The sequence below is a fragment of the Hyla sarda genome, chromosome 6 (assembly GCF_029499605.1).
Source record: "Hyla sarda isolate aHylSar1 chromosome 6, aHylSar1.hap1, whole genome shotgun sequence".
Lineage (NCBI taxonomy): Eukaryota > Metazoa > Chordata > Amphibia > Anura > Hylidae > Hyla > Hyla sarda.
In genome coordinates, this window is record NC_079194.1 from 16,372,370 (window position 1) to 16,434,190 (window position 61,821).

General features: G+C 43.9%; 1 protein-coding gene across 3 annotated transcripts; it reads left to right on the top strand.

Moving 5' to 3' along the window:
- Window positions 1–7,429: 7,429 nt before the first annotated feature.
- On the top strand, window positions 7,430–60,578 carry LOC130275359 (flavin-containing monooxygenase 3-like). 3 transcript variants are annotated; one of them, XM_056523229.1, is made up of 9 exons: window positions 7,430–7,561; window positions 20,110–20,244; window positions 22,177–22,365; window positions 24,453–24,615; window positions 27,202–27,344; window positions 28,044–28,243; window positions 30,045–30,400; window positions 33,691–33,763; window positions 58,256–60,577. In XM_056523229.1, exons 2-9 carry the CDS (start codon window positions 20,113–20,115, stop codon window positions 58,596–58,598), a joined length of 1,599 nt encoding a protein of 532 aa, XP_056379204.1. In that variant the 5' UTR covers window positions 7,430–7,561; window positions 20,110–20,112; the 3' UTR covers window positions 58,599–60,577. The 3 variants fall into 3 exon arrangements, with proteins under 3 accessions (XP_056379204.1, XP_056379206.1, XP_056379205.1); XM_056523230.1 differs by lacking the exon at window positions 7,430–7,561 and adding an exon at window positions 14,721–15,063 and having other exon boundaries at window positions 58,256–60,578; XM_056523231.1 differs by lacking the exons at window positions 30,045–30,400; window positions 33,691–33,763; window positions 58,256–60,577 and having other exon boundaries at window positions 28,044–28,247.
- Window positions 60,579–61,821: the final 1,243 nt, after the last annotated feature.

Sequence of the window (61,821 nt, forward strand, 5' to 3'; positions counted from 1 at the left end):
TCACTGTAGGGATGGTATTGGGCAGGTGATGGGCAGTGCCTGGTTTCCTCCAGACATGATGCTGCCCCCACCATGATCACTGTAGGGATGGTATTGGGCAGGTGATGGGCAGTGCCTGGTTTCCTCCAGACATGATGCTGCCCCCACCATGATCACTGTAGGGATGGTATTGGGCAGGTGATGGGCAGTGCCTGGTTTCCTCCACACATGATGCTGCCCCCACCATACCGCACTGTAGGGATGGTATTGGGCAGGTGATGGGCAGTGCCTGGTTTCCCCCAGACATGATGCTGCCCCCACCATACCGCACTGTATGGATGGTATTGGGCAGGTGATGGGCAGTTCCTGGTTTCCCCCAGACATGATGCTGCCCCCACCATACCGCACTGTAGGGATGGTATTGGGCAGGTGATGGGCAGTGCCTGGTTTCCTCCAGACATTATGCTGCACCAACCATACTTCACTGTTGAATGGTATGGGAGGGGGCGTGGTGGCCACCTTCCATAATCTTGCATTGAGGGTATGTGGCCGTGACATCACGATCACGGCCACCAGCTCCAAGCATTTGGAACAAAATGTTTTGAATTCTGGGGCAGCGGAATTTTTTGTAACTTTCTGAAAATCTGTGCATCCACACATTCCCGTATCTGCCCTGGAATGCTGATACTACAACATGCATGATCCCCAATCAGGGTTGAAAAATTTAACCTTTAGTAATTGAAAATATAACGTGTTCAAGAATTTCCGATTAAAAACAATCTCTCTATATTCTGCCTCACTGAAGGGTATCCTTCCTTTCCTTCCCTTAGCTTTACAACCCTGTGATGTGAACGCCTGGTTTGTATTCCAATAACCATGACAATTGTATTTCACACCTTGGTCTTACAATAGTCTCATTTTTACTAATGATCTTCTCTCGTATTATTGAAACGAATAGTAAACCAGCAGTAGAATTAAACCTCCCTTTATTTCTCTTTTATTTCTATAGTTCACTGTAACTGGATCAGCTGGAGGAATAAATGCTGCTTTATTATTACAGCAAGAGGATCTAGTCCGTTTCTATGACCATGGATAATTATTGAGTAAGGGTTCTGAATTACCCTGTTTTGTAATTGAAATGTGGTGAGGGTGTGATGAAGGCAAATGTTGTTACTCTTGGGGCGGATGGCATTAACCCCTTGTATTTATGATGCCAGGGTGTGGATTAACCTCTTCACCACCCGAAGGTATACCGCTGGATACTGGCCTAGGCACGGGGAAAATAAGTACTCCGATGCCAAGTTACAGAACAACAGCAGCTTTACTGAGGTAGACAGATGGAATAGTCTTGACAGCTCAGTTAGTCCCAAGGAGGTGACCAGTGACTTCAGAGACCTTAACCCCTTAAGGACCGGGGTTTTTTCAGTTTTTTGTTCCATTTTCGTTTTTTGCTCCTTGCCTTTAAAAAATCATAACTCTTTCAATTTTGCACCTAAAAATCCATATTATGGCTTATTTTTTGTGTCACCAATTCTACTTTGCAGTGACATCAGTCATTTTACCCAAAAATTCACGAAACGGAAAAAAAAATCGAAGAAAAAACGCCATTTTGTAATTTTTGGGGGCTTCCGTTTCGATGCAGTGCATATTTCGGTAAAAATGACACCTTATCATTATTCTGTAGGTCCATACGGTTAAAATGATACCCTACTTATATAGGTTGGATATTGCCGCACTTCTGGAAGTGCGCCGTGATCTGAAGTTTTTATCGGTACAATTTTTGTTTTGATCGGACTTTTTGATCACTTTTTATTCATTTTTTAATGGTATAAAAAGTGACCAAAATACGCTTTTTTGGACTTTGGAATTTTTTTGCGCATACGCCATTGACCGTGCGGTATAATTAATTATATATTTTTATAGTTCGGACATTTACGCACGCGGCGATACCACATATGTTTATTTTTATTTACACTGTTTTATTTTTTTATGGGAAAAGGGGGGTGATTCAAACTTTTATTAGGGAAGGGGTTAAATGACCTTTATTAACACTTTTTTTTAACTTTTTTTTTTGCAGTGTTATAGGTCCCATAGAGACCTATAACACTGCACACACTGATCTCTTGCACAGATCACTCTCATGTATTAACACGCCTGTGATCAGTGTTATCAGCGCTTGACTGCTCCTGCCTGGATCTCAGGCACGGCGCAGTCATTCGTCGATCGGACACCGAGGAGGCAGGTAAGGGCCCTCCCGGTGTCCTGCAAGCTGTTCGGGACCGCCGCGATTTCACCACGGCGGTTCCCGAACAGCCCGACTGACTAGCCGGGATACTTTCACTTTCGCTTTAGAAGCGGCGGTCAGCTTTGACCGCCGCTTCTAAAGGGTTAATACCGCACATCGCCGCGATCGGCGATGTGTGGTATTAGCCGCGGGTCCCGGCCGTTGATCAGCACCGGAACCGACGCGATGTGATGCGCGGTCCCGGTGCCATATCGCGGGAGCCGGCGCAGGACGTAAATATACGTCCTGCGTCGTTAAAGGGTTAAAATGGTTTGAGATTTTTTTTAAGTGGTACAATTATAGAAAAGCATATAACATGGGTAATTGTAATGACCCACAGAATAAATAAAACATGTAATTTTTACCGGAAAGTGTACAGCGTGAAAACAAAACCTTCCAAAATTTGCCAAATTGCGGTTTTCTTTTCAATTTATAATAATAATAATAATAATAATAATAATACTATTTCTTTGGTTGCGCTGTACATTTTATGGTAAAATAGGTGATGTAATTACAAAGTACAATTGGTGACGCAAAAAACAAGCCCCATATGGGTCTGTGGATGGAAATATAAGAGAGTTATGATTTTTAGAAGGCGAGGAGGAAAAAACAAAAATGCTAAAATAAAATTGGTCTGGTCCTTAACCCCTTATCTTTAAAAAATCACAACCCTTTCAAGTTTGCACCTAAAAATCCATATGATGGTTTATTTTTTGCGCCATCAATTCTACTTTGCAGTGACATCAGTCATTTTACCCCAAAATCTACGGCGAAACGGAAAAAAAATCATCGTGAGACAAAATTGAAAAAAAAAATGCCCTTTCGTAACTTTTGGGGGCTTCTGTTTCTACGAAGTAAATTTTTCGGTAAAAATGACACCTTCTCTTTATTCTGTAGGTCCATACGATTAAAATGATCCCCTACTTATATAGGTTTGATTTTGTATTACTACTGAAAAAAATCATAACTACATGCAGGAAAATTTATACATTTAAAATTGTCATTTTCTGACCCCTATAACTTTTTTATTTTACCGCTTATGGAGCGGTATGAGGGCTCATTTTTTGCGCCGTGATCTGAAGTTTTTAGCGGTACAATTTTTGTAATGATAGGACTTGTTGATCAAAGTGTTGATAAAAAGTGACCAAAAATACATCATTTTGAATTTTTTTGCGCGTACGCCATTGACTGTGCGGTTTAATTAACGATATATTTTTATAAATCGGACATTTCTGCATGCGGCAATACCACATATGTTTATTTTTATTTACAAAGTTTTTTTTAATGGGAAAAGGGGGGTGATTCAAACTTTTATTAGGGAAGGTGTTAAATGATCTTTATTCACAGGGACCTATAACACTGCACACACTGATCTCTTATACTGATCATTATTATTCCATAGGGACCTATAACACTGCACACACTGATCTCTTATACTGATCATTATTATCCCATAGGGACCTATAACACTGCACACACTGATCTTTTACATTGATCAATGGTTTCTCATAGGAAACCAGTGATCGATGATTCTGCCGCTTGACTGCTCATGCCTGGATCTCAGGCACTGAGCAGTCATTTGGCGATCGGACACCAGGAGGCAAGGTAGGAGACCCTCCAGCTGTCCTACAGCTGTTCGGGACACCGCGATTTTGCCGCGGTGATCCCGAACAGCTCCCTGAGCTAACCGGCATGGTTTCACTTTCACTTTAGACGCGGCGTTCAAAGGGTTAATAGCATGCGGCACTGCGATCACTGCCGTGCGCTATTAGCCACGGGTCCCGGCCGTTGTTAGAGGGCGGGCCCGACCCGCTATGACGCGGGTCTACGACGTTATAGAAAGGGAAAGGACTCAGGACGTACAGGTACGTCCTTGGTCCTTAACAGGTTAAAGGGGTACTCCGAGGCTTAGACATCTTATCCCCTATCCAAAGGATAGGGGATAAGATGCCTGATCGCAGGGGTCCCGCCGCTGGGAAACCCCGTGATCTTGCACACAGCACCCCAGTTAAAATCAGCATGTTCGCTCTGGGACTGATTACCGGCGACCACTGGGCTGCTGGCGTGTGACATCAACGCCTCCTCCCCGTGTGATGTCATTCTCCGCCCCTCAATGCAAGCCTACGGGAGGGAGCGTAGATAGGGGATAAGATGTCTAAGCGCCGGAGTACCCCTTTAAGGCCAAAATGGGCCTGGTCCCTAAGGGGTTAACTGAATGGGCACAGTGATAATTACCGGGCAATCACCCTCAACTTATAGTCATGGTGCGCTTACTATCTAAGGTCTTTGTGGTATTGTTATGTCAAGGCAGGGTAAAGGGTTAACCGCCCTTATGTTGCAGACAATTTTGCTTTTCTTCTTCCTCCTAAGCGCCATCACTCTTTTATGTTTCTGTGCACAGGGCCATATGGGGGCTTGTTTTTGAATTGTACGTTTGAATGAAATCAATCATTTTATCTTATAGTGTATTGTGGAATCAGTGGTTACTTGGGTGTAGAAGACACCACGAGCAAGAAGCTGCTGGCTGATAGGGTAAGGTCAGTAGATCTGGTATTACAGTAAGTTCGGCAGGCGGGCCCAGGAGGGAGAATAGAGGCCCAACAAAATGCTGTACAAGACACAAGTGAGTGACCATGTCTGTGTCAAAACTAGACTCTCTAGCTCAGAGGCCGACCTGGGGATTTACCTGTTCCCCTCTAGGCCAGTCCGGGCCTGCATATTAGACAAGACTAGTAAATACTGGCAACTGTAGGGCCTTACCAGGGTTTAAACCTGAATAATAGTCATTAAGGTATGAGACTTTATTCAGAGAGTCATAGATGAGTATGAACTGCAGCAGATTGCTCACTATAAACCCTTATGTCCAAGATGTTTACCAAAAATGTACAACAGTGGTTGTCCAGATATTATTTCACATAAAACATTGTGGGGACAGAACTCCATTGCTAGTATAGGTGGCACCTTATTGTTTGTGTATTTATTCCCATCCCCCTGATGATTCTACTTACACTAATGAAACACGTCGGGAAAGGATTAGCTTTTTAGGGAATTCCCAGGGCTAGTGATCGGGGTAGCTCAGGGAAGGGCACAGGACAGGAGACCGACTTGTTGGGGAAATTTTTATCCCCCAAAGCTACACTAGGGTCAGGATGAATCTGCAACTTCAAATTCACTGCAGATCTGATGTGTATGAATACACCCTATGGGTAGAATCGCACGTGCTGTATTTTGCTGCGTATTTTCTGCAGCTGATTTTACTACCTATTGACTTCAATGGGTAGGAAAATATGCAGCAGCAAAATATACAGCAAAATACAGCACATGTGACCCTACCCTTAGGGTGCGTTCACACAGGCGAATTTGATTGCACGTTTCCTACTGTGAATTTGAATAGGGGCGGGCAGATCCTATTGTAGTTAATAGGGACTGCCGCGGATTTTCCACAGCAAAAATTCTGCTGCTGAAAATATTCTGTGGACAGCCAGCAGAGAGCCTGCCCCATTCAAACTCGCAGAAGGAAATACATTGCAATCAAATCTGGCTGTGTGAACGCGTCCTATGGCTATGTCTCTACACAACTTATTTCAGTTTTTTTGTTAAGTTTTTTTGTACCTGACAAAATGCCACAGAAACTGCCACTGCTTTTTCTAGAATTTTTTGCTGGTGTTTTTTTTATTTTCATTTTAGTGGAAATTGCTTTTTTCACACTTCATGGCAGTTTTTCACACAGATAAATGAGATCAAGAGTAGAGAAAAATGCACAAACCAGCGGATTTTGTGCAGATTTTCCGCAATGAATTTGCAGCAGGCAATCCGCAACAGATTTTGCTACTGTTGACTTCAATGGGTCCACTGAAAATCCTCAAATCTGGCACTATTGTGAATTACCCATTGAAGGGGTACTCCGGTGGAAAACAAATGTTTTAAAATCCACTAGTGCCAGAAAGTTATACAGATTTGTAAATTACGTCTATATAAAGATCTTAAAGGAGTAGTCCAGTGGTGAACCAGTGGTGAACAACTTATCCCCTATCCTAAGGATAGGGGATAAGTTTGAGATCGCGGGGGGTCCGGCCGCTGGGGCCCCCTGCGATCTCCTGTACGGAGCCCCGACAGCCCGCGGGAAGGGGGCGTGTCGACCTCCGCACAAAGCGGCGGCCGACACGCCCCCTCAATACAACTCAATGGCAGAGCCGAAGCGCTGCCTTCGGCAATCTCCGGCTCTGCCATAGAGATGTATTGAGGGGGCGTATCGGCCGCAGCTTTGTGCGGAGGTCGACACCCGCTATCTGGCCGGAGAGCCTGGCCCCCGTACAGAGAGTTCGCAGGGCCCCCAGCGGTCGGACCCCCCTCGATCTCAAACTTATCCCCTATCCTTAGGATAGGGGATACGTTTTTCACCACTGGACTACCCCTTTAATCCTTCCAGTACTTTTAAGCTGCTGTATGCTCCAGAGGAAGTTGTGTAGTTCATTCCAGTCTGAACTGTCTGTGTCAGAAACTGTCTAGAGCCGGAGAGGTTTGCTATGGGGATTTGCTCCTACTCTGGACAGTTCCTGACATAGACAGAGGTGTCAGCAGAGAGCACTGTGGTCAGACTGAAAAGAACTGCACCACTCCCTGTGGAGCATACAGCAGCTGATACGCATTGGAAGGATTAAGATTTTTATATAGAAGTAATTTACAAATCTGTATAACTTTCTAGCACATTAAAGCCAATGGCAGCATAATTCACTGCGGATGGTCTGCACTGCAGAAAATGCTTTGCGGAAAACCTTCATGAAATCTGCCCGTGTGAACGGACCCTAAGGCTATGTTCACACGGTGTATTTTCGGGTGTTAAAATAAAAATGCATCTGTAAAATCACAGAAAATTTACGTCAGTTTTTGCAAAATTCACGTGCTCTTTGGAAGTGTGCAAAAATAAATAAATAATTAAAAATAAAATAAAAAAGGAGCATTTTTGGTGTCTATAAAAGTATGTCACATGTTAGTTCTTTTTTATTTAGATGCATAAAATATGTCAGTCTTTTAATGTACAGTGTGAACATGAACCGAAGACTGATGTAACTTAATCCAGACTGCTGGACTCTATCGTCTCTTTATATTACAAATACCGGTATTCCAAGTATTTTATGTTTTTTTTTTTGGGTTTTGAATAGACAAGAGACGGAATGTTCCCTGGATGTCGTAACTAATTTGACATTCCCTTATTTGTTACTGGGAGGAGTCGGACATTTTGCTTTTGCAAGATACAAGCAGCTGAGTCCACTGAAAAGAAATCCAGAGCAGCGAATAGTAAGTAACCGTTTAAGTATTAGACAACATTACACCCTCCGTGTAGACAAGCGTGTCCTAACCAGGGTGCCTCCAGCTGTTGCAAAACTACAACTCTCAGCATGCCCGGACAGCCAACGGCTGTCCGGGCATGCTGGGAGTTGTAGTTTTGCAACAGCTGGAGGCACCCTGGTTGGGAAACACTGCCCTATAAGGGTATAAAGACTTTATAGAAAGGGAGTTGTAGTTTTGTAACAGCTGGAGGCACCCTGATTGGGAAACACTGCCCTATGCCCTATAAGGGTAGAAGGACTTTATAGAAAGGGAGTTGTAGTTTTGCAACAGCTGGAGGCACCCTGGTTGGGAAACACTGCCCTATAAGGGTATAAAGACTTTATAGAAAGGGAGTTGTAGTTTTGTAACAGCTGGAGGCACCCTGGTTGGGAAACACTGCCCTATGCCCTATAAGGGTAGAAGGACTTTATAGAAAGGGAGTTGTAGTTTTGCAACAGCTGGAGGCACCCTGGTTGGGAAACACTGCCCTATAAGGGTATAAGGACTTTATAGAAAGGGAGTTGTAGTTTTGCAACAGCTGGAGGCACCCTGGTTGGGAAACACTGCCCTATAAGGGTATAAGGACTTTATAGAAAGGGAGTTGTAGTTTTGTTACAGCTGGAGGCACCCTGATTGGGAAACACTGCCCTATAAGGGTAGAAGGACTTTGTAGAAAGGGAGTTGTAGTTTTGCAACAGCTGGAGGCACCCTGGTTGGGAAACACTGCCCTATGCCCTATAAGGGTAGAAGGACTTTATAGAAAGGGAGTTGTAGTTTTGCAACAGCTGGAGGCACCCTGGTTGGGAAACACTGCCCTATAAGGGTATAAGGACTTTATAGAAAGGGAGTTGTAGTTTTGCAACAGCTGGAGGCACCCTGGTTGGGAAACACTGCCCTATGCCCTATAAGGGTAGAAGGACTTTATAGAAAGGGAGTTGTAGTTTTGCAACAGCTGGAGGCACCCTGGTTGGGAAACACTGCCCTATAAGGGTATAAGGACTTTATAGAAAGGGAGTTGTAGTTTTGCAACAGCTGGAGGCACCCTGGTTGGGAAACACTGCCCTATAAGGGTATAAGGACTTTATAGAAAGGGAGTTGTAGTTTTGCAACAGCTGGAGGCACCCTGGTTGGGAAACACTGCCCTATGCCCTATAAGGGTAGAAGGACTTTATAGAAAGGGAGTTGTAGTTTTGCAACAGCTGGAGGCACCCTGGTTGGGAAACACTGCCCTATGCCCTATAAGGGTATAAGGACTTTATAGAAAGGGAGTTGTAGTTTTGCAACAGCTGGAGGCACCCTGGTTGGGAAACACTGCCCTATAAGGGTATAAGGACTTTATAGAAAGGGAGTTGTAGTTTTGCAACAGCTGGAGGCACCCTGGTTGGGAAACACTGCCCTATGCCCTATAAGGGTAGAAGGACTTTATAGAAAGGGAGTTGTAGTTTTGCAACAGCTGGAGGCACCCTGGTTGGGAAACACTGCCCTATGCCCTATAAGGGTATAAGGACTTTATAGAAAGGGAGTTGTAGTTTTGCAACAGCTGGAGGCACCCTGCTGTATCCTGTAGCTGTACAAATGTCCATTGTGTGAATTTAATCTTCTGAATTTGTCTCAGGCAAAAACTCTTTCCACACACTAAAAAAAAAAAAAATCACCCCCCCCCCCCCCCCCCTTACCTTATTTTTCTCCCAAAATTCAGTTTTACTTGCATTTTTATATATTAAAAAAATTTGTGAGTATTTGGCTTAGTTTACACTTGTTTTCTTTTTTTTTTTCTGGCCTTTTTTTTGGGGGGGGGGGGGGGGGGGGGTTATTGCTTGAAATTTTGCACTACCAAGATTCAGTTTTTATACGTTCTTTTAATTTTGGAAATACCGTAGTGGGTTTCAGTCTTGGTGGTTTTTATATATTTTTTTTGAGTTTTTCTCATGACAAGTCATGTGATTCTTTATTCATGTGACTCAAGGATTTCTATTGAATAATTGTGGGGAGGGAGGCAGAAATGCCGGAAAAAAATCTCCAATACTAAACCCACACGACGTTTGTTTTGCGCCCAAAGACTTCTATAAGAGAGAAACGCCAAGAAAAACAAACAAACTGCAACTGAGCCCAAAACTGTAGAAATGCGCCAAAAGGAAAAGAACGCCAAGTGGGTTTGGCATTTCATAAATCCCAATTGACTTTCCGCTCTAGCTGCAGCATTTTTTTCCGTCCCAAAAAAAAAAAATAATGTGCAACATCTGTGACTATTTTTTTCTTCTTACTTTTCTAAAAAAATAAATAAATAAATAAATAACAAAAAAAAAACACAAAAAACCTTTGGCTGTCTGGACATGCTGGGAATTGTAGTTTTGCAACAGCTGGAGACACACTGGTTGAGAAACACTGCCCTATGCCCTATAAGGGTATGACAAATTTATAGAAAGGGAGTTGTAGTTTTGCAACAGCTGGAGGCACCCTGGTTGGGAAACAGTGCTGTATACTGTAGCTGTACAAATGCCCACTGTGTGTATTTAACTCTTCATTATCTTCTTCTGAATTTTTCTCATTCCATTTTCTTTTTTGCAGTTTTTTTATTTTTTATTTTGCAGTTTTTCCTCTGAGTTTTTCTCATGACAAGTCATGTGATTCTTTATTCATGTGACTCAAGGATTTCTATTGAAAAATTGAGGGGAGGGAGGAAGAAACGCCGGAAAAAAAACTCTGATACTAAACCCACATGGCGTTTGTTTTGCGCCCAATGACTTCTAGAAGACAAAGTTTCCACTTGTTTTTTTTTTCTGGCATTTTTTGAGCCAAAGCCAGAAGTGCATTCAGAAGGAATAAGACATATAAAGGAAGGACTTAGGAGAGGTTTCCACTTGGTTTTTTTTCTGGCAGTTTTTGGAAAACTGCCACTGAAGTATTTAAAGGGGAACTCCGCCCCTGGCATCTTATCCCCTATCTTATCCCCTAACCCCGGGGATCGCCGCTGCGGCACCCCGCCATCATTACTGCGCAGAGTGAGTTCGCTCTGTGCGTAATGACGGGCGATACAGGGGCCGGAGCAGCGTGACGTCATGGCTCCGCCCCTCATGACACCACGCCCCCTCCCATAGACTTGTATTGACGGGGGCGGGCCGTGACATCACAAGGGGTGGAGCCGTGACATCACAAAGATGCTCCAGCCCCTGTATTGCCCGTCATTACGTGCAGAGCGATCTCGCTCTGCGCAGTAATGATAGCGGGGTGCTGCAGCAGCGATCCCCGGGGTCCCCAGCAGCGGGACCCCGGCAATCTGACATCTTATCCCCTATACTTTGGATAGGGGATAAGATGTCTAGGGGCGGAGTACCCCTTTAAGCGAAAGCCAGAAATGTATTCAAAAGGAATAGGACATATAAAGGAAGGACTTACACTTCTCCTCCCTTATGGATCCACTTCTGACTTTGGCTCAAAAACTGCCAGAAAAAAAAACAAGTGGAAACTTAGCCTAAGAGAGAAACGCCAAGAAAAAGAAAAAAAGGCATTGTCTTAAAGGGGTACTCCGGTGGAAAACTTTTTTTTTTAAATCAACTGGTGCCAGAAAGTTAAACAGATTTGTAAATGTCTTCTATTAAAAAAATCTTAATCCTTCCAGTACTTATTAGCTGCTGAATACTACAGTGGAAATTCTTTTCCGTTTGAAACCCAGAGCTCTCTGCTGACATCATGAGCACAGTGCTCTCTGCTGACATCTCTGTCCATTTTAGGAACTGTCCAGAGCGGCATATGTTTGCTACGCGATTTTCTCCTACCTTGGACAGTTCCTAAAATGGACAGAGATGTCAGCAGAGAGCACTGTGCTCATGATGTCAGCAGAGAGCTCTGTGTTTCAAATGGAAAAGAATATCCACTGTAGTATTCAGCAGCTAGTAAGTACTGGAAGGATTAAGATTTTTTAAATAGAAGTAATTAAGAAATCTGTTTAACTTTCTGGTACCAGTTGATTAAAAAGAAAAAAAAGTTTTTCACTGGAGTACCCCTTTAACATTTTTCTGGCTGCAGCTTTTTTTTCCGCCAAAAAAACAACAAATAACGTGTTTTTCTTTTTTCTTCTTACGTTTCTAATAAAAAGAACAAAAAAAAAATCAAAAAACCTTTGGCTGTCTGGAAATGCTGGGAGTTGTAGTTTTGCAACAGCTGGAGGCACCCTGGTTGGGAAAACACTGTATTGGGGGAAATGCTTTATATTATCTTCAGATCACTCTGCCGGAATATTCCGCATGGACATTCCGCTGCAGCAGTGTCCCACGGATTTCAATGGGATTCTGCTGCACTGTTCACATCTGCGTCCACTAAAAGGAATGACTAGTTTATTCGTTTTGTGGCTTTCGCTCGGAAATGCAATGCTGTCTATGAGACGGCGCACTTCCCAGCAGTTCTAGCGCCTACTGGATTATTCAAATGTGCTAAATTTCCACCCGTGTTTTCCGGGTGGGCATTCCGCACATTTTACACCATGTGAACATAACCTAAGAGTGACGAGAGCTAAAAAAAAAAAAAAACAATTGACCATAGAGGAAAAAGTTTTCCATGTCGTCCCTGGAGCCTAGCAATAGATTATGCAACGTGTGACCCTACTAGAGATGAGCGTTGAACTTACAATAAATTTGATTCGTCACAAACTTCTCAGCTCGGCAGTTGATGACTTATCCTGCATAAATTAGTTCAGCTTTCAGGTGCTCCCGTGGGCTGGAAAAGGTGGATACAGTCCTAGGAGACTCTTTCCTAGGACTGTATCCACCTTTTCCAGCCCACCCGAGCACCGGAAAGCTGAACTAATTTATGCAGGAAAAGTCATCAACTGCCGAGCCGAGAAGTTCGTGACGAATCGAATTTACTGTAAGTTCGCTCATCTCTAGACCCTACCCTAAGGCTATGTTCAAATGGCGCAATTTCTGTGATTCCACTCAAATTCCGTTCTGCAAAGCTTGCGGAATTTGTGCAGAATTTCTTGCGCTCAACACACAAATTCTGGCTGGAATTTAGAGTCCCATTTACTTCCATCGGGCTCTGCACAGAATTCTGCAAAAACTTTTGACAGATTCAATGGGGGAGATTTATCAGAACCTGTGCAGAGGAAGAGTGGTGCAGTTGCCCATAGCAACCAATCAGATCGCTTCTTTCATTTTCCACAGGCCTCTAAAGAGGCCTGTGGAAAATGAAAGAAGCGATCTGATTGGTTGCTATGGGCAACTGCACCACTCTTCCTCTGCACAGGTTTTGATAAATCTCCCCAAATGTGTTTTGCAGAATCCAGAATGCGGAATTTCCACAGCAGAATCTCCATTTAACACAATGGGGGATATTTATTTAAACCTATGTAGAGGAGGAGCTGTGCAGTTGTCCATAGCAACCAATCAGATCGCTTCTTTCATTTTTAAAGGGCTACTCCACCCCTAGACATCTTATCCCCTATCCAAAGGATAGGGGATAAGATGTCTAATCGCGGGGGTCCCACCGCTGGGGACCCCCGCAATATATAATGCAGCACCCACCTGTATCTGCTTCTGGCAGCGCCGGAGGTTCTGGCTTTTGACCACGGGAACGGAAGAGCGTGACGTCAGGACTCTGCCCCCGTGTGACGTCACGCCCGCCCCCTCAATGAAAGTCTATGGGAGGGGGCGTGATGGCTTAAAATATAGTAGCAACTTTACAATGACTCTCTAAGGCAAAGTTTCCCAACCAGGGTGCCTCCAGCTGTTGCAAAACTACAACTCCCAGCATGCCCGGACAGCCGTTGGCTGTCCGGGCATGCTGGGAGTTGTAGTTTTGCAACAGCTGGAGGCACCCTGGTTGGGAAACTCTGCCTTAGAGAGTCATTGTAAAGTTTTTATTACAAAAAGATGCCACTTGCTACTATAGTTTAAGCCGTCACACCCCCTCCCATAGACTTGCATTGAGGGGGCGGGGCGTGATGTCACATGGGGGCGGGGTCATGAAGTCACACTCTTCCATTCCCGTGGTCAAAAGCCAGAACCTCCAGCGCTGCCGGAAGTAGATACAGATGGGTGCTGCATGCTATATTGCGGGGGTCCCCAGCGGCGGGACCCCCGCAATCAGGCGATCAGACATCTTATCTAGAGATGAGCGAACTTACAGTAAATTCGATTCGTCACGAACTTCTCGGCTCGGCAGTTGATGACTTTTCCTGCATAAATTAGCTCAGCTTTCAGGTGCTCCGATGGGCTGGAAAAGGTGGAGACAGTCCTAGGAGACTCTTTCCTAGGACTGTATCCACCTTTTCCAGCCCACCGGAGCACCTGAAGGCTGAACTAATTTACGCAGGATAAGCCATCAACTGCCGAGCCGAGAAGTTTGTGACGAATCAAATTTACTGTAAGTTCGCTCATCTCTAATCTTATCCCCTATCCTTTGGATAGGGGATAAGCTGTCTAGGGGTGGAGTAGCCCTTTAAAGGGGTAGTCCAGTGGTGAAAAACTTATCCCCTATCCTAAGGATAGGGGATAAGTTTGAGATCGCAGGGGGTCCGACCGCTGGGGCCCCCTGCGATCTCTCTGTACGGGGCCCCGGCTCTCTAGCCAGATAGCGGGTGTCGACCCCCGCACGAAGCGGCGGCTGACACGCCCCCTCAATACATCTCTATGGCAGAGCCGGAGATTGCCGAAGGCAGCACTTCGGCTCTGCCATAGAGTTGTATTGAGGGGGCGTGTCGGCCGCCGCTTCGTGCAGAGGTCGACACGCCCCCTTCCCGCGGGCTGTACAGGAGATCGCAGGGGGCCCCAGCGGTCGGACCCCCCCGCGATCTGCAACTTATCCCCCATCCTTAAGATAGGGGATAAGTTGTTCACTACTGGGTCACCACTGGACTACTCCTTTAAGGAGACCTGTGAAAACTTGTTTTGTTTTTTGTTCTTTTGTTTTTCGCATGACGTCCATGTGTGATTTGACTTGTGAGGTAGAATTTTCATCCGTAGGATAGGGGAGTTTTATCCAAACCTGTCCAGAGGAAAATTTGCTGAGTTGCCCATAGCAACCAATCAGATTGCTTCTTTCATTTTTAACAAGGCCTCTGCAAAATGAAAGAAACGATCTGATTGGTTGCTATGGGCAACTCAGCAAATTTTCCTCTGGACAGGTTTTCATAAACCTCCCCCTTATATAGTGTATAAAATAATATAATGGGCACATTGGCGGAGTCATATGACCTGCACTGGTTCCTGAGGACTCCTTTTTGGGGTGGACCTCTTGAACACACCAGGATCACCTGACAGGAAGTGCTGTGTGTCACATGAGTGTTTGGCCCCGGCTGGTAAAGGCTTGGATGGTGCTCGGCCATCATGGGTTTACATTGAATATACATTTGTGTACATTTTAGTATATGTAGCGGTGTTTTTAATGATATGGCGGTGGGGGCGTATTTTTTAAATGGCTGCATACCTCTTCTCTTACACTTTGACAGAAGAGACCGACATGTTCCTCTACAGGTATGGACTCCGTGATTATTTCACTCTCGCCTGGTTTTATAGGCATTTTTTATATTTTATTCATGTTGGAGCGGATGACAAACCTTCACCATACAAATGTGGATTAAAAGGATTCTACTGTGCGCCCAATGACGATGATGGGAAGTGTAAACATAAACACATTAAAACGGATAAGGGTACGAACACAATACATTTCTGTATGCTCTACACTTCTGTACGCACTACACTTCTGTACGCACTACACTTCTGTACGCACTACACTTCTGTACGCACTACACTTCTGTACGCACTACACTTCTGTACGCACTACACTTCTGTACGCACTACACTTCTGTACGCACTACACTTCTGTACGCACTACACTTCTGTACTCAACATTTCTGTATACACTGATTTCTGTATACTGTACATTTCTGTATACGCTACACTTCTGTACACGCTACACTTCTGTACACGCTACACTTCTGTACGCACTACACTTCTGTACTCAACATTTCTGTATACACTGATTTCTGTATACTGTACATTTCTGTATGCTCTACACTTCTGTACGCACTACACTTCTGTACGCACTACACTTCTGTACGCACTACACTTCTGTACGCACTACACTTCTGTACGCACTACACTTCTGTACGCACTACACTTCTGTACTCAACATTTCTGTATACACTGATTTCTGTATACTGTACATTTCTGTATACGCTACACTTCTGTACACGCTACACTTCTGTACACGCTACACTTCTGTACACGCTACACTTCTGTACACGCTACACTTCTGTATACGCTACACTTCTGTACACTCTACACTTCTGTATACACTACACTTCTGGGATGCCAACGTATACTGTTAACAGGAGCAGCGGACCCCATTCACTTCTATGGCAACTACTCTTGTGATGTCTGCATCATTTCAAAAGTGCAAATGCCACTGTTATGAGTCCATATAAAATAGCGCATGCGTCCTGAGCAGAGTGAATGGCTGGATTCACACAATTTGTCCAAAACTGCCCAAAAATACCACCTAAAGGTTAAGTTTTTACTTGCTTTTTTTTTCTGTAAAATTGCACAAAAAAACTATGGGACTCTTCCACAACGGAATTACTAAGCAGAATTTTTTTGCTGAATTCCGCTTGGAAATTCCATTGGTGGACATGGTCTGGATAAGACAGCAATTAAAGGGGTACTCCGGCCCTAGACATGTTATCCCCTATCCAAAGTCCGGCCGCTGGGACCCCGTGATCTCCTGGCTGGCGCTGCGACATTATGGTCATGGAAGCCTGGGGCTTCTGTGATCGTGATGTCATGCCACACCCCCTCAATTCATGTCTATGGAAGGGGGCGTTTCAGCTAGTACACAGCTGGCATGACAGCTAGTCCCCAGCGGCGGGACCCCCTGGATCAGACATGTCCAGTGGCGGAGTACCCCTTTAAAGAGCTTATCTATATCCAGAAACAGAAAAACAGAGCTTACTTCTTCCAAAAACAGCCCAACACCTGTCCTCAGGTTGTGTGTGGTATTACAGCTTGGCTACATTTACTTCAATAGAACAGAGCTGCAATACCACACACAACCTGAGGACCTGAGTGGTGCTGTTTTTTTGTCTTTTTTTTTTTTTTTTTTCTAGAAATCAGCTCTTCTTTACTAATCCCCTAAGGCTACGTTTCCACATAACTTGATTTTGGTGTTCTTTTATTTTTATTTTTTTTTACCTGAAAAGCATTTTTATATTTTTATTTATTTTCCTGCATTTTTTCTTTTTACAAGTCTCAATTTTTTTTCATCCTGCAACTCAATGATTACTATTAAAGAAGTGGGTGAAAAAAAAATGCCAATGTTAAAGGGGTACTCCGTCCCAAGACATCTTATCCCTTATCCAAAGGATAAGGGATAAGATGTCTGATCGCGGGAGTCCCACCGCTGGGGAACCCCAAAATCTTGGCTGTGGCACCCCAGACATCTGGTGCACGGAGCGAACTTCACTCCATGCCAGATGACTGGCAATGCGGGGCGGAGGCTCGTGAATATACATAGACTTGCATTGAGGGGGCGTGGCCGTGACATCACGAGCGGGGCGCAGCCGTGACCTAAACGAGCATCTGGCGCTGCACCCGACACTCTAAATGAACACTGGGTGCAGTAGGGAGAACCTTGAATAAGATGTCTAGGGGCAGAGTACCCCTTTAAACCCATTGGCCCTGATTTGCCAAGAGTGTTGTGTAGGCTTCTTTGTGGGTTTTAATTCCCTACAAAATTATGTTGGGTTTTTGTAAAAATGTCGGCGACCACGCCACCTTTTCCCGACGACCACGAGTTTTCTTAGTAAAATGGAGAGTTAGTCGGGTTTTTTTCAATTCTGGTGCAGACAGAATTTCTGGCGCACTGTGCCGGAATCTGGTGCACAACCCGACTTTGGTGCTTTTTATTTTTTTCTCCTAAAGAGGCCTATAGTAGGGAAAAAAGGCTGATTCCTCCCAAAAAAAAAAAAAATAAACTCCAGTGTCAGATTGCTGTCGTTTTAGAAAACTGCTACTGAGCGAAAAAAAAAAACACAAAAGAAAAGTAAAAACGTCAAGTGGGTTTGGAGTTTCATAATTCCCTATTGACTTTTGTCCAACATCTGGGAATTGCATTTTAAGTTTAAAGGGGTATTCCGGGTTATATATTGCAGGGGGGACCCCCGTGATCTTGGTGCAGCCTCGGCATCCTGTGCCAGGCGCTGCCTCTGAGACAGGGACGTGACGTCACAGCCACGCCCCCTTGTCACGTCACGTCATAACCAATGAATCTGCATAGATAAAGGAGAACTCCAGAATATAAAAATTGACCCACATACTGCCGGCAGTAAAAAAAATAAAGATGTACACACCTTCCTCCGCTCCCCCGGGGCCTCCGGTAACCGTCTCCGGTCTCCGCCGCGATCTTCTTCCTGGTTACTGATGGTCGGCGAGTCATACTGCACTCAGCCAATCACCGGCCGCAGTGAAGTCAGACTCGGCCGGTGAAAGGCTGAGCGGCAGTGTGAGAATGCTTCAGGACACACAATTCTTCACTACACTGGCACCTGCTGCCGGGACCGAAAACGTCACACTGCCGCTCAGCCTATCGTCGGCCAAGTCAGGACTTCACTGCGGCCGGTGATTGGCTGAGCGCAGTATGACTCGCCAACCACCGGCAACCAGGAAGAGGATCGCCGCGGAGACCGGAGCCGGTTACCGGAGGCCCCGGGGGAGCGGAGGAAGGTATGTACATCTTTATTTTTTTTACTGCCGGCAGTATGGGGGACAATTTTTATATTCTGGAGTTATCCTTTAATAATACCTGTGTATTATTTCATGATATTGCAAAACATACAAAACATAGCGTAAATCAATGAGCTATTAAATATTCTGGGTAAATATTCTGGCCCAGAGATATGAATTGCTTGGTTTAGATATTTGTAGCAGTTCATAAGATCACATATATTAAATTTCTGGTGACTATAAGTCATGATGTCACAATGACGTAATGACCGCCCGCCATAGCAGGATAGACACAACATTCATATGGGGGTCATCCCGTGGGGGGAACTAATCCTATATTCAGAGAGTTGCCCACAGGAATGATTTACATATGAATAGGGTCTCACTGTGCATAATCTCCTCCCACAAATTTAAGGAGGTCCGCACTTGGGTCACCATCGTGTGTGATCAATAATACTGATATATTTGGTAGGTTCCACCGTAGATCAGATGAATAACACTGACAAATTATTTCTGTTTTTCAATTCCTGGATAACCCCTTTAACCGCTTAAGGACATAGGGCATGCCTATACGCACTACGCCCAGTCCTTTCTGTGACCCTGCGTTATACCAGGTCGGTCCCAGTGGCTAATGATAGCCGGGATCCTGGGCTAATAGCGTGTGGCACCGATCATTGTGCTGCGCGCTATTAACCCTTTAGACGTGGCGATCAAAGTCTGCGTCTAAAATGAAAGTGAAAGTTTCCCGGTAGCTCAGTCGAGCTGATCGGGACTATAGTGATAAAATCGCGATGTCCTGATCAGCTAGCAAGCGAGTGGAGTTCCCCTTACCATGCTCCGTCCTCCGTTTGAATCACCCGCCTTTTCCCATAAAAAAAAAGTGTAAATAAAAATAAACATATGTGGAATTGCCATGTGTGGAAAAGTCAGTTATAAAAATGTTTAGTTAATTAAACCGCACGGTCAATGGCGTACGCGAAAAAAATTCAAAAGTCCAAAATAGCATATTTTTGATCCCTTTTTATATCAAGAAAAAATTTATAAAAAGCGATCAAAAAGTCTGATCAATACAAAAATGGTATCAATACAAACTTCAGATTACGACGCAAAAAAATAAGCCATCAAAAATTAGAATTTTTTACGTATAAATTTTCCTGCATGTAGTTATGATTTTTTTCAGAAGTACGAAAAAATCAAACCTATATAAGTAGGGTATCATTTTAACCGTATGGACCTACAGAATAAAGATAAGATGTAAATTGTAACGAAAAAATGCACTGCGTAGAAACGGAATGACCAATGTCACTGTAAAGTAGAATCAGTGGCGCAAGAAATAAGCCATCATATGGAATTTTATGTGCAAAATTGAAAGCGTTATGATTTTTAGAAAGTGATGAGGAAAAAATGAAAATGCAAATACGGAAAAACCCTGCGTCCTTAAGGGGTTAAGGCTTAGAGAAGTCATGTTTGGTTTCCACAAAAATGTTGCATTATTTTTCCTTTTACAACAGTCGCCTCTGTTGTTAAAAGTGGGCAGGGCTTGATGTGAAAGGGGTGTGGCCTATCCTTACACCTAATTTATTACAAAATACACCAACGAGCTAGTGTATATTGTAACTGAAATCTACGTCAGCCAGAACTTCGCTTAAGCTGAGTATGTGTAATTCTGGACTTATCTACGTCCTCCTTTGCACAATGTTTCAGAAAAGTAAATTTCTGTTTAGTGTGTATATAATGTAGATTTGTTTGGAAAAACCGCAATTTCATGTTTTTGTAAAACCCGTTTTTTTTTTTCTACAGAACATGGCGTCCACTGTGGCTGTGATCGGCTCGGGGATAAGTGGACTCGCTGCTCTCAAATGCAGTTTAGAAGTCGGCCTGAATGCGACCTGCTTCGAGAAGAGTGACTGCGTCGGTGGCTTATGGGATTTTATGGTAATTATTATTATTTTTTTTTTTGCTTTTTCAAGTACAAGTTACACTTCAAGACTTTATAGTAAAGTCTAAAAAGTATTTATTTGTATTCCTGTAATTATTTATTTTTGGTGCATTTTGTCTGTCTACATTTTGTGTAACCCACTGAATGTGTGTAATGGGAATAGGGAAATTTTTTTTATTTTGCTTACATATGTCAAAATAAGGCTACGGAATCTCTAGGTTCACACTACTGAATCAGTTGGCGCTAGGACCGTGCGTAACTTGTCGTCACCATAGAAACTCGGAGCAAGATTATTCTGTCAGCTCCAGAAATTTCCTCCAATGGGACTATGCTGCACCAGAATTTCAAAGTGAACTTCAATTCAGAAATTTCATAGTGTGAACCTAGTCTAAGTTACTTGCTGTATAATTCGATCCGAAATGCAGGATGCTCCTTAGCTCATATAGTAAAAAACACGCTGATCATAGTAACATAGTTCATAAGGTTGAAAAAAGACCAGAGTCCACCAAGTTCAACCTATATCCCTAATAAGTCCCTACTGAGTTGATCCAGAGAAAGGCAAAAAACCCTCATACTAGAGGTAAAAATTCCTTCCCGACTCCAAATATGGCATCAGAATAAATCCCTGGATCAACGTTCTGTCCCTATAAATCTAGAATCCATAACCTGTAATGTTATTATTCTCCAACAATGCATCCAGACCCCTTTTGAACTCTTTTACAGAGTTTACCATGGCCACCTCCTCTGGGTATAAATAGATCATGGGAGAGATCTCTGTACTGCCCCCTGATATATTTATACATAGTTATTAGGTCGCCCCTAAGCCTTCTTTTTTCTTAACTAAATAACCCTAATTCTGATAATCTTTCTGGGTACTGTAGTCCTCCCATTACCCGTATTACTCTGGTTGCCCATCTTTGTACCCTCTCCAGCTCCACTATATCTTTCTTGTACACTGGTGCCCAGTACTGTACACAGTATTCTATGTGTGGTCTGACCAGTACTGTACACAGTATTCTATGTGTGGTCTGACTAGTGATTTGTAAAGTGGTAGAATTATTTCCTTTAGTGGGCATCTATGCCCCTATTAATGCACCCCATGATTTTATTTGCCTTGGCAGCAGCTGCCAGACACTGGTCACTACAGCTAAATGTACTGTTAACTAAGACTCCCAAGTCCTTTTCCATGTTAGTCATCCCAAGTGTTCTCCCATTTAACACATAACCCTGTCCCAGATTTTTCTTCCCCATGTGCATTACCTTACATTTATCAGTGTTGAATCTCATCTGCCACTATTCAGCCCAAACCTCCAACCTATCCAGATCCATTTGTAACAGTGCAATGTCCTCTATTGTGTTGACCACTTTACAGAGTTTAGTATCATCAACGGGATTGCTTATATCCAAAGTTTTTGTCTCTTTTTCTTTTCATGATTTACATGTAGTGTTTCAACAAATATAGATAAACAAAGGATATTCACCAAGTGACTCATAGCAAACAGTCCATAGATTAGGCTTAAGCAAAAATCATCCACCTCCACAGAGGTTTCTCGTTATTTTGCCTTAATCCCATGCATCTCCTCCGGGCTGGAAGTGGGGCAGCTCAGCTTACTGAGCGCCGACCGTCAGGCGATGTTTCAGGAGTGTTACCTCCCCTTCTCAAGCCTTCTCTCTGTTCCACCAGCCATGATTGATAAATCTCTTTATTAGGTTATAGGGAGAGATCTATCAATCAGTGCCGGAAAAGCCACAAGAAGCCACCAGGGATCACTTCAATGACTTATGGCTCAGGCAGCACGGAAGTGATGTTACGTTCCCTTTGCCGTGTCTGCAGCGCCTCTTGTGTGAGGCCGGGGGATTACTTACATTCTTAGTTATTTATGTATTTATTTTTTGTTGTTACACCTCTTTGTGATCGTTCTATATAGGAAAAAGCAGAAGACGGGAGGGCGAGCATCTACCGTTCAGTGTTCACAAACGCCTGCAAAGAAATGATGTGCTATCCGGACTTTCCTATCCCGGATGACTACCCTAATTTTATGCACAATGCTGTGTTCCTGGAGTACCTGAAGTTATACGCCAAGCACTTTGATCTGTTGAGACACATCAAGTTTAAAGTAAGTGTTTTCTAATACAGCATTTTGCATTATATTACATACAGGGGTAAGAGGGCCCCCATTGAATTTCTGACAAGTTTTGTGTGTGTGCGCATCTGTATGTTAGTTTTATGGCTGTTTAAAGAAGTGTTTTCAAACAGGGTGCCTCCGGCTGTTGCAAAACTACAACTCCCAGCATGGATTTCACCCAAAGGGTCATCCCCAGTTGCATCGTTGGCATAGTTCTTAGAGCATCCTGTTTTCAGCTCTATGAAGGAGAATCTACTAGTCAGAAGTGGGGAGCCAGCTGAGCAAAGGCCCTTCTGCGAACACTAATCTCTTTGTCGGCCTCCAGTTAGAGTTAGTGTTGCGGGTAATTTCAGTGTACACCCTGTGCATAGAGCAGTGTTTCCCAACCAGGGTCTCTCCAGCCGTTGCAAAACTACAACTCCTAGCATCCCCAGACAGCCAAAGGCTACCAGCCAAAGAGTACCTGTCATGATCCTGATTCTGGACTTCTGCCAGGCCAGCAGGAGTCCAAAGTCTGTGCAAGAGTTGGGGGGGAAATGTGCTCTGGACAAGTAGGGAGACACCTAGTGGCAACTTTTTTAAGCACAAATAAAACATAGAAAACTTTTTTTTTAAACAAAGTACATTAGAAAGATTTTTTTATTTACCATAAGGAGTGCAATAGCAACATTTTTTTTAATGACAGTGCCCATTTAAAGTATAAGTCCAGTGTTAGTTCCCCGACCATTCTACAAATATTGGCGGGGAGATACATAGCCTACGCTGCAAAGAACAGTTTCAGGGCGACCGTATGACACCAGCAAGTTCCGTTCACGAGCCTGTTTCTGATGATCAGGACTTTTGCACTTGACATTCTGGGTGGCATGTGGTTGTACCGCCCGTGGTGAGCTGCATGCCTACGCACCGATCTTTGTAGAATAGACTAACACAAGACTTAGGTCTCCATTTCCTTTGTCCTGAAAAACTGCCACGGTGTTTACTTGTGTCTTATGATTTTTTTTTTCTGCTGTTTTTTCCTTTGTGTGGAACTTTTATTTATTTATTTTTTTTTTTACTCTTAAAAAAAAAAAAAAAAAAAATCAGACCAATGCAAAATCCACTGTGCTTTTAATGGTGTTTCTATGAAACGCCATTATTTTGTACAAAAACAAAACAAAAAAAACATTGTCATAGCCTCAACATTCCGTGATTTTGAAAATCTCGCACTGAGCCCAAAAGCTTTAAAACCCAGTCTCACTTTGAAAAGCAGCCTTTAGCTGTCTGTACATGCTGGGACTTGTAGTTTTACAACATCTGTAGGCACGACATCTGTGGTTGTGAAACGCTCCTCTAAAGGCTAGGAAGACAGATACTCGGGCTGCCAGATAGGTTAAAATGTTGTTTGCACATTTTATTTTTGTCTAACCTTAATGTTTGGGTCGTGACCTTGATATCCAGGGTTACTCAGACTGCCCAATAAAAAAAAAGGGGGCTAGGCTGTGGTGTGCGGCACTACGTAAAGGTTTACAGGCTTGCAGTCATGGGATCCAAATCAGCATTTGGAGGATGTACATATATACATTGATATGTTTATTATGACATTTAGAGAAGAATGAGGCAGGGTTACAGCAAGGTGCATTGCAATGAACAATGCCACAAGCAGAGGAGTAGATGGGGAATGAATACAGCAGGTGCTGCAGACTCAATGGCTGTGAAATTAGATCGTTCTGCAGCAGCTCTGAGTGGGGAACTGGCAGGAGTGCTGTGAAGATAAACTGAGGAAAAGTGATGCATTCTGGGAATTCTAGTATTAAGCAACGGCTCATTGGAACACCCCTTTAGGGTAGGGTCACATGTAGTGTATACGCTCCCTGCAGGAAATCCACCAGGCAGTGGGACATATGGAGCATATTTTTCTACAAGCAGACACACAGGGCTAACACTCGTAGGATATTGTAGGTGTGAATACTCCCTTAAACTCCTCCTCCTCCTCCGTTTCCTTTGCCATCGTTGCATCGTGAATTGTTTCTGCAGTGTGCAGTGAAATCTCCCAGAAATATATTAACCTGAAGTATTAGTAACATAATTTTTCCTATCAGACAACTGTGATCCGCATACAGAAGCGGCTAGACTTTGCTACAACTGGACAGTGGGACGTGGTTACAGAGCATGATGGGAAACAAAAGTCGTCTATCTTTGATGCTGTACTGGTTTGCACTGGTCATCACGTTTATCCCAATCTCCCCCTGCAATCTTTCAGTGGTAGGTGACGATGGACTTTATTGCTCAATGTGTCATGATACATATGCATATATATATATATATATATATATATATATATATATATATATATATATATATATATATATATATATATATATATATATACACATTATATACTGTGTATACGGTATATATATTTATATAATATATATTTATTATTTAAAAATTTGGCTGAAGTCCTCCTAAATAACCCAGAAGAGGTAAAAATTTGCCCCCAGAAAATAAAAATAAATACATTTAAAGGGGTACTCCACCATCTTATAAGATACCTGGGGTACTCCGACATCTTAAAGGGGTACTCCGACATCTTATAAGATACCTGATCACTGGGGTCTCCTGCAATCTCCCACAGCACTCAGAATTCTAAACAAACGGCCAGGGTCCTGCGGCAGTGGTCGTGACCTCACGACCACGCCCTCTCCATTCATGTCTATGGGACGGGGCATTTCACGCCCCCTCCCATAGACATGAATGGAGTGGGCGTGGTGTGACATCATGAGGGGGCATGACCGTAAAATCACGATCATGGCCTCCAGCTCAGAATGTTCTAAACAAAATGTTCAGAATGCTGGAGCACCGGAGTGCCCCTTTAATTGTAAAGAAAAAAAATAAAGTACAATTACAGGGCTCAGCTAAAAGGCAAATGCATCCCCACAGGAGTCGGTACAAGCATCGTCCTCTGGAGGCTCCAGTCTTGCCCACTACCCGCAGCTTACATCCCCGCAATTCCTCATAGCATTAAATTTGAAGAGAGAGCTTTTTTATTTACAGCTGAAAAATGTAGTGATAACATAGTGAGGTCTCATGGGTTTCAGTCTATGCTGAGGGGAGGTCAGTGGAAATATGATGTTGGGTGTTATGTTGACAATAAATGTCGCTGCCCACCTCTGTATGCATCGACACTAATTCACATTTGCTGTTCACTGAGCAGAGAGGTATTCAGTGTTTGCCTACCTGCTCAGTAGGTGCTTGATTGACAGTGGGCTGATAGCCAAGCCCTGTTTCCAAACTTTGCATCTTCACACAATTTTTGCATGCACAGCACAAGAACTAGACTTATAAATTGGAAGTCGGCTTATGAATCTGTTTCTTGTGCTCTGCATACAAAAATTGCATGCAGGTGCAACATTTGAAAACAGGGCTTTGCTTCCAGCGCATAACACTTTTAGGTTGTAAGCGATTAGGCTAGGTCAGTGTTTCCTAACCAGCGTGCCTCCAGCTCCCAGTATGCTTGAACAGCTGCACCGGAGTTTCAAAACAGAATTTTGTTTGGAAATTTGTAGTGTAAACCTAGCCTTACTGTTTAAAGGGGTACTCTGGAGGGAAAAAAGTTTTTCTCTTAAATAGTGTTGAGCGGCATAAGCCATATTCGAATTATCGACTATATGGACATATATTCGTCATATATTCGCTAAATTCGCATGTTCGTAATATTCTCGTTTTATTTTCGCATATGCAAAAATGTGCGTATGCAAAAATTAACATATGTGAAAATTAGCATATACAAATTAGCATAAGCGAAAATTTGCACGACCGTCTCACACAGTAGTATTAGAGCCTTCTTTACACCACACAAGCTGGAAGCAGAGAGGGGTGATCACTGTGATGTGCACTATGAAAAAAAAAAAACGAATATTCGTAATTACAAATATATAGTGCTATATTCACGAATATTAGCAAATTCGCGAATATGCGATATTCGCGAATAAAATTTGCATTGCGAATATTCGTGAGCAACACTACTCATAAACTGGTGCTAAAAAGTTCTACAAATCTGTAAATTACTTCTATTTATGAATCTTAATTCTTCCAGTACTTATCAGCTGCTGTATGCTCCAGAGGAAGTTGTGTAGTTCTTTCCAGTCTGACCACAGTGCTCTATTCTGACACCTCTGTCCATGTCAGGAACTGTCCAGAACAGGAACAAATCCCTATAGCAAACATCTCCTGCTCTAGACAGTTCCTGACATGGACAGAGGTGTCAGAATAGAGCACTGTGGTCAGACTGGAAAGAACTACACAACTTCCTCTGGAGCATACAGCAGCTGATAAGTACTGGAAGAATTAAGATTTATAAATAGAAGTAATTTACAGATTTGTAGAACTTTTTATCACCAGTTTATGAGAGAACCTTTTTCCCCTCCAGAGTACCCCTTTAAACAGAGAGCACTGTGGTCAGACTGGAAAGAACTGCACAACTTCATCTGGAGCATACACGCAGCTAATAAGTACTGGAAGGATCAAGCTTATTAAATACAAGTAATTTACAAATCTGTATAACTTTCCGGCACCGAATGATTTAAAAACATTTGTTTTTCTTCAGAGTACCCCTTTAACATTCCTTTATGACTTGGTCAAGCAATTACTTTTTTCAGTCTCCATAGCAGCCTCTTTTATGCTTTATTCCAAAGATAAACATTTATACTGACAAATTCTAGGGCTGCATAAAAATAATAAGTAGGATTCTTCAGTGAAAGTATTAAAATAAACCTTTAAAATGTTGTTCTATTTATTTATAATACATATTTTTTTTTTGTGTGTGTTTTTTTTTTTTTTTTTTTTTAGGAATTGAGAAGTTCCGAGGCCAGTACATGCACAACCGAGATTACAAGTATCCTTCCAGTTATGCTGGAAAAAATGTACTAATTGTTGGTTTAGGTAATACTGGAGCAGATATCGCTGTTGAGCTTGGACGGACGGCTAAGAAGGTAAGAGAAGAACAAAGCAATCCGGTGTATACATCAAACAAAATGATCATTGCGCATTTCATTAAAACATAACTGATACATATATATATATATATATATATATATATATATATGCAGATAAAGTCAGGCTGCTCACCACTCTCGCGATTGCTGCACTATCTCGTGCTGCGGACACCGGTACCGCTCCCGGCTTAGTAGAAATCACACAGGAAAAAACGTCCGGCACTCGGGAAGATGCAGGTAAAACTTGTCAATGGCTTTATTCACACGCTTAAGGCAGGACACAATCTAATTTTGTGTCCTGCCTTAAGCGTGTGAATAAAGCCATTGACAAGTTTTACCTGCATCTTCCCGAGTGCCGGACGTTTTTTCCTGTGTGATATATGCCTTAATCAAATACACAATCTTTATAACGTGCAGCATTGGTACAGTCTAAACAAAGTAGAAAGGATAGATGGCACTCGCCCATTCATAATAATGTGTGCATTAAAAACTTCCATTTGGGCTGCCAGGTTTAACCGTCAGCAAGTTTAAACAGACAATTAGTGACAGCTGTTTTGTGCATGTTCTGTGTGAAACAGCTGTCGCTAATTGTAGTTTTGCAACAGTTGGGAGCACACTGGTTGGGAAACACTTGTATGGGGACTTACAGGCAAGGCTTTCTATCTACCAGACAATCTGCTCTTATTTATTTTTTAGGTTGTGCTAAGCACAAGAAGCGGCTCTTGGATCATGAGTCGTGTTTGGGACAATGGTTATCCTTGGGACATGGTTTATCTTACCCGCTATCAGTCCTTTCTAAATCTCATTCTGCCAAGAGTAATTTCTGACTGGCTGTACGAACGAATGATGGAGAAAAGATTTAAGCATGGCCACTATGGCTTGGTGCCTGTGAACAAGTAGGTTCCCGTACCTGTTTTGCCTGCTGAGCATGCTCTGTGAAGCTGATGCTTTCTGTCCATTTCTATTCACAGGCATGGTTATGCATTTACTGCTATAGTTCTCTATCCTGATAAGGAAAGTAAAAGTAGGGTATGCCTAAAAAAAAAATGTGACCTGTTCTATTGCTATGAAAATATCTATATGCTTGAAACATAACTTTATAGATCTATTCAGGGCTCAAGTCCTGCAGGAACGCATGGAAACTGAGTTCCTGCACTTTTTCCATGGCAAGAACACTGGGGGAGAGTCATCAAAACTTGTGCAGAGGAAAAGTCGACCAGTTGCCCATAGGAACCAATCAGATCGCTTCTTTCATTTTTGAAAAGGCCTCTGAAAAATAAAAGAATCTGGTTGCAATGGGCAACTGGCCAACTTCTTCTGAGCAAAGGTTTTGATGAATCTCCCCAATGTTCCCATTTGCAGGAGTTCTGCAGGACCAGCCCTTGAGTGAAAATCTTGGGTGAATTCCCACACTTTTCCCCTTGGACTTGATCACTGGATTTATTACCGTAACAAGCAGATAGCGGTGGGCAAGTTCCAGGTTCCAGACTAGGTTCACATTATGGAATTTCCGTACATACCTCTCATTAGTTAATTGGCCTCTCCAATGCTGAGGTATGAGAGGCTTAAAGGGGTTATCCAGGAAAAAACTTATTTTTTATATATATATATCAACAGGCTCCAGAAAGTTAAACAGATTTGTAAATTACTTCTATTAAAAAATCTTAATCCTTTCAGTGCTTTTGAGCTTCTGAAGTTGAGTTGTTCTTTTCTGTCTAAGTGCTCTCTGATGACACGTGTCTTGGGAAACGCCCAGTTTAGAAGCAAATCCCCATAGCAAACCTCTTCTAAACTGGGCGGTTCCCGAGACAGGTGTCATCAGAGAGCTCTTAGACAGAAAAGAACAACCTTAACTTCAGAAGCTCATAAGAACTGAAAGGATTAAGATTTTTTAATAGAAGTAATTTACAAATCTGTTTAACTTTCTGGAGCCAGTTGATATATATAAAAAAAGTTATTTCCTGGATAACCCCTTTAAAAGATATTCAAATTGGTCTTTAGAGTCCACTAGGTTCCCCTCAGGTACTAGAGCCCAGCACAGTTCTGCCCCTTCATCAGTCAGGGTCTATTCACGTGGCAGAATTTCCGCTTGCGGAATTCTGCTTGAGGAATTCCGCCTCAAATTAAAGCCTGTAGACTTCTATGGGATTCTGCACTCCCATTCACACTTCTGAATTTCTACTTGCGGAATTCCGCTAGCGGAATTCCGCAAGCAGAAATTCAGAAGTGTGAATGGGAGTGCGGAATCCCATAGAAGTCTACGGGCTTTAATTTGAGGCGGAATTCCCCAAGCGGAAATTCTGCCATGTGAATAAACCCTCAGTCACTCCCCTCTGTGCACTAGTCACCTCCTCTACCCCCAGACTGACTACTAGATTGTACTGTAATCCCCGCCTCCCCCCTGCAATCTAGAGGCTGAGGGAAACGCCCAGTGGGCTCCAAACCTAATTTGCATGTCTTTTGAAACTCTGATATCTCAGCGCTGGAGAGATCAATAACTAATGAGAGGTATGTACGGATTCAGGGTGTAAAGCCTTGTAGAGTCATGACCTCCCCCCCCCCCCCTCCAAAAAAAACCCCTCCTCTTTAAATGTCCTGTAGATATTGAAAAGTAATTTCCAAAATCATAGTGTCTGGAGGTATTTTTCTTAAATAATTTTCTCTCAGTGATATGTTTACTCCTCATTCCTTTTCTAGGACTCTACGGAAAGAGCCTGTCTTTAATGATGACCTGGCCACCTCCATCACATGTGGTACTGTGACTGTAAAACCCAACATCCGAGAGTTCACCGAGACCTCCGTAGTCTTTGAAGATGGTTCTGTAATGGAGAATGTGGATGTTGTCATATTTGCCACTGGTTACAGCTATGCCTACCCATTTATGGATGACTCCATTGTCAAAAACGATAAAAACAAGGTTTCCCTGTATAAGGGGGTCTTCCCACCAAAATTAGAAAAGCCCACATTGGCAGTCATTGGGTTGGTTCAGTCATTAGGAGGGATACCGCCAACCTCCGACGTGCAGGCTCGATGGGCGGTGAGAGTTATTAAAGGTATGTTCGAGGAAACTACTTTTACTCTTTATACAGTCTTATACTTCCAATGAAAAATATATTGATATCGAACATGCATTCTCTTTCAGTCGCTTACCACAGGTAATTTTTAATTTTGTATTTTTTGTATTTTTTTTTTGGGTGGTCCCTCCTCTACTTCCAAGAGCTGTATGTTTTTTTTATTTTTTTTTATTTCTCTATGGGCAGCTGTATGAGGGTTTGTTTGTTGATGGGCCAATAGTAATTTTTAAATACACTCTATACAAATATGCACCGGCATGTTATCTTTACATTGTGGGTTACAATACTAATTTGTCACCGTTTTTTATATAATCAACTACAAAAAAAATTATTACTTTTCCATCTATGGAGCTGTGTTAATTTATTTTCTTTTTTTAATTGTGTAGAAGACACTTAAAGGTGTTATCCAGGAAAAAACTTTTTTTTTTATGTATCAACTGGCTCCAGAAAGTTAAACAGATTTGTAAATTACTTCTATTAAAAAATCTTAATCATTTTAGTACTCATGAGCTGTTGAAGTTGAGTTGTTCTTTTCTGTCTAAGTGCTCTCTGATGACACCTGTCTCGGGAACTGTCCAGAGTAGAAGAAAATCCCCATAGCAAACCTCTTCTACTCTGTGCAGTTCCCGAGACAAGCAGAGATGTCAGCAGAGAGCACTGTTGTCAGACAGATAAGAACAACTCCACTTCAGCATCTGATAATTATTGGAAGAATTAACATTTTTGAATAGAAGTTATTTACAAATCTGTTTAACTTTCTGGAGCCAGTTGATCAAAAAAAAAAAAAAAAAAAAAAAAAAAGCTTTTTCCTGGAATACCCCTTTAAGGCTGGGTCCACACTACGTTTTGTCCCATACGGGAGCGCATACGGCAGGAGGGAGCTAAAACCTCGCGCTCCCGTATGTGACCGTATGCGCTCCCGTATGTCATTCACTTCAATGAGCCGACCGGAGTGAAACGTTCGGTCCGGTCGGCTCATTTTTGCGCTGTATGCGCTTTTACAACCGGACCTAAAACCGTGGTCAACCACGGTTTTAGGTCCGGTTGTAAAAGCGCATACGGCGCAAAAATGAGCCGACCAGACCGAACATTTCACTCCGGTCGGCTCATTGAAGTGAATGACATACGGGAGCGCATACGGTCACATACGGGAGCGCGAGGTTTTAGCTCCCTCCTGCCGTATGCGCTCCCGTATGGGACAAAACGTAGTGTGGACCCAGCCTAACACAGGTTTTCAGTTATGCAAGTAAATAATAAATGCAAGAATTGATATATTTTATTTTTTATTTTCATTTATGGTGCTACCGGTGTAGGGTCAAATATATTATATTTTAATGATTTGGACATGTTCACATAGAAATTATGTTTTTATATAAATTTGTTTAGGATTTTTTATTTAAGAAATTATTTGAAATTTAATATGTGATTTTAACTTTTTAATACAGAGCTTTATTTTATTTAATTTTTTTAAATATATGTTTGAAAAAAACTTTTACATTTTACTTACCCAAGGGGACTTTGCAAATTTGATCACTTGATTGCTCATACAGTGTGCTGCAATACAAATAATGTAATGCAGAGTACTATCAAACTTCAGAGCCCCGAATTGTGTTTGCATAAGAATAGATGCGACCCATGTGATTAAACAAAGAATATCCAGGCCCAATGCTGGACGACTGCCTTAGATGCTGATTGTCCACATAAGTGGGGTTATGTTTCCCAATTGATGTGCCTCCAGCTGTTGCAAAACTACAATTCCTAATCCCTGCATGCCCGGACAGCCTTTGGCAGTCCGGGCATGCCGGGAGTTTTAGTTTTGCAACTGCTGGAGTCACACTAGTTGGAAAACACTGATCCTGGCTATTACTGCTATGATTGTACCAGTGCCTATTCTTATGTAATGGGCACTTTTATAACCCCTTGTTGAACCCCTTTTGATTTGCTTGGTGGAGGAAACTCGTTGGGACAGTAATGTGATATGGGAATGTTTGCCAGATTGATTATAGCGTACTACTGCTGACCAATTCATATAGTAGGGTATCTTATTGACTATATCTGTAGTTTACAGTGTTTGGGAGGCGTGATGCCGTTTTTTGTCATTATTAAAAAGTACCTGTCGCCTAATAAACTTTTCTAAACTACCTCAGGCTATGTTCCCTAACTACTCTTAACACTCCTGCAACCCTTAAAAAATATTCAGAGCTTTAAAAATCTGTGTATCCTACCTTTTATTCTTGCTCCCATAGTGCAATTTCCCAGCAGGAGAAAGTGGTCATTTTCCAGCAGGCATGACATCACTTCTGCCGGGAGGAGACCAAACTCACTGTATTAATTGCAGCAGGAAAACAGAACAGAGCCCCCTAGTGGCTGTTTTTTCTATTACATTTTAAGCATATTTATATTGATAATTTTAAAAGCAAGTCAATGGGAAAGTGTCTGCTAATAACGCAAGTAAATCTATATGAAAAGTTTTATTTGGTGACATGTACTCTAGGATTTACAAGGACTGTATTTTATGGCATACTTAGAAAAAGTTATGGTTTTTTTTGGGTCTCGCAGTTTTTTTTTTTTTTTTTTTTCTTCATCCTCCTCCTCATCCCTGGGGGACATTCCTGCTGGCAGGGATGGTAAGTATATGAAGTTTGTAAGTCTCCCCCCGCCACCTTGTAAGTAGTTCCCTGGGCGGGGAGCTATACTTACCTTGTCCCGCTGCTTCGCCTGTAGTGACACCCCCTCGGCATGATTGACAGCCTGCATCACCACTCTGCTCCTTCTGCTTAGGGAGCAGAGCAATGACGTGGGCTGTCAATCAAGCCAAGGGGGAATCGCTACGAATGGAGCGATGGGGCTAAGTGAGTATAGCTCCCCGCCCTGGGGACTACTTATGGGAAGACTTACAAACTTCATATACTTACCATCCCTGGCAGAAGGAACGTCCTCCGGGGATGGTGAGGATGAATATTTTATCATATATAATGCATTGTCAAGCGTAATACATGGTAACATCCACTGTTTGATTCCCTTTTTGAAGATTTTACAATGGAAAGCCATTGAATTCACTCATTGAATAGTATTAAAGCAAATCTATACACTCTGTTATAAATCCATTGCAGAAATCCTAAGCTTCCATTAATAATTTTTACTTAAATTACAAGCAGAAAATTTGATCTCCCTTAACCAGAGGATTAAAGAGATTCCAATCCCATGTGAATGTTTTGGATTTTATATTATGTCACTATTTATTTCTTATTATGATTCTGTTCTTTCAGGGACATGTAAGCTGCCGCCTAAACAGACAATGATTGAGGAATTAAATGAAGAAGAGAGTGAAAAAAAGAACTGGTAGGCGGCCATTTATCATACTTAAGTACATTCTTTCAGATGTTTTGTAATAAGCGAACAGTAATGTTTATTACTCTCAGCCGTGATTTAATTTTTTTTCTCCACAAGCTTAAAGGGGTACACTGTCGCTAGACTTGTTGTCCCCATACCAGGGGTACGCAACTATTTTAAGTGAGGGTCCGCTCATCCAGGTCTGTCACTGGTAAAGGTCCGAGCTAAATGCTAAAGCCTGGTTTACACCTAGAGGCCGCAGGGCCATGAAGGATATAGGTAAAAAACTGAACTCTGGAAGATGTAAATGTACTGTTTCCTGTATTTTCTGAATACTGCTGCATACTGTACCCCTAAAAATAATTCCGTTGCCTACTATGCCCCTGAACTCTGCCACATACTGTACCCCTAAAAATAATGCAGCTAACTACTGTACCCCTGAAAATAATACTGCCGCATACTATACCCCTATAAATACTACAGCTGCCTACTGTACCCCTGAAAATAATACAGCTGCCTACTGTACCCCTGAAAATAATACTGCTGCATACTGTTCCCCTGAAAATACTGCTGCATACTGTACCCCTGAAAATACTGCTGCATACTGTACCCCATTTAAATAATACAGCTGCCTACTGTACCCCTGAAAATACTCACAGACTCTCTAAAAATAATACTGCTGCCTACTGTACCCCTGAAAATACTGCTGCATAATCTACCCCTGAAAATAATAATTTCACAGACTCTCTGAAAATACTGCTGCATACTGTACCCCTAAAAATAATACCACTGCCTACTGTACCCCTGAAAATAATACTGCTGCATACTGTACCCCTGAAAATAATACTGCCACAGACTGTATCTCTGAAAATACTACCGCATACTGTACCCATGAAAATAATACTGCCACAGACAATAAAATACTGCCCCTGAATGTAATACTGCCGCACTGTACCCCTAAATAAAATACTGCCGCATTGTGTACCCCTGAATATAATACTGCCACACACTGTAACCCTAAATATATTACTGCCACAAACTGTACCCCCTGAATATAATACTGCCATATACTATACCCCTGCATATATTACTGCCACACGCTATACCCCTGTATATATTACTGCCTGCACGCTGTGCCACTGGATATATTACTGCCTCACACTGTGCCCTGTTATATTTCTACCGCACGGTATGCCCCTGTTATAGTACTGCCACACGCTATATCCCTGGTATAGTACTGCCAAACGCTATATCCCTGGTATAGTACTGCCACACACTATATCCCTGGTATAGTACTGCCACACACTATATCCCTGGTATAGTACTGCCACACACTATATCCCTGGTATAGTACTGCCACACACTATATCCCTGGTATAGTACTGCCACACGCTATATCCCTGGTATAGTACTGCCACACGCTATATCCCTGGTATAGTACTGCCACACGCTATATCCCTGGTATAGTACTGCCACACGCTATATCCCTGGTATATTTCTGCCACACACTATGGGGGAGATTTATCAAAACCTGTGGACATGCAAAGTTGCCCAGTTGCCCATAGCAACCAATCAGATCGCTTCTTTCATTTTTCACCCCTTGTTAAAGGGGTATTCCAGGAAAAAGCTTTTTAGTTTTTTATATCAACTGGCTGCAGAAAGTTAAACAGATTTGTAAATTACTTCTATTAAAATATCTTAATCCTTCCAATAATTATCAACTGCTGAAGTTGAGTTTTTCTTTTCTGTCTGTCTGGCAACAGTGCTCTCTGCTGACATCTCTGCTTGTCTTGGGAACTGCACAGAGCTTAGACAGAAAAGAACAACTCAACTTCAGCAGCTCATAAGTACTGGACGGATTAAGATTTTTTTTCTAGAGAAGTAATTTACAAATCTGTTTAACTTTCTGGAGCCAGTATATATATATATATATATATATATATATATATATATATGTGTGTATATATGTGTATATATATATATATATATATATATATATATATATATATATAATATATGCTCCAGAAAGTTAAATATATATATATATATCTTAAAAAAAAAGCGAGCTGATTGGTTGCTATGGGCAACTGGGCAACTTTGCCTGTCCACAGGTTTTGATAAATCTCCCCCATAGTGTGTCCCCAAATATAATTTTGACAAACACTGTGCCCTGTACCATAAAACAATGAATTATGCAGCTGTGACCCCACAATGAATGATGCCGCTGTGCCCCACAATGAATGAAGCCGCTGTGCCCTCTCCATAAATGATGCCGCTGTGCCCACTCCATAAATGAGGCCGCTGTGCCCTCTCTATAAATGAGGCCGCTGTGCCCTCTCTATAAATGAGGCCGCTGTGCCCTCTCTATAAATGATGCCGCTGTGCCCACTCCATAAATGAGGCCGCTGTGCCCTCTCTATAAATGAGGCCGCTGTGCCCTCTCTATAAATGAGGCCGCTGTGCCCTCTCTATAAATGAGGCCGCTGTGCCCTCTCCATAAATGATGCCGCTGTGCCCACTCCATAAATGAGGCCGCTGTGCCCTCTCTATAAATGAGGCCGCTGTGCCCTCTCTATAAATGAGGCCGCTGTGCCCACTCCATAAATGAGGCCTCTGTGCCCTCTCTATAAATGAGGCCGCTGTGCCCTCTCCATAAATGAGGCCGCTGTGCCCTCTCTATAAATGAGGCCGCTGTGCCCTCTCCATAAATGAGGCCGCTGTGCCCTCTCTATAAATGAGGCCGCTGTGCCCACTCCATAAATGAGGCCGCTGTGCCCTCTCTATAAATGAGGCCGCTGTGCCCACTCCATAAATGAGGCCGCTGTGCCCTCTCTATAAATGAGGCCGCTGTGCCCTCTCCATAAATGAGGCCGCTGTGCCCTCTCTATAAATGAGGCCGCTGTGCCCTCTCCATAAATGAGGCCGCTGTGCCCTCTCCATAAATGATGCCGCTGTGCCCACTCCATAAATGAGGCCGCTGTGCCCTCTCTATAAATGAGGCCGCTGTGCCCACTCCATAAATTAGGCCGCTGTGCCCTCTCTATAAATGAGGCCGCTGTGCCCTCTCCATAAATGAGGCCGCTGTGCCCTCTCCATAAATGATGCCGCTGTGCCCTCTCCATAAATGATGCCGCTGTGCCCTCTCCATAAATGATGCCGCTGTGCCCTCTCCATAAATGAGGCCGCTGTGCCCTCTCCATAAATGATGCCGCTGTGCCCTCTCCATCAGGGCCAGATTAAGGCTGCCTGGAAGACGGAGCACTTCATTATGATGCCCCCCCCTGACAGTTCCCCCCCCCCCCCCGACAGTCCCCCATCCCTTCCACTGAGTGGAACAGGAGTCAGGCCCCCGTTAAAATAAAACGGGCTGCATGTTCTAAAATCACTTTAGTTCAGGTCACTCTTTACAGCTGTTGCAAAGCTACAATACCCATTATGTCTGGAGAGCTTCAGGCATTATAGGAGTTGTAGTTTTGTAACAGCTGGAGCCTCATATACAGTGTCATCCATTATTACTGCAAAACTTAGAAGTGACGAGAGATCTAATGGGACAGTCAGGAGAAAACACAAACATAAAATGACTCACAGGAGACGTCTTCTCTGTTGTCTTTCCTTTTCTTCTTCATCTGGCCCAGACGCCATGTTCGACGCCTGGACATCATTGGTTCCTCACTCTGCCAGCTGATCCTCATCCTCTGTATAAAGACAACAATCATTATAACCCTTCAAGAGACTGTGTTTTCCCCTGCTCATCATCCCCCCCTGCTCATCATCCCCCCTGCTCATCATTCCCCCCTCCCCTGCTCATCATTTCCCCCCCCCCCCGCTCATCATGACCCCCCCCCCCCCCCGCTCGTCATTACCCCCCTCTGCCTCATCATCCTCCGCTGCTCATTGCTTCCCCCCTCCTCCTGCTTTTTCTATTTTTCATATTTACTTACCTGGCTGCGCTCGGCAGGCTCAGGTAGCGTCGGGTCATGTGGGCTGTGATGAGTTACGTCTCCTGCGGCTCCTCTGCACGATGTCACTCGTCATTTCCTGCAGCGCTGGGGTGTAATGAAGAAAACTGTGCCCTGTAGTGGCGCGGCTGCCGGAAATGAGGAGTGACGTCCCTGACACTGTGCAGAGGAGCCACAGGAGACGTCACTCGTCACAGCCCACATGACCCGACGCATCACCTGAGCCTGCCGAGCGCGGCCAGGTAAGGAAATATGAAATATAGAAAAAGCAGGAGTCCGGGGCGGGCCCACAGGAGCCGCCGCTGGTCACTGTTTTAAAGTGGCCGCGGCCGGGCTATCGGGGGCCCCGTTCCACTACTGAGCAGCCCGCAGGGATGTCCCGAATGTGACGGGGGCCCCTGCGGGAATGGGGCCCGGAGCAGGTGCTCCATGAGCGCCAATGATGATCCGGCCCTGCTCTCCATAAATGATGCCACTGTGCCCTCTCCATAAATGATGCCGCTGTGCCCCCACAATGAATGATGCCGCTGTGCCCTCTCCATAAATGATGCTGATGTGCCCCTACAATAAATGATGCCGCTGTGCCCTCTCCATAAATGATGCTGCCGTGCCCTCTTAATAAATGATGCCGCTGTGCCCTCTCCATAAATGATGTCTGTGCACCCACAATGAATGATGCCGCTGTGCCCTTTCTCCCCCCCTTCACCCTTTCTCATCCCCCCTCACCCCTTCTCACCTCCACCTCACCCCTTGTCACCCCCACCTTACCCCTTCTCACCTCCCACCTCAATCCCCAACCCCCCCGGCCTAAACCCCTTCCCACTCCCCTCTCACCTTTCTGACAGGAGATCAGCATCGCTCAGTAGCTTCAGTGGAAGGGGATGTAGCGCGGGTCGGCAGCGCTCACAGCCGACTTTGACAGTACACCTGTCATTCACTTCTTCCCCGTCATTCAGCACATAATGGAAGATGCAGGCGGGGATTAGAACAGACGTGCGTGGCTGCGCGGGCCATGTCTGTTCCCAGCAGCCTCCGTGCCCCATCTCCCGGTATTCAGTCCGCGCGGCATCAGGCGTGCCTGCGCACGGCACGTTACGCTGCGCCGCCCTACTTCCCAAAAGCCACCGCCATATAAAGCAGCGGTGGCAATGATGGTGGCCTGGCCAGAGCCAGATAATGCAGGAAGCGCTAATCGCGCAGCCTGCATCACAAAAGAAGTGCCGGGCAGGCGACACAGTTCGACTGCAGCTATTCATTTGTATCGGTGTCTAAAGACACCTATACAAATGAATGAGAGGAGATTCAGCGGGTGGTCCGGATGACTGGCGGCCACGGTCCAGATCTGGACTGCGGTCCGCCAGTTGAGCACCCCTGCCCTATACCTATGTTTGAGCGCGGGGGTCCGGCCGCTTGGGACTCCAGCGATCTCTGCAGCAGCATCCTAGTCATTGGGTGTACGGAGCGAACTCCACTCCGTGCCGGATCACTGGCGAACCCAGCCACCACGCCCCCTCCATTTATGACTGAGAGGAGGCGTGACGGCTGTGTACTAACCATCATGCCTCCTCCCATAGACATGAATGAAGCCGGCGTGGTGCGACATCACGATCACAAAAGCCCAGGCTTCCATGACCGTAATGCGGCAGCTCTGGCCCGAAGATCGCGAGGATCTCTGATGCCGGACCCCCGCCATTAGACATGTTATCCCCTATCTTTTGGATAGGGGATAAGATGTCTGGCGATGGAGTACCCCTTTAAGTACAAGGAACATGGGGGCAGATTAATCGGTCTGTGCACTGAAATTAGCATTTTTATCTAAGACTCCAAACTAAGCTGCTCCATGTATATGTAGCTTTTGTCTCCTATCTTTGGCAGTTCCCATAGAGAACTAATTAATTGAGCACTTTTATTCTCAGGGGAAAACTGTATAAATAAAACAAGAGAAAAAAGCACTCTATTGTGTAAACCTATCAATAAGATTAATAAAGGCACAGTGTGCAGTTGCACTAACCCAAGGTGGTAGTGTTTGATGCACAACAATGGAAAGGCATGTATGAAAATCAAGACTTCTTCCTGTTTCCCTTCTGCTCTTAAAGGGGTACTCCGCCCTTAGCATCTTATCCCCTATCCAAAGAATAGGGGATAAGATGTCAGATCGCCGGTGCTGGGGACCCCCGGGATCTCTGCTGTGGGATCGATACAGGGGCCAGAGCATCGTTATGTCACGGCTCTGCCCCCTCAATACAAGTCTATGGGAGGGGGCGTGGCGGCCATCACACCCCCTCCCATAGACTTGCATTAAGGGGGCGGGCTGTGATGTAACTATGCTCCGGCCCCTGTATCACTGGTCATTACGCACAGAGCGAGCGTGCTCGGTGCAGTAATGATAGCGTGGTGCCACAGTCGAGATCCAGGGGGTCCCCAGCAGCGGGACCCCAGCGATCTGACATCTTATCCCTTATCCTTTGGGTAGGGGATAAGATATCTAGGGGCGGAGTACCCCTTTAAATAATATAGATATAATTTGAGTTTTCTGGCTAATTGTGGCAAAATTCTAATGCTGATCACACAGAGGTAAAAGTGGAACTTACATTCATTACACGAAATGCAACATGTTTCGTGGTGCTTACTGACCCCTTCCTCAGACATTAATGCCTGAGGAAGTAGTCAGAAAATACCAAGAAACACATTGCATTTTGGTCAATGAATTAAAATGTTTGACATGTTTTAAATTAAAGTATCACTTTAAGCATTACAAATATGGCTCTTTTTCCAGATTAAAGGGGTATTCCGGGCAAAAACATTTTATCCCCGATCCAAAGGATAGGGGATAAGAAGTCTGATCGCGGGGGGCCCGCCGCTGGGACCCCCCGCGATCTCCTTGCAGCACCCACATTCTATGCGGGAACTGCGTCTCTAGTTTCAGAAACCTTCGGGTTTCTGGGACTGAGGATGTGACGCCACGCCCCCCCATTCATGTCTATGGGAGGGGGCGTGATGGCTGCCACACCCCCTCCCATAGACATGAATGGAAGGGTGTGGCGTGACGCCACGTCCCCAGTCCCGGAAACCTGGAGGTTTCCGAAACTGGAGACCAGCACCCACATAGAATGTGGGTGCTGCAAGGAGATCGTGGGGAGTCCCAGCGGCGGGCCCCCCGCGATCAGACTTCTTATCCCCTATACTTTGGATAGGGGATAAAATGTTTTTGCCCAGAATACCCCTTTAATCCTTTATCCCAACCTAAATAATGAGTGTACAAAAATAAACAAATTGGCTCTCAAGGAGGAGAGTTAATTATTCCTCACACAGTCCATTCCTATGTTTATTCACTTCTTTACTTATATTTCTTACTTTATCCACAAACTTTCACCAAGTAATAGCTGCAGGGATAATAATAATTAATTTAGCATAGAATAAGAAGTTTAATCATTAAAGGGGTACTCCGGTGAAAAACTTTTTTTTATTTAATAAACTGGTGCCAGAACATTAAACAGATTTGTAAATAACTTCTATTTAAAAATCTTAACCCTTCCAGTACTTATCAGCTGCTGTATGCTCCACAGGAAGTTATTTTCTTTTTAAATGTATTTTCTGTCTGACCACAATGCTCTCTGCTGACACCTCTGGACAGTTCCTGTGACAGACAGACAGGTGTCAGCAGAGAGCACTTTGGTAAGACAGAAAAGAAATTAAAAAATAAAAGAACTTCCTGTGGCGCATACAGAAGCTGATAAGTACCTGAAGGGTTAGGATTTTTGTGTAGAAGTAATTTACAAATCTATTTAATGTTCTGGCACCAGTTAATTTAAAAAAAATTTTTTTTCCTCAGAGTACCCCTTTAATTGTGTATGTTTTGTGAGTTTCTCAGTATAAAAGTGAAGGGACAATAGGCAGATTTTTATTTAATTCATCCTGTTCACTGGCTCCAAAACTCCCCGTCACATTCCCGAATCATATGTTAAAAGCTGCAGGGAGAGGGTGTAGGTCCTTGGACCCATATTACAGTGGCTATGGAGTATAATATTTTCTATGAATCATTTTAAATCTGTATAACTCTGAATGTAATTATTAGATTACATTTGTATCTCATGTTTCCTTGGGTCTCTCACTTCTGTGGTAAACTTGGCTAATAAAGCCTTGTGGAGGTGTAGGGTAGTTGGGGTGTTGCTGTTCAGTATTTTAAAGGGCGCTATTAACCCTCGTCACTCGTGACACCAGGGTGATGGTTAAAACTCTGTATTGATGCTGGGCCTATCGCCACACTTCCCAAGAGCGATAGGTGAGAGTGAAATAGATAGATTGTCCACAGCAGTGCTAAATTAAAACTTGCGGAATCTTTACTGAAGATTTTTCTGTATTTGCAATAACGGAAACAGTCCAGATAACAGAGTCTATTTAAACAGCACAGCAGTGATTGACAGATGCTTAGTTCTCTTTAGCTTTAGAGGATTGTATTTGCATAGATCCGCCGGATTTAGGGGTATGATTAGGTCCGGAGATCTTGCGGAGATAGCGGGGAATTGTATGAACTATCGGTCTCTAGCACAGGCTTAGGCCGTAAGGCTTAGGCCTAGTAATTGTCTTGTAAGCTGCGGAGGCCCTACCTCGTCCAGAATCTGCAACCCAAGAGCAATGATGCTGCTTGCTTGGAAGCGCAGGAACAAGAGAGAGACAAAATGGCAGCAGCTCCCTTATATGGGCAGGGGCAGGGGCAGGCCGTTTTGGATTGGTCCATATCAGCTGTCACTCACTGTTACAATGGATTGTGGGTGATCACATGTCCAAAACCACCAAAGGTCCTTTAGCAAAAACCATAGAGTTCTGCAACTGGGTCACATGACCCGCAGGTCCTGCGATGCTAACAAGGTAAGAATATTAAATATACATGTTTACACATATTTACGTTAATTATAGCTAACTGAGGGGTGACGAGGGGTTAACTAAGGAAGAGAATCCCCACTGTTCCTAGGGACTCTGACTTTGGGGACCTCACCTCAAGGTAACGTATGCAATACGGTACCGGGACACCACAAACCCCCTTACTTAAAACAAGTCGACCCCAATGACTGTCCCCTAAGGCAGAGGGACTAGGACTAGGACAGGATTGCTAACTAAAATACACATCCTGACAAAAATCTGAGTAAACATTAGACACCTTTAAAGGGTACCTCTCATCAAATAAACTTTTGATATATTTTAGATTAATGAATGTTGAATAACTTTCCAATGGCATGTTAATGAAAAATATGCTTCTTTCTATTGTATTTTTCCCGATCAGTCCTGTCAGCAAGCATTTCTGACTCATGCTGGAGACCTAAACACTCAGAGCTGCCAGCCTGCTTTGTTCACAGCCAAACAGGCTGTGAACAAAGCAGGCTGGCAGCTCTGAGTGTTCTCCTTTGTGAACAAAGCAGACTGGCAGCATGAGTCTGAAATGCTTGCTGCCAGGACTGGTAGGGAGACCCCTAGTGGTAATTTCTTCAAAGTGGAAAATTAAATAGAAAGAAGCATATTTTTTAATAACATGCAATTGTAAAGTTATTCTGCATACATTAATCTATAATATATCAAAAGTTTTTTTGATGAGAGGTACCCTTTGAATTCTATTGATACTCTGACTAGCATTTTGACTAGACCATTATGAGGCTATCTAGACATTTTAAAGCTATCTAGACATTATGAAGCTTACTATACATTTTGAAGCTTGACAGACATTGAGAAGCTATCTAACCTTTAGTTTCTAGCTTCTTGGACATTTTTATAGCTCTCTATACATAGGCTAACTAGACATTAGTACAGCTCTCTATACCTTTAGTTTCAAGCTGACTAAAACATTTTTGAAATCTCACCACATTTATTTTTGTTTTGCCTCGATGAGTCACCTGTTAGTACACAAAAGGGTATATTTGCTTGCCTGAGGCTCTCTACCAATAAGGTTAGCTACTAGGGTCTATCGGCTACACACTACTTACCCCTAGAACACAACAGTATAATCTACCTAGGTTACCTTTAGAAATACATGTTTAATTTTAAGCTTGCAAGAGCACCTACTGGCCAGGTAGAGCATCTCACACACGTAATAAAGAGAAGAGAAATATGAGTGTACCTAACAGTGGCAGGAATTGGATATCAATAGGCTACAATTCCTAAGTGTTTCTTGAATGTGAGACATATTGTTATTTTTGTGTATGTACTGAAGAAGACTGAGGTAGTACATTTAAGTGAGCTATTTAGTACACTGAAAAGATAGAGGTAATACATATAAATGAGCTACTTGAGGTGCTATGTGTGCAGGTACTGACTGTGAATCTTGATATCTTAAGGGTAGTTTACCCTGGGTAGTCCTTTAAGACCGTCGCAACACCACCTCTGAGCCATCCGGGGTCTCTTCACCTAATGATTCCGCAGAAACTTCAGTCCCCGAGGGACCAGCTTGAGGGCTGGACACAGAAGCAACATCTTCGGTTATACCTGGAGATTCTCTGAAGTCAGGTGGAGAAGGTGCAGCAAAACTTGGAGCAGTTACAGGAACAGAACTGGTACTGGGTGTAGCAACCAACGGTGGCTGACTAGGTGGAGCAGCTTTTGGCAGTTGGTTGGGTGGAGCAACCAGTGGCGGTTGACTGGGTAGAGCTGGACATGGCATACCCCAATACATGGCAAGCTGATGAGGGGAGAACAAAGGAATGTACATGGTAGGATGAATCCCTTCTCCGGGTACATACTCTCTCACTGGCCTTGCTAGAAGAGGAGTAGGCGGGGGTGGTCCGGACAAAGCTTCTTTGAGGCACGCTTTTATTCTATTTCGGTGGACCACTTGGGGCTCAAACTCTTCCTTCTGTACCTCATACACATCCGTTTCGGGATAGGGTATTGCAGTGATAGTATAAGGTTCCGTTTTCCACAGAGAGTCCAATTTATGGGTCCTAGGGAATTTCCCGAGCCACACTTTATCCCTAAGTTGTAGGGGCTGAGCTGAAGCATGCCGATTATAATCTTTCTGTTGGCGGTCGTGGACTTCGCCCATTTTCTTCTCAACAATATCTCTGGCCTCTTCTATTCGCCTTTGATGCTCCGAGACCCAACCTTGAGAGACTTGAGGGGAATTGTTGAAAGGGGCTTGCAGCCCAAAGACCCGATCCTTCGGAAATTGGCCATGTCGGCCCATCATCAGGAAAAAGGGCGTATACCCTGTTACATAGTTACATAGTTAGTATGGTTGAAAAAAAGACATACGTCCATCAAGTCCAACCAGGAAATTGAAGGAAAGGGTGTAAGGGGATAAGGGGAAGGGATGTAGTTTTATATTTCTGCATAAGCATTAATGTTATTTTGTTCCAGGAATGTATCTAACCCTGTTTTAAAGCTGTTAATTGTTCCTGCTGTGACCAGTTTCTGAGGTAGACCGTTCCATAAATTCACAGTCCTCACGGTAAAGAAGGCGTGTCGCCCCTTTAGACTAAACCTTTTCTTCTCCAGACGGAGGGAGTGCCCCCTCGTCCTTTGGGGGGGTTTAACCTTTAACAGTTTTTCTCCATATTTTTTGTATGGGCCATTTATATACTTATATACGTTTATCATATCCCCCCTTAAACGTCTCTTCTCAAGACTAAACAATTGTAACTCCTTTAATCGCTCCTCATAGCTAAGATGTTCCATGCCCCATATTAGTTTAGTTGCACGTCTCTGCACCCTTTCCAACTCCGCAGTGTCCCTTTTATGAACAGGCGACCAAAACTGAACAGCATATTCCAGGTGAGGTTGTACCAATGCTTTATAAAGGGGGAGTAGTATGTCCCTGTCCCTCGAGTCCATGCCTCTTTTTATACATGACAATATCCTGCCGGCTTTGGAAGCAGCAGCCTGACATTGCATGCTATTCTGTAGTCTGTGATCTACAAGTACACCCAGATCCTTCTCTACCAGTGACTCTGCCAGTTTAATCCCCCCTAAGACATACGATGCATGCATGTTCTTAGTACCCAGATGCATAACTTTACATTTATCCACATTGAACCTCATTTGCCAAGTGGATGCCCAGACACTTAGTCTATCCAAGTCATCTTGTAACTTATGCACATCTTCTATAGACTGTACCGTGCTACAAAGCTTGGTGTCATCTGCAAAGATAGAAACAGAGCTGTTAATACCATCCTCTATATCATTGATAAATAAATTAAACAGCAGCGGGCCCAGTACTGAACCTTGGGGTACACCACTAATTACCGGGGACCAATCAGAGTACGAATCATTGACCACCACTCTCTGGGTATGATCCATGAGCCAGTGTTCAATCCAGTTACAAACTAAAGTTTCCAATCCCAAGGACCTTAACTTACCTGTCAGACGTCTGTGAGGGACAGTATCAAACGCTTTGGCAAAATCCAGAAACCCTATATCCACAGCCATTCCTCTGTCAAGGCTTCTACTCACCTCTTCATAAAAGCAAATTAGATTGGTTTGACAACTTCTATCCTTAGTAAACCCATGCTGGCTATCACTTATAATACAATTATCCCCTATGTATTCCTGTATGTAATCCCTTATAAGTCCTTCAAACAATTTACCCACAATGCACGTTAAACTTACCGGTCTATAATTGCCTGGCGAAGACCTAGAGCCCTTCTTGAAGATTGGTACCACATTAGCCTTGCGCCAGTCCCTTGGCACAATACCAGACACCAGAGAATCTCTAAATATCATGAACAAGGGTACAGATATTACTGAACTTACCTCTCTAAGAACTCTTGGGTGTAGTCCATCCGGCCCTGGAGATTTGCTTACATTTACTTTACTTAACTTACCTTGTACCATCTCTACATTAAGCCAGTTCAGTACATTACATGATGTGTTACCAGCACTGACCTGGCCAATGTCAGCTCCTCCTTCTTCCATAGTATATACAGAACTAAAGAACCCATTCAGTAGCTCCGCCTTCTCTTGATCGCCCGTGACAACCTCCCCATTATCTTTATTAAGGGGTCCTATATGCTCTGTCCTTGGTTTTTTTGTATTTATATATCTAAAAAAATATTTAGGATTAGTTTTGCTTTCTTTGGCCACCTGTGTCTCATTTTGAATTTTTGCTGTTTTTATTACATTTTTACAGATTTTATTAAGCTCCTTGTACTGTTTAAATGTTATAGCTGACCCATCAGATATCAAATTTTTTGAAGGCAATTTTTTTGTTGTTTATTGCTCTTTTAACATCATTTGTCAGCCATGTAGGATTTAGTTTTAATCGTTTTATATTTGTTCCCCTTTGGTATATATTTAGCTGTATAGTTATTTAGAGTTGATTTAAAGATGTCCTATTTACCTTCTGTATCAGTATTTGAGAACACCTCCCCCCAGTCTATTTCCTGTAGTGCAGCTCTCAGCCCAGGGAAATTTGCCTTTTTAAAGTTATATGTTTTTGCCTTCTCCGCCTGTCTTTGTTTTCTACATTTTAAGTCAAAAGTAACTATATTGTGGTCGCTATTACCAAGGTTTTCCCGCACAGTTACATTACCAACCAGCTCTGCGTTGTTGGAAATGATCAGATCCAACAAAGCTTCACTTCTTGTTGGGTCCTCCACAAACTGGCCCATAAAATTATCCTGCAATAAATTTAGGAATTTTCTCCCCTTTGTAGTTTTAGCCAGCCCCCGGTCCCAATCTATATCTGGATAGTTAAAATCTCCCATTATTACCACTGTACCTTCCCGGGCGTCCCTCTCTATTTGTTTATACAGCCGACCTTCTATCTCTTCAGTGATATTAGGGGGTCTGTAGATTACACCAAATATTATTTATTCAGTATTTCCCTCCTTTTGTAATTCTACCCACAGTGATTCCACCTCCTCAGAATCATCACACACTATGGCATCGTTCACACTGACTTTCATACCACTTCTTACATACAGACAGACTCCACCACCTTTTCTGTTCATTCTATCCTTGCGAAACAATGTAAACCCCTGCAGATTAACGGCCCAGTCATGCGAGGAGTCCAGCCATGTCTCAGTGACCCCAACTATATCAATATGTTCCTCCAGTATCAAGGCCTCAAGCTCCCCCATTTTATTTGCTAGGCTTCTGGCATTTGTGAACATACACTTTACATTTCCATTAAGTTTTACACATATAGTCTCACTAATGGGATTTTCAGAATTATTGGGATTAATGTTATTATTTGAGTTATAAGGGCTAATTGTACTATTTAAGTTATTGGGGCTAACGGTATTTTTTGAGTTAATGGGGCTTATTGTAGTTATTGAGTTATTGGGGCTAATGGAATTTTTTTTTGAATTATTGGATTACAATTTTTCGGGCTACATTTATTTTTACGGCTGGTTTGTAACCCATGGATCTCCTTATCCACTGCTCTTAACCTCCCCCCCACAGGACTCCTCTCCACCCACCATTATGTCCTGACCCCTCTCTAACCTATCCATCCCACTGTCTGCTTTCTTTGCTTTATTATCCTCCCCCCACTCACCTAGTTTAAATACTCCACCCCTTCCAGGAATACCACCCCTTCCAGGATTCTCTCCCCCAGCACAGCGGACCCCCTTCCATTCAGGTGCAAATTATCCGTAGAATAGAGTTTGTACCCCAATGAAAAGTCAGCCCAGTGCTCTAAAAACCCAAACCCTACCCCCTCACACCACGACTTAAGCCATGCATTTAACTCCCTAAGCTCCCGCTGTCTTTCCTGCGATGCGCATGGCACAGGAAGTATTCCAGAGAACACAACCTTAGAGGTCCTTCCCTTCAGCTTGGCACCTAATTCCTTGTAATTATTCTTCAAGGACCTCCACCTACCATGTATTCTGTCGTTGGTTCCCACATGGACCACGACAGCTGGGTCATCCCCAGCCCACCCTAGTAATTTGTCCACCCTTTCCACCACATGCCGAACCCTGGCACCAGGGAGACAGCAAACCATTCGGTTGAGGTGGTCTTGGCGACAAATTATTCTATCCGTCTTCCTGATTATAGAATCCCCTACTACAACTAACTGTCTTGGCCTACCTGCGTTACCATCCCCCACACTACTAGTTGAGCTGTTCCCCCGGCTGTTAGGGAGACCAGTATCCACTAGGGTTGCCATCTCTGATACTGAGGCCCTCGCATCATCGCCCAACTTGGCAATTTTACTTGGGAGATCAGAAGCAGAAGTGACCTTCCTTTTCCTTGCCCCCTTTCCAGTCCCTCTAACTACATTAACCCAGCTCCCTACTTGGGCCTCCTGGCTAGTTTCTTTAACCTCCATTTCTACCCCACTAACTGCTTGCTCTGTAAGATTGTCAATCGCCCTCAATGTTGCATTTTGCTCCTCTAGATCTCTAATACGAGCTTCCAGGTGGGCAACATGCTCACATTTGTCCCAGCGGTGTTCACCCTGAAGCTGCTGCTCCAGAGATGTATACATGTGGCACAATGTGCACTGAAGAAAACCTCCAATCCTGCTGTCCATATCCTTGGTGACAAACAGCTGTTATTAACTATTAAGAAAAACTACTTTTATCAAGGGAGTGTAATACTTACAGTTACAGTGGGTCCTGCTTACAACTCCTGCTTTTTAAACTTCTGCGTATAAAACTTCTCAGATGTAACACTTAATTATACAACACTTTAGAATACAAACCCAGCTTCAGTTAGACCCAGTCAGAGCAATGAATAGTGTTGTTGTAAATTTCCAGGAGTTCAGGCAGTAAACGAGGCCACTCTTCATGCTTGGAGACAGAGGCGGCTCTGAGCATATGGATGAACACTTGATTAATTCTCTCGCAGAGCCCGTTCCGTTGGGGATGGTAGGCTGTCGTCCGAAGCTTCCTGCAGTCGTGTAACTGGCAAAGTTCCTGGAACAACTGAGCTTCAAAGGCTGTTCCCCGGTCCGTGAGGACCGTTTCGGGACACCCGAGAGGTTGGATCCAGTGACTGTAGAAGAGCTGGGCAGCCGTCTTGGCGGTAAGGTCCTTGACAGGGACCAAGACCACCCACTTGGAATAATGGTCCACAATGGTCAAGGCGTAGCAGTAGCCAGACCGAGTGGGGGTCAGTTTAACATGGTCCAGGGCAACAATCTGGTTAGGCCTCTCTGTGCAGATGGAATGTAAAGGGGCCCTGGCGTCCCTCAGGGGATTCTTGATGACGTCGCACACGGAGCATTCAGCGCACCACTTCTCAATGTCTCCCCGCATCTCTATCCAGTAAAATCTCCTCCAAATCTTGGCTTCAGTCTTATGGACCCCAAAATGTCGTGACTGGTCATGGTATGCGTTCAGGACCATGGCCGCATCCCTTCGAGGGACTAGGATCTGGTGTAGGCGGTCTCCGGAAACTGGGTCCAAGGAGTTTCGATAAAGCAACCCTTTGTGCAGGAACAGGCGATTCCTCTGTTGCCACAGCCGCTTTAACTCAAAGTCCCCGTGTAACTTGTGGAGCCGAGTAGGTATTTTCTTGTGGAGGCAATAGTGCAAGAGATCCCCAATAATCCGGCTCTCGTCCTGAAGTGTCTTCCATGTAGATAAATCTTCAGGGACTTTAAGAGGTCCAGGTTCATCACCCTCCTGTTCAGTTAGAGCACTCTGGCTCACGAACCTTCGGTAGAAGGGGGGCATCTCTACATCTTCCCACACATCTTCGGCGGGGGGTTCTTCGAACGGGGCCATACGAGAATGCACATCCGCATTAATGTTGGTTTTTCCACTGCGGTACTTAATGTTGAAGTCGTAATTGGCCAACCAGGAGGCCCGGCGTTGTTCAAGAGCCCCCAACTTAGCAGTGTTCAGATGGGCCAAGGGATTGTTATCGTTGTAGACCGTGAAGGGAGTAGCGGCCAGGTAGTCTTTGAATTTCTCAGTGATGGCCCAGACTAAGGCTAAGAGCTCCAGTTTGAAAGAGCTGTAGTTGGCATCATTCCGTTCTGCGCCCCGGAGGGGTCGGCTGGCGTAGGCGATTACTCTCTCTTTGCCATTCTGGACCTGAGATAAGACTGCGCTCAGACCTTCGAAGCTGGCATCTGTATACAGATGGAATGGCAGGCTATAGTCAGGATACGCCAGAATAGGGGGTGCCGTGAGGAGGTACTTTAAAGCTCGGAAGGCAGTTTTCTGATCTTCAGCCCACTGTATCGGTACCCTTCCATTGTAATTCTCCCGTGCGGTGCCTCTCAGTAGCTCAGTCAGGGGTCCGGCTATTTGAGCAAAATGTGGGATGAACCGCCGGTAATAGCCATCAAATCCCAAGAAACTTCGGACATCTCGCACCGTCTTGGGGGTAGGCCAGTCCCTTACGGCACTCACTTAATCAGGATCGGGCTGGACACCTTCAGCACTGACTACATGCCCCAAATAGTGTACTTGTGGCTTCAACAGATGACACTTGAAGGGTTTAACCTTGAGCCCATGTTGAATCAGAACTTGGAAGACTTCTTTCAAGTGGTCCAGATGTTCCTGATATGTCCGGGAATAGACAATGACGTCATCAAGGTGTAAGAGAACACTCTGGAAGTTGAGATGCCCTAAACATCGCTCCATTAAGCGTTGGAAAGTAGCGGGTGTGTTGCACAGTCCAAACGGTATACTTTTGAACTTGAAGAGTCCCATGGGAGTCACAAATGCTGTCTTCTCACTGTCTTCCTCCGCCATCGGCACTTGCCAGTATCCACTTGTCAAGACCAGCGTAGAGAAGTAGGCAGCGGACCCCAAAGCAGTCAGATTCCTCAATACGGGGGAGAGGGTAGGCATCTTTGTGGGTTATTCCATTCAGTTTTCTGTAGTCTACACAAAAACGGATAGGCCCGTCCTTTTTCACAAGGACCAAAGGTGCCGCCCAAGGACTCTGGCTCTCCTGGATAACATCAGCTTCCTTCATTTCGACTAGCATTTTTTTGATGGTCTGATACATCCCAGGTGCCACTGGGCGATGCCTCTCTATAATGGGGGGACTGTCCCCAGTGAGGATCCGATGCTGGATCATGGTGGTTCTGCCAAAGTCAGTAGGGAACTTGCTGAAAGCTTCTTGGTATTGCTTAGCTACCTGGACGACTCCTCCCACCTGTTCCTTGGGGGGGGGTCTTCATTCCCAATTTGTAGTTGGGCCTACCAGGGTTCTGCAGGGTCCTGATCAGGTCCTTGCTGAACAACTTGCGACTTCGAGACCACATCTTTTGTGTCCGAACGGTGCAGCGTAGCCACCGGGGTATACTTGGACAGCCGTGCGACCACTTCAGAGAGGTTGATAAGTCTCACCGGAACTTTCCCATTTCGGACTGTCACCAGACTTCTAGCTGCTCGCACCAAGGGGTAGTCGTCCAGTATGATGGGCTCTAAGAGTGCTTGGTAATCCCGATTCTTCACCCCAGGACGGGCACAACACCAAATGACGGGTTCTGCCTGGGGCTGTAGGACAACAGCCCGTATGTCTTGGATCCTGTCTCGACAGATTTCTCCCTGATGATTCACAAACTTCTGCTCTGCCTGGAGTATCTTAAGGTGGTGTTGCGCGGCTTGCCGGCCTGGAGGTGACATGTGAGGGAGAGATGCATGCAATGAATTAACAATGTCATCAAAACAGTGCCTCATGATCGTCATGCCTAAAATGAAGTCAGCTGCCCCTTCATCTCTAACACTGGTGACAATTACACCCTGCCCTTCTAACACATGCTCTCCCACCTGCACCGTGGGCTCCCAGTAGCCATGCCTGGGTACTGGTTTCCCATTCCCTGCAATCACTCTAAACTCCGCCTCCTTAGGCTCACATAACCTTTCTGGACCCCAATATTTATTTTTTAAAAACTCCCTGAGGAATAGTGGACACCTGAGACCCAGTATCTATTAACGCTTGCAACCGGATCCCTTCAACTATCACCTGTACATAAGGACAAGGAGCAACATACATAGACAGTCCTTTCTTGGTGCGGGTTGGTTCTGGACCTTCATCAGCTATTCCTGGGGTGCAGTCTTCGACCCCAGGGGACGCCCATTTTAAAGCCCAGCGTCCTCCAGTGTCCATTCTTGTTGCAATAGCTACAGGCAGGTCTTTGAGTCCCAGGTGGCCTCACAGGAGGGGTATCAGGTGGATTGGCAGGGCGGGGGTCAGGTCTCTTAGGTGGGAGTGTTACAGGTCTAGGGGATTGGGCCGAAGAGCCATTTCTTTGAAAGCCTTGGCTAACTGCTCAATGTCCTGCTTAAAGCCTTGCAAATCGGCTGTCCAAGGGCTAGGGGGAGGTGTTGCAAGGGCAGTCTGGGTCGGGACAGATGACTGAGACGAGGGCCCCTAGGATTCTGCAGTGGGGAGACTAACTTCCTCTGCCTGGGGTCCTGATTCAATCACTTTAACCGCTAATCTCTTAAAAGCTGGGAAGGCCATGTCGGGATTCTGCACAGCTAGCATCCTAACTTGGGCCGTATCCCATTTATTCTGTGCCCCTTTTATGAATTGGTCCATCAGTACTCGGTTACCCTGATCGGGCGTGATGCCATCCAGCTTCTGCACCGCCTCTAATGCATTCAGCAAAGCTACCGCGTATGCCCTGAGAGTCTCACCTGGTTTCTGACGTCTCTCGTATAGTCTGAGGCGTACCTCAGAGGGGGAGTGAGATTCAAACACTTGAGAGAGTCCCTCGAAAATCTGTCCCACTGTGGCTTTGTCAGTCGCCTGCCAGGTGCGGAGCTCCTCTAAAGCAGGTCCCTTGAGTTGTCCCAGCAGCAACTGTACTTGTTGATGAGGGGGAAGGGCATAGAACCCAAAGAGGCTGTAGATCTTTTCTTTAAAGTCTCTTAATGTTAACGGGTCACCCTTTATAGGTAGGTAGCACAGGATTTCCCAAGAAGACAGGTGCAGCAACAGGAGCTCCCAGCATGTAGGGAGAAACTGGACAGATCCTGTTCTGCCCGTGGTGAAGGCTCCGCTGAATTCACGGGTGGACCCCGTCTTTGCGGGGTCGGCAGCGTTGGCGGGGGCGGCAGCCTTCTTCTAACTTGAGGTGGAGACTCCATTGGTGGGGTTACTGGAGCATCGCCCTCCTGTTGCTCCGGTGGTGACAATGGCGCTGCAGGCTCCGACATCTTTTTGGTATTAGGTGTGCCAGCCCTTTAAATAAACCTTGGATTCCTAGGTCCCAAGAGGATATGCAGCTGCTCTCTCATCTGGAACTTAAGTGCGTGGATTTCAAATTTGAGAGTGGCGTCTTGAAACTGGAGTGCGTTAATCTGAAATTTGAGTGCGTTGATCGGCAGCTGAAGTGAATCCACACAGGACTACAATTTGGCACTCTGGCGTCTCAGAGTCCCGTACTGTTCCGGCTCTTCACAAACCTCGATCCGCTGTCGCACTCTGCGTTTTTCCGCGCATTGCGCTATATCCTTTTGCATGTCGCCGGCTCTAGACTCCGGCAAGATGGCCGCCGCGGTACCGAGGGCTTCGGTAGGCGGGGCTTCTGGGTCACGCGCGCAAGAAGGCCCTGTGCTAGCCTTAACTTTTTCCACTGCAACTTGTAACTCCGCTGTACTCTTCGCCTCCCCCTTTACTTTACATGCACACTTTCTCCACACAGCACCGTGCGCACAGCTCCGTTCACCAGAGTATAATCCACAGTACATGAATAAAGTCCGTTATATTGGGGGGAGTACAGTTTCACTAGTGGCAACAGCAGCAGGCACAGACCCGAATCCTGTTAGTCAGATGCCAAAAAGGCTTTGTGGTAAACTTGGGGAATAAAGCCCTGTGGAGGTGTAGGGTAGTTGGGGTGTTGCTGTTCAGTATTTTAAAGGGCACTGTTAACCCTCGTCACTCGTGACGCCAGGGTGTGGGTTAAAACTCTGTATTGATGCTGGGCCTATCGCCACCCTTCCCAAGAGCGATAGGTGAGAGTGAAATAAATAGATTGTCCACAGCAGTGCTGAACTTAAAATTTGCGGAATCTTTACAGAAGATTTTCTGTATTTGCAATAACGGAAACAGTCCAGATAACAGTCTATTTAAACAGCACAGCAGTGATTGACAAATGCTTAGGACCGGAAAGTTCTCTTTAGCTTTAGAGGATTGTATTTGCATAGATCCGCCGGATTTAGGGGTATGATTAGGTCCGGAGATCTTGCGGAGATAGCGGGGAATTGTATGAGCTATCCGTCTCTAGCACAGGCTTAGGCCGCAAGGCTTAGGCCTAGTAATTGTCTTGTAAGCTGCGGAGGTTCTACCTCGTCCAGAATATGCAACCCAAGAGCAATGATGCTGCTTGCTTGGCAGCGCAGGAACAAGAGAGAGATAAAATGGCCGCAGCTCACTTATATGGGCAGGGGTGGACCATTTTGGATTTGTCCATATCAGCTGTCACTCACAGTTACAATGGATTGTGGGAGATCACATGTCCAAAATCACCAAAGGTCCTTTAGCAAAAACCATAGAGTTCTGCAACTCGGTCACATGACCCGCAGGTCCTGCGACTCTAACAAGGTAAGATTATTAAATATACATCTTTACACTTATATTTACATTAATTATAGCTAACTGAGGGGTAACGAGGGGTTAACTAAGGAAGAGGACCACCACTGTTCCTAGGGACTCTGACTTTGGGGACCTCACCACAAGGTAACGTATGCAATACGGTACCGGGACACCACACTTCCAATCAAAATTAGCAATCAGATTTCGGAGATTGTGGCCAAGCAATTGGAAAGTGATATTGGGAATATTGGGTGAGATTTATCAAAACTTGTGCTGAGGAAAGGTTAACCAATTGCTCATATTAACCAATCAGATCACTTCTTTCATTTAAAGTATCGAGCTGATTGGTTGCTATGGGCAACTTTTCCTCTGCACAGGTTTTGATAAATCTTCCCCAATATCACTTTCCCATTGCTTGGCCACAATCTCCGAAATCTCATTGCCAATTTTGATTGGAAGCGAGCGACCCCTGTTGCGAGTGCCCATCTCTTTTCATTGGTTAAGAATAGGATGCATAAATATGTCCTTCTGTTCCACAGAAATATGGGGGTTATTAGTTTGTCTGACAATTCAGGGAATCCATCAGATGAGCGGTATCTTTATTTCAACAATGAAGTGATGGGCGGGATGTGAGATGATGGGCGGAGTTATACAGTAAGGGATTGTGTATGATGCATACTCTCTACAACATACACACCTCTGACTTTATAATCCCGCCCATTATCTGATATTTACTCCCATTATCAAAATTAAATTCCCGCCCATCTGACTATTCCCTGAATTGTCAGACAAACCATAGACCCTCACACATCAAGAACAGGAAGGCGTATCAAGAAACTGTAATCTTTGTGTGATATATTTTTGGGGGTTGGCTACAGGTTCTTTTTAAAGAATACCTCTCATGATCTTGTTAAATTTGATAATTGTCCCATCATGATAAACCACCCCCTGCCTTTATTTTATTATTTTTTAGTTTTCTACCTTGATATTGTTCAGTATTTTCTGCTCAGTATTAGGCTGGGTTCACACTACGTTTTTCAACTACGGTTCCCGCATACGTTTTCTATCAAAAACCGTATGGGGAAAAAAACGGATGGAACAGTATGGGAAAAAGTAAACCGTATGGGTTTTTAAACAGTATACTGTTTTTAAAAGTGCATACAGTTCCGTCAGTTTTTACAGAAAAAAAACCCATACGTTTTTGAAATTTGTGTCCATTTTTAATGGGAGGGGTCTTGGGTGGGGACTTTAGTATTCAAATGCGCATGTGCAAAGTAAAAACGTATACGTTTTTCCCGTATGGAACCGTATACATGTGCGTTTCCCATTGACGTCCATGTTAAAAAAAACGTATGCGGTTGCAGTACGGTTTTTAAACCGGAGTCAAAACTGTGGTTGACCACGATTTTGTCTCCGGTTTAAAAACCGTACTGCAACCGCATAAGTTTTTTTTTTTACATGGACGTCAATGGGAAACGCACATGTATACGGTTCCATACGGGAAAACGTATACGTTTTTACTTTGCACATGCGCATTTGAATACTAAAGTCCCCACCCAAGACCCCTCCCATAAAAAATGGACAAAATTTTCAAAAACGTATGGGTTTTTTTTCTACAAAAACGGACGGAACAGTATGCACTTTTAAAAACAGTATACTGTTTAAAAACCCATACGGTTTACTTTTTCCCATACTGTTCCATCCGTTTTTTCCCATACGGTTTTTGATAGAAAACGTATGCGGGAACTGTAGTTGAAAAACGTAGTGTGAACCCAGCCTTAGTCAGATTCACAGACTGGCAAGGGGCGTTCCCCAGCAGGTGTGACATCATCTGAAGCCATACAGGGGAGAACTTCCTCCCTCACTTTGCTACACACAGCCCAGAGCAGTTCAGTGTGAGATGAGCTATGATTGGCTAAGGCTGCACACACACCCCTCAGCACTCCAGATTGCATTTCCTCATTTTGGAATTCTGCCAGGCCAGCAGGAGTCCAAAGTCTGTGCAAGAGATGGGGGGGGGGGGGGGCGGGGGCAGGGAATGCTCTGGACAAGTAGGGAGACACCTAGTGGCAGCTTTTTTTAAACACAAATAAAACTTAGAAAACTTTATTTTTTTAAAATAAAGTACATTAGTAAGATTTTTTTTATTAAGCATAAGGAGTGCAACCGCAAACATTTACTTTTTATTGGCAGTGCCCATTTAAGTGTTAAGGGGAACTGACAGATGGATCAACCTCCCTAACCTGAATATACAGGGGGATAACGTGGGTAATTCTGAGTAAAACGATGTATTCCTTACTCCAATCCGTTCAGCCATTTCCAAGATATAGCTTAATACTTCAATATGCAAATTCATTCTTAACTCCATTGGAGACTGGTCTTCAGATTTGTACCCCTGACTCCACCCCCTGGGTCCCGTTTGTGATGCTCCACTAAGTAGATAAATATTGATAAGTGGGGGTGGTGCAAACAGGTACCAGGGGATGGTGAAAGGGGTGCAGATAGTCTTCAGTCCCGCCTCCAGTGCAGTCAAGATTTCATTTACATATTGCAATATTATGCTAGATCTCTGGAACGGCTAAACGGAATAGGGTAAGGAATATATCGTTATACTCAGGACCACCTATACTACCCCACCTGTATATTCAGGTTAGTAGGGTGGATCCATGTGTCAGTTTCCCTTTAATTATGCCACAATGGTATAGAAGGGAGGCTAATGGATCTCTGCTACATCTTAAATAGAAAAAAGGTTATATACTGTGTTGAACGTAGTCTGACAATGTCTATAATAGTGTTTTCCAAACAGTGTACCTCTAGCTGTTGCAAAACTACAACTCCCAGCATGTCCGACGCTAGTCCCTGTGTTAGTTTGTAATTCCTTTCATTCCTATATTTAATGTGTAACCATATGCCATCTATAGGGGAGAGGTCCTTCCAGCTACACAGATAAAGAATGACAGTATGGGGCACTGCAGACCCCACAAAAACCAATGGGAATGCTAGGAGTTCTAGTTTTGCACTGTTTGAAAACACTGGTCTATAAGCTAAGGAGCGGTACACTGGTTTTGTAGTAATTCTACATCCTTCTTTCTATACCTTCCAGGTTTGGGCGTAGTGAGACACTATCCACCGACTATGTCTCTTACATGGACGAATTAAGTTCTTTTATTGGGTGCAAGCCGAATCTCCCTCTTCTCTGCCTTAACGACCCAAAGTTGGCCCTGGAAGTCTTTTTCGGACCTTGCAGTCCTTATCAATTCCGTCTCCGTGGACCAGGAAAATGGGATGGAGCTCGGAAGGCCATATTAAACCAGTGGGATAGAACTATCGCTGCGACAAAAATGCGGGTCGTCCCGGCTCACGAAAAATCCTCTTCAGTTATTACTCTGGTCAAGATTCTATTTTTGCCCTTGCTACTATTTGCCTTGTTTTTGGCATGGGCTTAGTTTTATTGGCACCATTGTATTAGAATTGCCATTTCCCCCCCCCCCCCCCCTAATAATTTTGATCTTTAATGGGATAATGAACTGTATTTTTTATCAACAGGAGCTGATCATTTTATTTTTTTAAGCAATACGCATTAATATTTTAACATCAACGATGGTGGTTGGGGGGGGGGGGAGAAGAGTGTATCATCACCACTTTAGACCCTTCACTATTAATCTGGGTTCACAAATTGTAAAACAAACGGGGGTGGGGGGGTTGGGGTTGAGAATGTGACAGATAATAGGAATAAAAAGTCGCATTATTTTTTTTTTTTTAATGTGTTATATGAAAGTGTATGTTAAAGCGGCTGTCAGTGTACACATTAGTGGAAACTCATCAAAGTAAAAAGTCACATTTTGTACAAGCTACATGGTATTGCACCGATAAAAAAGGTGGGGCTTACTGCGGAGGGAAAGGGGGAGGGGATGTCATGGTTTTGCATTAAAGGGGTACTCCAGTGAAAAACTTTTTGTTTTGTTTTTAAATTACCTCTATTAAAAAATTGTAATCCTTCCAGTACTTATTAGCTGCTGAATACTACAGAGGAAATTTTCTTTTTGGAACACAGTGATCTCTGCTGACATCTCTGTCCATTTTAGGAACTGTCCAGAGGAGCATATGTTTGCTATGGGGATTTTCTCCTGCTCTGGACAGTTCCTGATATGGACAGAGGTGTCAGCAGAGAGCACTGTGGACAAGACAAAAGAAATTCAAATAGAAAATAATTTCCTCAGTAGCATACAGCTGCTAATAAGTACTGGAAGGGTAAAGATTTTTTAATAGAAGTAATTTACAAATCTGTTTAACTTTCTGGCACCAGTTGATTAATAAAAACTAAAGTTTTCCACTGGAGTACCTCTTTAAAGAAAGGGAACACTGTCGGCGAAGTGAAAAAAACTACGACACGTAGCCGAATGTGATCTGAGCTCAGAGCTCTGTCCTTTTCAGTGCTGATCGCTGTTAGGGGTTAGGATTAGGGTTGGGTGTTAGGGTTATGATTAGGGGTTAGGATAAGGACTGGAGTTAGTATTGATTGTAAAGTTTAGGATTAGGGATAGGGATTAGAGGTTAGGGGTTAGGATTAGAGGTCCCAGCAGCGGGACCCCCACGATCAGACATCTTATCCCCTATCCTTTGGATAGGGGATAAATTGTCTAGCAGCAGAGTACCCCTTTAAGATGACCATGAATAGAAGAAAGTTGTTTTCCTAAAGCTCGTCCAGGTGTGCATGTTTCCTGAATAGGGAGGGCGAGAAAGCTGCTGGTGGGCACCTATTGGGTCGGGCAGGTGAAACTCACGATGGCCTCTTCTCACCCAACAATTGCCTAATTGCCTATAATTTCCACCTGTTGTCTGTTCCATTTGCACAACAGCATGTGAAATTGATTGTCAATCAGTGTTGTTCCTGAGTGGACAGTGGGATTTCACAGAAGTGTCATTGATCTGGAGTTACATTGTGTTGTTTAAGTGTTCCCTTTATTTTTTTGAGCAGTGTATATAAAAGATTCTTCCTTTGCATTCTATTTTTTATTTTTTTTGCCACCAGATCAATGCAGCCTTTTGTGTCTTGCCTCAAGATGTTGTAAAATGTGTATAGTCTATAATGAGTTTGCATTAGGCAAATATATAATGGGGAAAAAAAGGTAAAAAATTCTCCTTCAGAAAAAAAAACTTCAGAAATGTGTGACAAATGTAGACTCATTTTTGACTGAAATGATTTTTGTGTTGATCCATAAATAAAATGGACATTGAACACTTGCAGAGTTTATTCTTTACCTCAGAGGCTTCATTTCAGATTTGTTGTCGCTCCAACCTGTAGCGCCATCTTTCTGCCGGGTGTCAGGAATGTCAATAAAACAGTGAAATATGAGGTTGCTTCAAATAATCAAATTTACTTCAATTTTGTAACCTCAATTTAACGTCCTAATGCGCCACGCTATAAAATGTGCCACACTACGTGTCTAGCTTCTGTATTTGGCTTACAAATACCTCTGTTCTGCTGCTCACTCATTCTGACATCCACTGCTCAGGAAGGGGCATGTCCAAGACAATCACTGAGCCTCCCCTCACTTTCCATGCATTTACTTCCTCCCTGAGTCTGCTGTACTGTGCTGGGTCTCTTCGTCCAATCACTGAAGGCTACTCTGTAACCCCTCTTCTCATGCTGCAGTCTGATAGGACAGGGGTGAGCACAGAGGAGTGCTAGTCCCACCCTCACTTCCTGGACTTTGTCCCAGCCTGTCCTTTAGCTGGGACAAATATGCTGCAGCCTGAAAAGGATTATGGAAGAGATTTATCAAAACCTGTGTAGAGGAAAAGTGCTGCAGTATCCCATGGCAACCAATCAGATTGCTTCTTTCATTTTCAAATGTCTCTTAATTAAAGAAGCGATCTGAATGGTTGCTATTAGAGATGAGCGAACTTACAGTAAATTCGATTCGTCACGAACTTCTCGGCTCGGCAGTTGATGAGTTTTCCTGCGTAAATTAGTTCAGCTTTCAGGTGCTCCGGTTGGCTGGAAAAGGTGGATACAGTCCTAGGAAAGAGTCTCCTAGCACTGTATCCACCTTTTCCAGCCCACCGGAGCACCTGAAAGCTGAACTCATTTATGCAGGATAAGTGTAAGTTCGCTCATCTCTAGTCGCTATGGGACCCCATAGTTTTTTTTTTTTTTTTTTATAAACCATGTTTATATAAAAAGGAGCTAACAAATAAGTATATTAGAAAGGTTAATGTTTTGCCAAGATGTACAGGATATATATATTTCTTTATTGAACAGTCGCCATTTAAGAGGGTACAAAACAACAACTTGTTCATGTAATAAAACTGTGCCCATCTACCCGTACTTCTGACCAGCTCTAAACGCTGGTCCCTCTGAAGAGTTTACTGTTCTCCTTGAAGACGTCTGATCACTGGTTATGGTGACATATTGTATTTGCCAACTATTCAGAAGATTAACTTCACTACTGCACTTGTACTTTTTATTTGTCATTGTTTAATATGAATTTTGTTAATTTTAAGGTCATATGTTAAATTTTACTCTAAAGGCTACTGCTAAATATACTGAAATATTTTATAAACTTGGTTTAATAATTAAAAACAGTGGTCTCAAAACTGTGGCCGTCCACATGATGCAACACTACATCTCCCAGCACGCCAAAGAAGAGTGCCTGGCCAAGCAAA

What these genes read in the sequence shown, in the direction of transcription:
- LOC130275359 (XM_056523230.1), top strand. Translation starts at nt 14,980, where the DNA reads ATGGCGGTGGGGGCGTATTTTTTAAATGGCTGCATACCTCTTCTCTTA. An exon ending in GGCTTGGTGCCTGTGAACAA is followed by an intron (nt 28,244 to 30,044) that starts GTAGGTTCCCGT and finishes TTCCTTTTCTAG; the next exon opens with GACTCTACGGAAAGAGCCTG. An exon ending in GGCGGTGAGAGTTATTAAAG is followed by an intron (nt 30,401 to 33,690) that starts GTATGTTCGAGG and finishes CTGTTCTTTCAG; the next exon opens with GGACATGTAAGCTGCCGCCT.